Source organism: Bidens hawaiensis, unplaced genomic scaffold, assembly GCF_021521415.1.
Source record: "Bidens hawaiensis isolate Kalapana, Puna unplaced genomic scaffold, B.hawaiensis_p1.1 tig00017254_1, whole genome shotgun sequence".
Taxonomy (NCBI): Eukaryota; Viridiplantae; Streptophyta; class Magnoliopsida; order Asterales; family Asteraceae; genus Bidens; species Bidens hawaiensis.
Genome location: NW_027492615.1, coordinates 39,386 through 111,474, shown reverse-complemented (window position 1 = coordinate 111,474; position 72,089 = coordinate 39,386). Strand labels below are relative to the sequence as shown.

Sequence of the window (72,089 nt, the reverse complement as noted above, 5' to 3'; positions counted from 1 at the left end):
GCTATCCTGTGAAACTACAAGTAGAACACAGGACCAACCATATACAAGTATATGTCCTTCAAACTTGAGTAGCCGACATAATTTTAAGCGAAAATGAATCTTGAAAAACTCAAAGTTTTTTTTATAATAAAGACAACGCGCACACACTATTTTAGATATTTTGATTTTTCTCTCCCTAAATTTGTGCAAAAACTAAACAAAAATGTACAAATTTATCCCCAAAAAGACTCAATCCTCGAAACGAAGCATTTTAAGAAAACTCACAAGTACATTAAATTTTGCTGTTCCGACCGGTTTTGTAAATAAGTCCGCCTCGTTATTATCGGTGTGGACCTGTTCAAGATGAATCAATTTTCGATCGAAACAATCACGAATAAAATGAATTTTAATATCGATGTGCTTGGTTTTAGAATGTTGGACTGGGTTTTTCACAATAGCAATGGCCGCATCATTATCACAGAAAATAGAAGTGTCAAGAAATTCCAAACCGTAATCCAACAACTGGTTTTGCATCCAGATAACCTGAGAGCAGCAAGCGGATGCAGCAACATACTCTTATTCGGCTGTCGAGGTGGACACTGTTTGTTGTTTCTTACACCGCCATGAGATGAGCCGATCTCCGAGAAACTGGCAACCAGCTGACGTGGATTTCCTGTCAATGTCATCTACACCATAATTTCTATCAGCAAAAGCATAAAGATTAAATTCTGATTATTTGGGATACCAAAGACCTAACTTCGGTTGTCCCTTCAGATATCTAAAAATATGTTTAACAGCAATTAAATGAGAGAGTTTAGGATTAGCTTGGAAGCGAGCACATTGGCAGACTGCGAACATTATGTCGGGACGGCTAGCTGTGATATACATCAGAGAACCCGATCATCGATCGATAGTATGTTTGATCTATGGGACTCCCTTCAGAATCAGATGATAGTAGCGGTCTTTCTGCCATTCGAGTACTAGCACTCTTGGAATCTTGAAGCTCAAACTTAGCCAACATATCTTCAACATACTTTCCTTGATGCAACAGAATTCCCGTCGGGCCTTGGCGAACCTGTAACCCCATAAATGTTGTCATTTCACCCAACGAGCTCATCTCAAATCGTTTCTTCATAACACCCTCAAATTCTTTGCACAAATCAGCACTGGTGGAACCGAAGATGATGTCATCGACATATATCTGGACCAGAATCAAATCCTTTCCGACAGTTTTCCAGAACAAAGTTTGATCAATGGTTCCACGCTTGTAACCGTGGTCAAGAAGATGCGCGGTTATTAGTAGCATACCACGCCCGTGGAGCCTGATGTAACCCATGCAGAGCCTTGTCTAACTTGTAAACCATGATTTGGTTTTTTAGAGTCAATGAACCCGGTGGCTGATCGACATAAATTTCTTTTTTGACCTCACCATACAAAAACATTGTTTTAACATCCATCTGATAAACTGTGAAACCCATATATGATGCATAGGCTAGAAAAATTCTAATTGCCTCAAGTCTAGCTACTGCAGCATAGACCTCTTTGTAATCTAAACCTTCTACCTGGCGAAACTCGCGAACTACCAGTCGTGCCTTATTACGAACAATAACCTCGGTGTCATCTTGCTTGTTCCTGAATACCCATCTTGTATCAAGAGCTTTCTCTCCTTCCGGCAGTTTAACCAATCTCCATACCTTCAACTTATCAAACTGATTCAGTTATTCATGCATAGCATCAACCCAACTAGGTTCTTGAAGTGCCATTTCAACATTCTTTGGCTCGATTTGAGATAAACAGGAAAACATACAACTGTTTATGTGTCCGGTCTGACTTCTGGTGGACACACCTTCTTCAATGGGACATATGATGTTTTCAATCGGATGTTTCTTTTGGGTTCTTGATGGAATAGGCTGATCAAAAACACCACCACTAGGTTGAAGATTTGTTACGTTCTCCACGAAATCAGTAAGGGGGTTTTTCCATCCAGACGTTGTTGTACTGTGAGAGTACGAGGTGCCGGCAACGTATTCATCTGGAATGGCGTCGGGAAACAGTGTGCTCCCGAATATCTGACGAACGGAACTCTCCCCCTCAACATTTGCAGTATTCTCAGACGAGATTCGTGAACGGTCGGTCTCTGAAAGTTGTTTAGGTTGATTATCTGAAGTGGTCGAAGCACTAGTCAGCTCAATAACCTCATCATCCAGTAACGAAGAAATATGAGACAGTGACAGAGAACTGTCTCGTGTAACTTCCACTGTGGAACCACCTTGAGAGTTTGTGTTGATGACTGGAAATACATTGAAGGGCTTGAAGAATTCATTGTAGTCGAATAACCATTCGGGACCGACACGGGCGTTAGTCTCATTTTCTTCTAGCCAACGAACTTCATAGGACTCTAGAATCTGTTTAGTTGAGTTATTGTAAACCATATATGCTGTATTTCCCGCATATCCAATGAAGTAACACTCATCCGTTGCGGCCCCCAAATTTAGGAGTGGTTTCTAGATTTAGTAATGTGCACGGACACCCGAAAGCTCTGAAATGAGCGACAGTGGGTTGATGACCAAAAACGATCTCATACGGAGTCTTCATCTTGGACTTATTGATTATCACCCGGTTCTGAACATAACAAGCCATACTGATGGCTTCAGCCCAGAAAAACAATGGCAATTTGGAGTTGCATAACGTCGTTCTCGCTGCCTTGATTAGAGTTCTGTTTCTTCTTTCAGCGACACCATTTTGTTGCGGTGTCCTTGGGGCGCTATACTGACGTAGCACCCCCTTTACTGAGCAAAAATGATTCAGAACTGCATTCTTGAATTCCATTCCATTGTTACACCTGATTCCTTTCAGCTTTAGGTTCAGTTGATTCTCCATTAATACCACAAACTTCTTGATCAGATCTACAATTTCGCTCTTATTTGACAAGAAAAACAGCCATGTAAAACGTGAGTAGTTATCAGTAATAACGAGACAATAAGAGCTACGAGACAAACTTAAGACATGAACCGGCCCAATGAGGTCCATATGAAGTAACTGAAATACTGACGATATGGTATTAATTAATTTAGGCTTATGAGATTTTCGATGATGTTTAACCAGAGCGCAAGCCGCACATTTTCAACAGTCACAAAATCCTTGATTGGTAGACCACGCACTAAATTGTTTTTAGCAAGACAATTTAGATTTTTTGTATTAGCATGACCAAGCCGACGATGCCAAAGCATCGCATTATGTTCTGAAACTTTTGAAAACAAGCAGGTTATATCGTCAGGAACATTTTTGTTCATGTCGATCACATAAGCATTATCTTTTCGTTGTGATCGAACAAGAATCCACTCTTCTGGTATGATTATACCAGGTTTCAGAATTAAGCACTCCTTTTTAGTAAAATGAGTTGAAAAGTTTTTGTCACAAATTTGTGACACGCTCAAAAGACTATACTTCAATTCTGGAACAAAATTAACATTTTCAAACTTTAAAACACCGTTACTTTCAGTACCCTTTTGAGTGATCTTTCCTTTCTCTCCTCCAGCAAAGGACACATACCCACCATTAAATGTATGAATGTCGTGTAGCTGGGTGATGTCCCCTGTCATGTTCCTAGAACAGCCACTATCAACATACCAAGGTCTAATGATATTCCTCCATAGTTATCCCTGCACGAAGCGCGGGATTAATTAGATTTTGGTACCCAGTCCATGCTTACACCGGGTGACCCTGACTAATCTATGGTCGTCACAGACTGCCATGACATATCCTTTTGATCATCAAAAATAGAATGATTTGATGCTTTCGCTGGAGACTTAGGCAACCACTTATGTCTGTATGATTTGGAATTATAAGTACGAATGGTTGTCATGATCTCCGGTGTTTTAGACGTAGAATGATTAGATGAAACTGTCTTCTTCTCATGTTTTGGTCTAGTGTTAGTGTTTATATGAGATTTTGAACTTGAAACTCCCTTACTGACCTTTCTTTAGAACATGTTAGGTTTGGTCTGATGAGGACTAAACCTGTCAGGTTTGTTTCGATTCCAATCATCGTCAAAGGAACTAGTCGAATAATGTCTAAACCCTTGCCTATATGCATTATGTGGCACATATAGCATGATCCTTTGATAAAATCCGTAGTATGGAATGTACGGACAATGTGGACAGTTTCTGGCAATATGACCCGGAGTGCCACATTTGAAATATGTCTGACGTTTTATGAAAGATTCATTCTGGGCAGCTCCTTGTCTGGACTGGTTGTGTGGACCAGTTGATTTAAATTTGCGAGAATTCACATTTTCCTTATTGAACTTATCACCCTGTTTGTCATTAGAGCATCCCTCCTTGACAAACTTAGGTGCAACATATTTTTCTGATGTTTTGGAATTTTTTGGAATTTTGTTTTTATTAGAAATCACATTATTAGATTTTAAGGTTTCAACCGAATCAATCACACAAGTATCCTTGCTCTTAAAAACAGAGCCCACACAAACAGTCGGAATAACAGAATTCAAAACAGGAAGTTCTAAAGAAACATTTGAAATAAAATTATTATCAAAATCAAAGATAGGGTCGTCATCCTCTTCAGTCCACTCCTTCACAATTTCTTTTTCTGCACATGAAGTAGACATATTAGAACCGTTCATATTTGAGGTAGACGGACCAGCACTCGCAGAGCTGGCCTTACTACCTTTGTCTTGTTTACCATACTTCATGTCCTTTATCTTTTTCTCCAGTTCCTTGGTGACAGGAGTAGAAACATAATTATTATTGTAAGGTGGGGGAACTTGACTGTATCCTATTCCCTCACCTTCATTCTCTTTCCACCACAGTTGATTCTCAATCATTAAGTTAACTACATTACTAGAAGCATCGAATTTTCTAAAATCAAGTTCAGCTCTTTCAAACTTATTAGTTAGATTTAGAATTTCTAACTTGGAAGCTTCCAGTTGAGCAGTTAACTCGGTAATTTCTTGTTGGGCATCTAAATAATGACAGCCTTTTATACTAAGATCAGACATAAGTTTTTTAATATCTTTGTCAAGCGATTCTAACTTGTCCAGAAAACCCTTTTCATTTTTCTTGAGTTTAAAGTTCTCTGATTTTATTCTTTCCATATCTCTGCTTAGACTGTCATTATGAAGTTTATATATTTCTATCTTTTCACCATAATTTAACGAGCATGGTTGAAAACATACCTCAGATGAATCCGGAGAAGTGAATGCCATGTAGGCAAACTGGAGTTCCTTGGCCATCTCCTCAGCAGTGTTTTCTTCCTTAGAGTCTTCAACTGTGGCGAAGTTTGCAGTTTGATTCCCAATGTTAAGCGCAGCCATCTGATCTTCCCACGAGAACGTTTGAGCAACCATACCTCTCTCACCATTTCCCGAACTCCCTCCAACATCACCCCGAACATATCCAACTGGAACCAATGCCCTCTCCGTATTTCCATCCTTAGCTGGATTAGTGCATTCACGAGCAAAATGACCCGGCTCGTGACAGTTGTAACACCTGAGGGTCTCTTTATTAAACCCCACCTTTTGATTATTGGGAATGTTCCAATTATTTCCACCCGTCCTCTTAGTAAACTTCTTGGCACGGAAAACTACCATGGCAATCTGCCACGAGATATCCATTTCTTCAACATCGTCTGGATGAATCTGATCTAGCTCAGCAGTAACCACCGGTTTAACTAAGTCTCCGGCCAGAAAAGCGTGATAACAATTCATGAATCCCGCCATTAAAGCGATATTCTCTTGAGTTTCTTTAAGTATGGTGGGAATCTGGCTGGGGTTTAGACTAGGAGTAGTTTTGCCAAAATCATTAGCGGACTAGCCAGATTTGGTGAAAAACACTGGAGCTGGATTAGGTGAATTTGATGAGGATGATTGACCGAGGGTGGATGAAAACATCTGGAAATTTCCTTGTGGTGGTTGTTTAGTGGGCTTGAACAATGAAAAACTGTCTTGAGACATGAGAGAATTGTTTGAAGCAACGTTACAACCAGCAGCACTATAAGAACTAACATGATTTATTGCCCGTTATTTATCATCCATGTCGCAGGCTTTAATGATGGCAATCATTTCAGTCATGCTCATTCTGTTAAGATCTTTGGTCTTCTTAATGACTGCAAAATTCATGTCCCAATTTTTCGGTAGAGAGTTTACTAACTTGTTAATTTCTGAGGTTTGTAGAAATATCCCAGCAGTTCTCATTTCAATTACAAGGGATATAAACCTCTGAAGTTGAGATTCCAATGTCTCTCCCAGAATGTGATTGAAAATATTAAACTTTTGTCGCAACAAGTCTTGCGGCTTCTCTTCATATCCTCATTTCCCTCATATACTTCTATCAGTGCAGCCCACAGCTCTTTAGCAGATCGAAGTTCTCTAAATTGAAGGAAAATCTCAGGTGAGAGTGCCATGGTCAGAGTAGAGAGGGCTTTCTCATCTTCTTCAACTTTAGCAAAGTCATCATCATCATATTGAGCAACTGGTTTCACAAGAACCTCATCTGAACCAGCCTTTTGATAAACAATTCTTTGAGGTCCCCTTACAATGCTTCTCCAAATTTTCGCATCTTTCATTTTGGCATAGTGTTCGAAACGGAATTTTCATTCACTGAACCCCTCGTGGGATAATAAACGGGGAATACGAGTAGCAGTGCCCATGATGGAGTCAAGTTCTTGGTGAAGTGCCGAGTTGATGGAATTGCTGCCATTAGTTAACTGGGCATTGTAATTGATTGCTTTGGTCCAATTAAAAGTTAAATCCAATATCTAAGTCCAAGAAAGCAAGCCCAAACTAACAGTCTGGGTTGAATATGCTGAGACACGTTGACCAAGAACTAAATGTTGACCAAACTTTTGACCGAGAACTCAGTTGGTTGACCAAGATTGACCGAAAACCACTCTTGTTCACCAATTCCTTGACCGAAAACCACCCTTGGCCGAGAACTCAATGTGTTGACAGGTTTCTGACTGAGAACTGAGTTTGTTGACCAATTTAGTTGACCGAAATCACTAATTTGCCGAGAACACTATCTTGCCGAGAACTATGTAGGCCGAAAACCTGTTGTAACAACTTTCCAACTAATGTGGGATTCGATTTAATTTTGAAGTCAAACCAAATTTTTATCCAAAAATAGACTAATCTTTCTTCTCCGAACACTGCCTCACCGGAAATATTCACCAAACCTTGTAAATAATATCCTCGAATCGTTGATATCACAATAACGAGCCTGAATTCGTCAAAGGCTCTGATACCAATTGTAAGTACCGAATCTGGATCACTACAATATGATATCAACTAAACGAGTATTGGTGCAGAAAACCAACACTCGGTGATTCAAGAACACGAATAACACAGTAAAAGTTACACGGAATTTACTTCAAAACACACATATATTATTGAATACGGCAGGTGCTTAAGCACTTACAATACTTGATAAATAATACTAGGAATGAACAACCTTTAACCCTATACATCACATCTCTATATATAGGGATAACAACCAACAGGCCGGCCCAACCAACCAAGAGCCCACCGAGAACACATAAGTGTTCTCGGTTTACATGTATATCCAAAACCCAACCCCAAACAAGTATTAATAAAGCTCAAACCACAAACTTAGGCCCAACACTGTTGAAACCTGTCAATGCCGAATCCACATCCGAGTTGACAGAAGGGTTGTATTTGGGGATTTTCTCCAAAGCCTTCCCCAGCTTGGCATTCTTGTACCCTTCCACCAATCCACCATGGTACCCTAAGTTGGTCACTGCATTGTTAGGGCCACCCGAAGAAGTAATTAGATCTTTGTTGTTCTTGACAATCTGGGAGAAACTCTCTAGACCAACTTCAAACAGCCAGAGCTTTTGTTCCGATAAACTGGCAACAGTGGCTTGAAGTGCTTTCATCTCCTCGTAAATTGCACCAACAAAGCCTTGAGAAAACCTAGTAAAAAATTTATCTTTCGACAACAAAGCAAGTCTAATACTATTTGACTATATATAAAAGAAAGAAACAAAAAGACAAGAAAGTTTCACATACTAGCAGAAAGCATTTCACAGTGGTAAGACACATGGTGAATGACAAGGTTGAGAACATGGATCACATCATTGGCCAGCCTGGCAGAATGAGCGACAAGAAGCCATTTCGCTTGTTGCTGGGCAAGAGCCTCATGGGCCTCATCATGAGACTGCTCCAATGTAGCATTGTTCTCCTGCATCTCAGCAACCCATTTTTCTAGATCAATATTAGCTTTCTTCAGTTTATTAACGTCGCCCGAAGAGACTCGAGCTTGTAGTAATTGTATTTTGAAGTTCCTTGATCTTCACATGAGCATCAATCCATCGCTTGTGAATTTCTCCCACGTATACAGAATCTTGAGCTATATGAACTATCATGGCATCCGAGAATTCAGGGTCACGCAGTAAACTCACGTGATTTGGATTTAAGGGCAAAGAAATAAGATCAGCTCCTATTATGTCCCAACCATGCACATATTTCTCATCACTTCGACCACCATCGATAACAGAGTGGACACACTTGTTTTCCTCCTCACCAACCCAATCCAACATCACTGCATCTACAAATGAAAAGGGTAGAAAACCAATTCATAAAGGAAATTGGCAAACAAAAAAAAAGAAAGAAAACATACCAATAGCAACAGCCTACGAGCGAGCACTGGAAGGAGCTGAATCCTTCGAACGAGTGACTCTCTTGGCCACAGGTTCTTTGAAGGAGGATCTCTTGCTGGTAAGATTTGAAAAATTCCGCTAGCGTAGCCGACTAGGCTCATCTAACTCGGAGGCCTCAAGATCAGGAACCCAAGATCCAGAATCAAAAGTAGTGGCCACTTGATCAGTGGGGCTAAATTGATCTTTGGAGAGATCCACATGAGGCTCAGAGGTCCCAACCGATGTAGTAGATACCGAAACACGAGACAAAGACGGCCTTTGGTTATGGCGGACGGAGGGCGAATCCTGGTAACAGCAGTAGCCGTTTGTTCAAGGAGAGAAGCGCACTCTTCCTCCAAATTTACCTCCCGAACTTCAACTTAAGCAACTCCTTGAAGCTTCAATATCCATTGAAGATCCATTTCTACATTGACAACAAAAGAAATATAAGTGAAATAGTGGAGCAACATTCTAAGCTAAACGTCGAGGGACTAACCCTTTTCACCAACAACCATAACGGGGTAGGTACTCTAAGGGCGTGTTCATCTCACGGAATTTTTTTAAAGGAATTGGAATTTGAATTGGAATTGGAATGGAAAGGAATGTTTGAAAATCCCTATCATGTGTTTGGTTGGTTAATATGTTATTGGAATTGGAATCTTCTCTATTTTATTCATCTCCCTTCAATCTACTAACATATAGATAATAAACTAACAAAAAAAATGATAATTTAAAAAAAGTAAAAATATAAATATAAAATTAACTATATAAATATAAAATTAACTAAAAATTTGAAAATTTATTTAAAAACCAAACAAAAAAACATGAACTAAAACATAAATATATATCAAAGTATTTCATCAAGCACAACTTTGGTTGAAGCATTTCATCAAACAGTTGGTGTGCAATAGACATTTGTTAAAAATAGTTCAAAATTTCAAAAACTTTTGATAACCCTTTGAAAAGTATTCAAGATTTACCTACACCCATGTTTAAAAATGGGAATAATAAGAAGGATAATATATGTTTAAACACAAAACAAAAATTAAATTATAACAATAAATAAATAATATTTATTATCGATAAGGGGACAACAATAATGGCTGAGTAGTTGTTCGATGATTATAATAATAATAATAATATATAAGTATTATACATGCTTCATCTTCTCCGTTATTGTCTGTAACTAAAGCACACAAACAAAAATCTAACCTGTGGTGGAGGAGCACGGCGGTGGAGGTAGACGAGCAGGACAGTGGTTCACGGCGGTAGAGAACGGCGGTGGAGGTAGACGAGCGATACGGTGGTAGAGAACAGGGGTGGAGCATGGTGGTGGAGAGAGGCGGTGGAAAAGAGTCAATGGTAGCGGCTTGGGTTAGGGTTTAAAACATTCCTTAATATTCCTTTCAAAACCAGTGGGATTTTAAAATCCTATGAAAATGGGATTTGATGGGATTCTCTTTTCATTCCAATTCCAGTTAATAGTGAAACGAGCACAGGAATGTGTGGGATTTAAAATCCCATTCCATCCAATTCCACTGAATTCCGCGAAACGAACAGACCAATTCCTATTTATGCGGGCACAAACTCATATATGGAACTAGATATGTGGGATTTTTCTTAAATAAATCGTAAAGTTAATATAATAATCCGTCGGATACAGGACCTCATCTGCGATCTGAAGAGTCAGGGATCACCACTTCATATCAACCGGCAAACATTGGTCATCAGGGTAGAAGAAGCGGTTTTTCCATCCTCAAAGATTTGAAGGATGAGTAGCGGCAACAGTAACATTGTGGCGCTTCTCAAAGATGAACCAATGGTCGGCCCTAGTGAGACGACAGAAAGCCCTAAATATTTAGCGGTCGGAGGTCTCTTAAAAGAACGACATAAAACTTCTAAATGGGATAAACGAGCAAGGACCAAGGGATGACACTGAGAGATATGCAAACCAGAGAACATCAAAACCCTAATCAGGAACTTAATAAGGGAATTAATCATATAGTATGATACTCTAAAGTTATCATGATAAACGGAGAATTTCCCTTTGAGAAGTGGCTAAACGGGTTTATCCGATGGAGCCCTAATCGGATTCAGTTCAAGGTATTCAGCAACAACAGCCCTAACATCATCATTGGTCATTATCAAAAACCGATTGGTCATATCGTTTTTAGAATAAGACGATATGATGATGTTGCAAAATCAAAAAAGAAGAAAAGGGGGAAGAAATACATGTGAATATGAAGGAAGGTGGAGAGAATGAGAATGAAAAGGTAAAGAAAGATAAGAGAGAAATTAATAGCCTATGAAAGGTTGGGAAGCGTAAAAATAGGATGGCGTAACCGGCAAAAAAAACTGTCTTGTCAAGTCAGAAGACAGCTACCATCGGACGGAAGAAAGCAGATGGGTCCACACTAATATAGTTAGGTGATCCTACAACAAAGCATAACTGACTAGGGGGGCTTGTATGGGTACCACCGGAGTTTAAAACATGTTTGTTTGTACCGATTACATTGTCACTTCTCTTTGTTGTTTCTTTTTTCGGCTTATCAGAAAATCCCGGTTTCTTCACAAGAAACCAGCCCCCAACTCCTCCATATATCACTTTCCGACTCGATTTCTTCCTCCTCCTCCACCGGAATTGCATTGTTCTTATTTGTCATGACATCACTACTCTTATTCCCTCAAAAACTCACAAAAGATTTTTCGTAAAACTCTAATTCGACTCGGATGGCACCAATGTTAAATCAAATCTTGGACCCTTAAGGAATATGGACCAAAACCAGCTCGATTAACAGATAATGTGAGTGATACTTGACAGATATGAGAGATTATATAAAACACATAGTTAAAGGTGAAATGATATTATTTTTATTCATATATATCATATATCTCGTTACAGATATTCGAGGTATATATATATGACAATATGGCATCTACACTTGTACTATTGTCTCTCATGGCTGGGCATGGTAGAATGTATAATGGCTAAGCACAATAGAATTTTCCTTTTCCAGTTGTTCTCTGTTGTACGACCATATTTGTCTTTAGTGAGCCCTTATGTTCTCTTAATCTCCTTTCGTAACAATGCTCAGAGCATAGCTTTTTTAGTCTTTTGCGTACCAATGCTCCTTTACGGGTCTTACCCTTACATTATGTATGTTAAGTTTTACCTGTTTGTAATGGGAATAATTGTCTTGACCGATTTGGGATAAGATAAAATTAGAAAACGTTAAAATTGAAATAGTTTGGTCTAGCAATGAAGCTATGACTATGGCTTAAAGTGAGGATATGACTTCTTTGGTTGTGGTTATGATTTTTAGAATCAGGGACATAATTCCAAGAATGAAGCAAGAGGTTAAAAATAAAAGATTTGAGGTTGATATTGTTGGGGGACGTACCTTACGCCTAAGTTGGCATAGCATTCCCCGGAATATGATGTGTATGGTGACTTGAAAAAATTTAGGATTCTTTTATATTTTCAAGTTGGAACTTAATATAATTTAATCATATGCAATCTTATATATTAGTGGTAAGAATTGGTAATGTTTCCATGCCTTAGGTAAAGTTCTCGATTGGATTTTCAAGGATGAAGATCAAGTGCTCAAAACGAAACACAGACACACATCTTGAGATTGGTTTTACATTTTGAAAGGTTTAAAATAATTTAATGTTCGATGAGTCTTTAAACTCATTACTTTTGTTACATATTTATTATAAGTAAAAGGTGTGACTAATGATTGATTTTTTTAAACAAATATTAAAGAAAGTATGAGCCCAATTCCGCCCTAAATTATATTTTAAGGTTCTTTTATAGGCCTAGTTGATCAGGTGGCAAATTTGGGTTAACCAATTGATTGTGGGAGTTACCTGTTAAGACAAATCTTGATCCTTATGATTACGAATTTATATAGGCTATGATTAACAAGTAATGTGAGTGATATTTGAGAGGTATGAGAGTTTATAGAAAATACATAGTTAAAGGTGAAATAATATCTTTGACATTCATATATTCTGAGCATTGTTACAGATATTTGGAATATATATACAAGACAATACCGCATCTACAGGTGTACTATTATTTATTATGGTCTTTCACGATAGCACGTTTCAAATGGTTGAGCACGATGGACATGCCCTTTTCCAGATCTCGTCTGTTGCACGACCGTTTTTGTCTTTTACCGAGCCCTTATGTTCTCTTATTCTCTCCTCATAACAATGCTCTGAGCATGGCTCCTTCGGTCGCATTCGTACCAATGCTTCTTTTAGGGTGTTACTCTTATAACTCCCCGTAGTCAGTAGATGCTAGGCTTTGTTGTAGGATCGTCTGACTATATTAATATGGACTTATCGACTTCCTCCCATCCGATGGCAGTTGTCTTCCGACTTGATGGGACGTTTTCTAGGCCAGTGACGTCATGCTTAATTGTTTTGCTTGCCAACGTTTCATAAGTCCTTTCTCTCCAGGAAGTTATCTGTTTATCCTGACATATTTAAAGTATCCAATTGTAGGATCCCCATTAGTAAATTTCTTATTAGGGTTTTGATGTTTTTCGGTTTGCATATATCTCAATGTCATCCCTTGGCCCTCACCCGTGTGTCTCATTTTGAGGTTTTATCTCGTTCTTTTAGAAGAACTATGAGTGTAAATCTCTTTAGGGCCTTCTATCGTCTTTCTAGGTTCGGCCATTGGTTCATTTTTGAGAAGCGTCACAATGTTACTATTGCCACTAATCCTCCTCCAAATCCTCAAGGATAGAAAACCCACTTCTTCTACCTTGATTACTGTTGTTTACCTAACACATGAACTGACGATCTATGACACTTCCGATAGCGGACAAGGTCCCGTCTTCAACGGATTACAACATCAAACTTTATGATTTGGTTATGAAAAATCCTACATACCTAGTTCCATATTCTGAGGTTGTATTATTGTGTGCCCGCATAAATAGAAATTGGTTTTCTGAGAGTACCTACCCTGTTATGGTTGCTGGTGATAAGGTTTAGTCCATCGGCTTTTAGCTTCGAATGTTTCTCCACCTTTTCAGTTATATTTCTTTCGTTGTCGATGCAGAAATGGATCTCCATAAGGTTTTGAAGCTCCGTGGAGCTACTGAAGTTGAAGTTCATGAGGTAGACCTAGAGGAGGGATGCGCTTCTCTTTTGGAACAAACAGCTACTGTTGTTACCAATATTCGCCACCCCGCCATTCCGAAGAAAGGGCCTTTGTCGTCTCGTGCTTCAGCATCTAACACCTCTGTTATGCCTTCTGAGCCCTATGTGGATCTTTCCAACGATCAATTCAGTCTCACTGATCAACTGGCCACTTTGTTTGATACTTGTTCTTCTATTCCTGAGACTAAGGTCACCAAGTTAGATGAGCTTATTCGGACGCTTAAGCGGGATTTTCGAATCTTGCTGGTAAGAGCTCCTTCTTCAAAGCTCTCGTGGCCAAGAGAGTCACTCGGTCAAAGGTATCTATTCCTTCTTCTGGTGCTTGGCCGAAGGCTGCTGCAACTGGTATGTTTTCTTTTTTTCTGTTCTGGTTGCCAATTTTTTTTAAATTGATTAAGCTTTATGGTTTGTAGATGTAGTGATGTTGGATTTGCTTGGTGAGGAGTACAACAAGTGTGTTCGCTCTATTACCTATGTTGGTTGTAGTGATGAAAAGTATGTGTCTGGCTGGGACTTAACAGGAGCAAACTCTATTTCTATGCCCGATGTAGCCAAAGCCTTTGTTTACAATGCAGGTATGCCTTTAGATGCGAATCATGTGCGTTAGTTGGGTGATCCCGAGTTTTCGAATGCTGTAAAGGTTCGTATTGCCCAAGATTCCATATACAAGGTTGAGCGTCACAAGCGACGCATCCATGCTCGGGTGTAAATCAAGGAACTTGAAGAACGACTGATGCAGGCTTGAGCTTCTTCCGGCGATGTCAAAAAAACATAAGAAGACAAACGCCGATTTACAAGAGAAGGTTACTGACCTACAATGGAACAATTCTACATTGGAGCAATCTCGTGATGAAGCTTACCAGTTTCTTACCCGGTAACACTTGAAGTGGCTTATTGCAGCCCATTCTGCCAAGTTTGCTAATGACGTGATTCTTATTCTCAACCTTGTCATTCATCATATGTCAGACCGATGCGAGAAGCTTTTTGTTGGTATGTGAAGCTTCCTTGCCTTACTATATCTCTTTATGATAACCAAATTTTATTGGTCTCACTTCGTTGTTGAAGAATAAATTTTTATTAGCATTTTTCTTTAGGCTTTGTAGATGCCATTCATGAAGAGATGAAAACACTTCAAGCCATTGTTGCCAATATTTCGGAGCAAAAACGTTGGTTGTTTAAAGTTGGTCTAGAGCGTTTCGCCTAGATGGTCAATAATAGTAAAGATATCGCTTCTTTGGGTGGCATCAACAATGTGGTGAACAGCTTGGGGTACCATGCGGGATTGGTAGAGGGATATAAGAATGCCCAGCAAGGGAAAGCTTTGAACTAGATCTCCAGATAGAACCCCTCCACCAACTCGGAGTGGATTCGGCCACGTATGTTTCAATAACCTTTCCTTTTCGTTTCTTCCACGATTTACAACTCTGGCCGATGCCCCTTTAGGAGTGATACAGGCTGCTTTACCCGTGATTCCGGCGAAGCTTCTAATCCTCATGTTTGAGGAGTTGCTGTTGGTTTGAACTTTTCTTTGTTGGTGACTTTTGAAAAAGTTCCTCTTATGTTGGGGCAGACAATTTGATGTAACCAAGTCCTCTCTATTGAGGTAAACAACTTGTTTTGTTTTGTGGTGATGCTTTGATGTAATCAAGTCCTCTTTATTAAGGCAAACACTTTGTGATGCACTTTTGGTAACAGCTTACCTTTTCTTTGTTGACTTGCTTGGTCTTGCTTTATATAATTCTACTAGCCTCTGGTAATCAGCTGCCTCTTTGATGAATGAACATTATTGCCTCTTTAGCATAGCTTAGTAGCACATATTTAGCATAGTGTACTTAGCTTTTGTAAGTAACCAGTGCTGCTTCTAGAGCATTGTTTATTGTGGTATACTTAGCTTGGTAAGTAACCATGTTTGCTTCTAGAGAATTGTTTATTGTGGTATACTTAGCTTTGGTAAGTAACCATTGTTGCTTCTACAGCATCATTTATTGTGGTATACTTAGCTTTGATAAGTAATCATTGCTTCTTCTAGAACATTGTTTATTATGGTATACTTAGTTTTGGTAAGTAATCATTATCTCTCTTCTTTGCAAGGGCTCATCAATCCTTATTTTCTACCTCGTCCGGGTTTTAAGCACTTTAAGGAGATGTATAACGGACTAGTCCTTTCATCAGAGTGGTGGGTCTCTGATATCTAGGTCAGTCATTTCTAGCTTGTATTTTACTTCACGTACTCGATCCTGTTATTTATATAGCACTTCTCGCACGATCTGGTCATGGTTAATTTGCTTCTCGACAATTATAAGGACTAAATCCTTTATTATTTTACTTTTTGTGGGCATCTTTCTATGGAGAATGTTCATTTTCTTATTTACCTTGTCAGAAGTCTTATATTATGTGTAAATTTTTTTATGGAAAATGACATGTTTTCTTTTCTTTGGATCCTTTTCTTTGGAAAAAGATCACCGTATTGGAAACAGTGTTTCTCGTATACATCATTCGTGCGTTCATGTAATATAGCTTACATTGAAACTCTTTTCTTGCTTAATTAAAAACGTAAAAAGGAAAGACAAAAGGGACCTAATGCTTTTCATTCTTTGCATTTTGTGTTTCATTTGTAACACTTCTCAAGGTGGATGCCATTCCACGTTCCGAGGATCATTGTCCCATCCAGCCTTTTCAGCTTGTAAGCCCATTTTTTGGTAGCTTCGACAACAATGAAGAGTCCTTCCCACCTTGAGCATAACTTGCCTCGTGGTTCCATGTGACTGGTTTCATTGTTTCTCATCACATATTCCCCTTCTTTGAACTTGATTTTTTTTACCCTTTTGTTATAATACTTCTCCATTTCTCTTTTATAGTTCAATTTTCTTATGGCTGCCATTTCCCTTCGTTCCTCATCTAGGTCAAGGTTGAGTCGAAGCTCTTTATCATTTTCATCATGATCTTGTATTCTTTTTAATGGCATGCCTATCTCAGCTGGGATTACGGCTTCACACCCGTATGTTAGACCAAAGGGTGATTCCCTTTGTCCTGATGTTTGTGTGGCTATATAAGCCCATAGCGCATGTGGTAGTTCATCTACCCACGCCGATCCTTGTTTTCCCAACTGGACTTTAATACCTTCAACAATGCTCATGTTGATCCTTTATACTTGTTCGTTTGCTTGGGGATGTGTCACAGAGGAGAGTATTTGTTTGATGTGTAGATCCTCACACCATTTTTATGAGCAGATCGTCTGCAAATTGTTTACCGTTATCAAGGATGATGTATAAGGGCAATCCGAATCAACATACTATTTTCTCCCGCCCAATTTTTTTTCATTTGGTGTCTCGTGATAGTAGCCAAATGCTTGGCTTCTACCCACCATGTAAAATAGTCTATTGGCACCACGAGAAACTTTGCTTTGCCTGCAGCTTCAGGGAATGGTCCCACAATGTCGATGCCCCATTTCTGGAAAGGTCAGGCCGATGTTGCAGGAATAAGGTTGTTTTTGTCTCGCATTGTTGATAGAGAATGCTTCTAGCATTCTTCATAAGTTTTGATTTTGTTTGTTATGCTTTGGTGAATACCAGGCCAAAAGTACCCGACATTCTTGACCTTTCCGGGCTGTCATTCTTGGTCCGAGATGGATTCCACATATACCCCAATGGATCTCCCGTACCACGTAACCAGCTTCCTCTTCATCCAAACATCTCAACAATGGTCCTAAGTAAGACTTCATGTAAAGGATGCGTCCTTGGACTTGATATTGCATTGCTTTCACTTGTATTTTTCTAGCATGCCCCTGGTAGTTTATCATACTCCAGGTAATTAAGTATAGGAGTCATCAACGTGTCCTTTATTACTGTCAGCAACAGCCCCTCCCTAGGTTGGATCGAAGACTCTTTTAGAACTTCAACTCTTACTTCTTTAGCCAGATGATTGAAATTTACTGATGCCAACTTGCTTAGAGTGTCGGTCTTTTTGTTTTGACTCCTTGGGATGTGCGGGATCTTGCATTCATCAAAATGATCCATTAGTGTCTTGGCTAAGTGCATGTATGATACCATTGTTGGCTCTTTTGCCTCGTGTTCATCTGATAATTGTTTGTCTGCTAAAATTGAGTCGACGTGTGCGATCAAATGATTGACCTCTACCTTCTTGGCCATTTTGAGTCTGGTGACTAGAGCCTCATATTCAGCAACATTGTTTGAGCTAGGGAAGTCGAATCGGAGGGCATAAGTAATTTCTTTCCCATTCGGACTGTTGAGTATCAGTCCTGCCCCTTCGACATTAGATGTCCCATCGGTGTAGAAGGACAACAATGGAGCTTCGACCATTCATTCTTTAGAGGCCTCTTGTAATGTTTTTGCCAGAAAATCTGCTAGGACTTGACCCTTTATAGCTTTTCTGGACTTGTACTCGATTCCAAAAGCTTCCAAATCAATGGCCCATTTTTCCAACCTTCCCGACATTTCGGGTTTCTATAGGATTTGTTGGATGGGTTGCGAGGTCCATACCTCTATCTGAAACCCTTGGAAGTACCTTCTCAGCCTTCTGGAGGCGTGCACCAATGCCATGGCCATTTTCTCCATTAGTGCATATCTTTCTTCATAATCCTTTAGCGTTCTGCTTATGTAGTAAATTGGTCTTTGCAACATCGACCTTTCCACCACAAGCACTGCGCTAATGGCATTGATTGATGCAGCTAGGTACACCATTATAGTTTCTCCTGCCTTGGGGGCTGTTAGCATTGGTAGGTAATGTAGATGTTCTTTGAAGGCTTCAAAAGTTGTTTCTGCTTCATTGGTCTAGCTGAAACCGGACTTGTTTATGCATTTTTGAGGATGGTCTTGAATGGTAGTGACCATTCCGCTGCTTGTGATAAAGAACGATGCAATGCTACAATTTTGCCTTTTAAATTTTGGATGTCTTTCAATGATCGGGGGGGGGGGGGGGGGTTCATCTGCTGGATCGCTTCGACCTTCTCTGGGTTGGCTCTGATCCCCTCTTTTATCATAGCCCCCAAAAAATTTTCCTTCTTCTACCCCGAAGGAGCATTTGGCTGGATCCAACTTCATGTTGATACTTACCAGTCTTATGAACGTTTTTGTTATATATTTTTGCATTGTTGCTTTTGTTCCACTCTTGATTACTATATCATCTACATACACTTCCAAATTTATTTCTATTTGTTTCTTCAACACTTTATCCATTACCCTCTAGTATGTTGCCCCCACATTCTTAAGCTCGAACGGCATCTTTTGGTAACAGAATATGCCTTCGTTGGTAACGAATGATGTCTTGTCTTCATCTTCTTTGCTCATTTATATTTGGTGGTAGCCCTTATAAGCATCTAAAAAACATTTCAATCTATATTCTGCCAGAGCATCGAACTTCACGTCAATTTCTGGAAAAGGATAACAATCCTTTGGGCATGAATTGTTTAAATCTTTGAATTCGATGCACATCCTCCAATTATTGTCACCTTTCTTTACCATTACTGGATTGGCTATCCAGGATTGGTAACTTACTTCTCTGATAATGCCTACATCTAGCAATTTTGCTCTCTCTTTGGTGACGACCCGACTTCTCTTCGGTCCCATGCTTCTTTTCTTTTGTTAGAACGGTTCTATTGATTTGTATACGTTCAACTGATGCTATGTTAGTCACCTTGGGACCGCCCCCATGTCCGCTGCTTCCCATGAGAACACGTCCATGTGTTGGGATAACCAGTCCGACCTATTTTTATCGCTTTCGACAGTTGCCTTCCCACTATTATTCTTTGGTCTAGGAATTTCGGATTGATTGCCCATTCTTCCATATTCTTTTCTTTATTTACCACAATCTTTTATGTTTCTTTTATAATTTCCCTTACCTCATCTATTCTTCGTAAGAATTCTGAGGCTAGTGTGCCGACCCCCATCGGTGCATTAAACTTGAGTTCTCCATGAATCGTCGACACTACTACCCCCAATGCGTTCATTGCTGATCTTCCCAAGATTATTTATATGCCGAACATGCATTTATGACAAAAAAAGTCATTTTTAAGGTTCGGTATTGTTTTCTTGTCCCGATGTGTACCTCGAGTGTTACTTGGCCCATGGGTTGTACTATCTCCCCAGAGAAGCTTATCAAAGAAGCTTCAACCTCCATCATCTTTTCTTTTTCTAATGGGTTTAATTGATTGAAATGCTGAAAGTACGTGATGTCGGAGGAACTCCCTATGTCGAGGTACACCATTCTTACCTGTTGTCCTGCTACTATGATTGATATAATCATGGGGCTTTCTTGTCATCCATTCGGTGGTGCTCTTCATAAAGTGATTGGTTGGCTCACCCAATATTCTATGCTATTGTGATATCGCTTCGACCCACAATGCACTAACCCATGTATCATTCCTACTTCTCTTCCCGTTACTCGGTTTTTGAACGTTTTATTTTGTATACCCTTCAGTAGGTGCAGAGTTAGTGAACTTGGAGGGCCTCTTCTTCTGTGGCACTGGGAATTTCACATCCTCTGTGGCTAAGATCTGTGATGGTGTTTTCATCAGGTCTGCAACATAACTAGTTTTGCCATTGTTGTCGGTGTGGAGGACCACAAACGTGCCGAGGCGCTTATGTCTTGTACCCTTGGGTAGGGTTGTAACATTGGTTTACTCCAACTTGGGCTTATTTCTGGTTTGTGGTGCATTGGCTTCTTCCATTGGCTTTTAGGCCTCCCACTCTTGTAATCATTTTCTATCTGGCATGCGCCCTTTCCTCTTAGGAACGTTGACGTTTTGTCCTTCTAACGTGACCGGTAGGTCTTCATGGAGCTTCTCCACCAATTGGTTGTTTCTTACCCCGTGACAGAAGGCGTAAATTTTCACTTGGTCCTCGGCATCGCCTATCTCCATGATTTCCTTATTGAATCTTTCCATGAACTCCTCCACACTTTCCCCATTTCTTCTTTTCAGACTATGCAAAGAGGTGTGTGCTTTTTCACTTTTCCTTCGCTGGCTAAAACTTTTTAAGAATACCTTTTGCAATCCTCAAAGCAATGTAAAGTGCCTACCTGTAGCTTGTCGAACTACTTTTAGGCTGCCCCGGTTAACGTTTGGGTAAACATGTAACACCACCCACGTGTCAACCATCTTTCTATTTAGGTCATCCCAATGAACGAGAACAAATGGTCATCTAGGTCACCCATACCATCATATATGTTGATGGTGGATGGCATTTTCATCTTGACTGGTAGTTTTGCCTCTATGATTATTTTGGAAAACTTGGATTATGTGTAAGCCGAAGATGATTTGTATGGTGTGGTTAGGTCCAATGATTATATGGTTGTTTCTACATCAACCATTGATGTTTCTATATTTTGAGTTCTTTGGATGATTGTCGAAGGTGGGGTGAAAGGTCCAAACAGGTTTTTCCCTTGAGTTAATAATGGCATGGTTGTTTATGGCCTCATGTTTTCATTCCAAACAAATGGGTGTGTTGTATGTGGTCTCAGTGGCCATTGTCCGCCGGAGTGTGTTGGGTGGAATTTTTGGAATGAGGGTTGCGATGTAGGTCTGAAGTGTGCATGATTGAAGGTGTGAAGGTCATGCTTGGTGTTGATATCGGTTTTTGTGTGCTTGTTTGTGTTGAAACCGTATTGAACATCATGTTAGTGGTAATGTTTGTGGAGATTAGATTACTAGACCTCATGTCGTTTTCTGTTGGGGTTGTATTTGCTAAACTTCTGACGGTTGCATCTTCCATCGTCGGAAACGAGTTTGTTTGCACCGATTGCATCGTTGTTTCTCTTTGTTATTTCTTGAGATTTTTCAGAAAATCTCGGTTCTTATTGTTTCTTAACAAGAAATCAGCCCCGCAACTCTTCTAGTATTTCACTTTCAGACTCAATTTATTCTTTTTCTTCCACCGGAATTTCATTGTTCTTCTCCGCCATGACGTCACTATTCGTAATTCCCTCAAAAACTCACGAAAATTTGTCGTTAAAGACTAAAATTCAACCCGGATGGCGCCAATGTTAAAGCAAATCTTGATCCTTATGATTATGGATCTTGATCCGAGTATAGAAAAAACCCTATTTTCGGGTTTTTCTGAATTTTTTTCGGGTATTTTTCGGATATATAGTTGATTTTTTAAGGGATGCACCTTTTAGGATTATTTTTCACGGTATTTTTCGCGTAATATTGGGTATAGATCGGGTATTTGAAAAACCCGATTCCGAGTATTTGTAAAACCCGGTTCGGGTTTTAGGGTATTACCGGGTACAAATCGGGTCTTGTTCCGGGTACGGGTTTTGGTACTGAAATGCATACCCTATCCGTACCCTTACGGGTAGAGTCGGGTACGGATTTGGGTATTGAAAACTCGGGTATAAAAAAATTGATTCCGGGTATTTTTATCAGGTTCGGTTTTTTTTATCCCTCTAACCCTTACTACTAAGTACTCTCTTTGTTTTTAATAAAGAGCCACCATTAAAAAAGAGAAGAAAAAAATAGTTCCAATCAGTGTTTTAAAAACCGGTTCAAACCGGCCTGTTAAACCGGATTTCACACAGTATGCCGGTATTTTGAGTCCGGTAATTTTGACCGGTTTGCTAGAACATCGTACCGGCGGTTTTTGTCTAAAATACCGGTTTTTACCGGCAAACTGGTTTTAAGCTCGAGATTTTTTTGATATTTGGCCCATATTTTTTCAATATTACTTTTAACTTAACAATTAACATTCAAACGTGTAAACTTTATGACTATTTTTTAAAATTGAGTGCTTTTACATTATTTTTTATAATATGGATTAACTTTTGGATTATTTGTTGTTATAGGAATCATTTAGTTTTGAGTTATTTTTGGATTGAAGTTACATTTATAGAAAATTATAAGGTAAAATTATTCAACCGCTTGAACCTCCCAGTATAACCCGGTTCAACCGGTTGTATCATTTTTAAGTCCAATCCGATACAAGTAAAATACCGATTTTTCAAACATCGGTTCCAATATGAAAACATATTATGCATCAACCAGACAACAAATAGAGTTTTCCTATTTTTGGATTGAAGTTATATTTATAGAAAATTATAAGGTAAATTATTCAACCGCTTGAACCTCCCAGTATAACCCGGTTCAACCGGTTGTATCATTTTTAATTCCAATCCAATACAAGTAAAACACCGATTTTTCAAACATCGGTTCCAATATGAAAACATATTATGCATCAACCACACAACAAATAGAGTTTTCCTATTTGCCTGTCATACGAGAAGTCAAATCATCCAAGGGCCAAAACAACTTGTTTGAGTCTCCAAGGAATTATATTAGTTTAATGACACATTAGCTAAACTACAAATTTAAAATTTGTAGTTACTAAAAAAAGTCAAGCCCTATTAATATTATCTTAACTACAATGAAATCATCATTTATGTTTCTTTAATCTAGGCATTATACTAAAAATAAAATAAACCAATGCCTTAATTGCTAGTATAATCCAAACCTTTAAACTAATCAATCATCAAACACAAACACAAACACAAACTTACATCTCATCTCTCTCTCTCTTTGGACTAATCGGAGATGAGAGAAATGTCATCTGAAACCAGATCCCCGGTGCCGTTATTGTACCGGAGACATTCAAGTGAGAAGATCATGAACAATCTGGCGTCGGTTTCGAGTAGTCTGTTGCCTGCATTCGGAACTGTTGTGGGTGGGGATTCACCTCCCCTTAGAAAATATGTCATTGCACCTTATGATCGCCGGTACCGGTAAGCTAGTTACAGTGTTTACATGTTGGAAAGTTTTACGTTACCCTTCAAAATGTGTGACATGTTACATATATAGATATATCAGCATAGAAACCTCCAGAACTTGTTCTTGAAACTTTTCCTTGTTTTTCCCTCTAAATTGTGTCCTATATTAGCGTTACAATATATTTTCACACCATACACATACATGTAAAGGAGTCAAATCTTTTATTTTGCTGCTATATACTGAAGATTGACTCGTTAAAGTTTCGAATAAAGCCAAGTAAGTTGATATATTTCTTGTTTAGGGAATCCCCTCTTTTAAATCCAAATTATATACTTTAATTTTCTTTTCTTTTTTTGTACTTCTCATTGCATTCGAACACCAATCCATTACCTCTCGTATCAGAACGCCTTTTGCCGACTAATTAAATCACAATCCTCATACAAACACACCAACGATTTTTCTTGATTTTCACTCCGAATTTGATTTTAGTAATTCAAACCATTAATAATTGCATGTAACTTAAACAACCAGTTACCCTCCGAATTTGATTGTCCTTGCACAGGGCAATCAACTAGCATGATCATTTGATTTCCACTTTTCATTCATGAGAATACGCGTAAGTGAAATGGAGAAATATACCTTTCTTATAAGCGAAATGAAGTTGAAAACAAACATAAATATATGATGATTATGTGAATAAGGATTATCATTATTGTTAATAATGGTGAAAACTAGAAATATCATTGATTCAACTGAATCAGTAAACGGTATGGGGTCACATTTTAGGTTATTCAGAATCCAACTTATTCTTTACAAATATGCATCCTATAGTTTTTAACATAATACTATATGAAATATGAACATGACGGAAGAAAACATGTCCTGAGGGAATTTTTTAATTATATTATCGAATGATTCAAAAGGTACAAGACAAAAAAAAAACAACCTATATAGCGAATGGATATAATTTATGTAGTTAAGGTTGTCTTAAAACTTTAATGATCAAAAAAAAAACAAACTGAAGTTAGATTGCAGGTTATTAAAAGGCTTATATTGTTAGCTTTTAAGAACTCTTTTTTTCTTTTTAAAGTTAAATTGTGATAGTTACCTAAATGAATAATCTGAATGTATTGTTTTAAGGTGGCGCATGCGTTATGGTATGCATTTTAAAAGAAAACGCGATCACGCATAGCAAAAAACATAACGGTGTCATGGACGCCACGTTTGGAAAATTAAATTAATAAAAAAGTAATTAGACTTCATCTAATACCAAATATCCAATATTTCCTTATCGAGTAATCACTAAAATTTATTTAAAAATAATCAAAATTAAAGTAATATGGCTAAGTTAAATAATATGTATATTCAACATAAATTATATATAAATTTCGTCTTCATGTATCATGGCCTTGTTAGACTTTTTGAATAATCTCCTGAATACCAAATCAGTATATATGAAGTTAAATATTATTCGTAGTTATAAATATGTTTGAGAAAATTAACAATTAATAAAGTTTTGTTTCAATATAATCATTTTGCTTTAATTATTATCTAATACAATTACCATTTGATCGGATCCTTGATTCCGGCCTGAATCGTGGTTTTAAAAAAGTTACGGAACCCAGATTGTGTCACGTTATTGTTATATATTTCCATATATTAATATTAATTAGTGATTAATGAAACAGTTGAATTATTGGTCAACGAAACTATATAAAAGGAATCCCCTCTAATTAAGTAATCATAAACAGTAGCTAACTGAAAGTCATTAACCATATGATATGACAAATATTATGATAATATATAGATGGTAAAGTGTCGGAAAAAGGAAATAGAAGGAAATTGGTGGGTCAAACAAAAAGGATGTGATGATTAACAATATTTAGGAATAGTTTTATGTATTGACCAAAAGTCAATCTTGTGCATATGTCTCGACCATGTAAAATATGACCGATCACATCCGGTCAGCTTAATGGCTTATGCAACTTCTTGCAAGACCGTAAAATGTTTATTGCTCTGTTCCATTCCACAGCAATTACAATATATAGAGACGAATCAGGTCCGCGATACCAATAAACCCTAAATACTATAACGTTATATTAACCAATAGTTTTACCAACCCGTCTTCGGGAACATATGTTAGATTACAACTTACACATGTCTATAAAATATGTCACACAACACATTTCACATGATTAAATGTAATAAACTCAATAACACTAATGACTAAACATACATATTTTACAAAAGTAAATATAAATTAGTTCAATAACACGAATGAAACGGCATGTTTAACACAAATATTGACACGATTAACTAAATAACACCCAACCAATAGGTAAAATAAATGTTACAAAAAATTACGATCCATATTTAATTATAATATACTTTGTATATATGTCAAATTATAAATCTAATTCATTTCGAGAAACGGGTTATAAACGTGTCATGTCGATCTATTAACCTATATAGAGCAATAATTTAAATGTGTTGTGTATCATAAACGGGTTGAACTTGTTTACATACATTTTTAATCACGTCATTAATGTGCCGACACGTTTATGACCCAAACCAGTCTACATCAGACACTAAACCGTTTAACTTCATGTAGAGTAAACGGGGTGAACTTGTTTGCAACTTTGCATATGCTTTGAATCGTGTCACTAATGTGTCGACCCGTTTATGACCTAAAGTTACACATAAAACACCTGTGGCGGATGTACCTTATAATCAGGGGTAGCATCCGCTACCCCTCAACTTCTAATCGGCAGCGTAAATTTTTTTGGGTTGTTTTCGTATTTTTCTACCCTTGAAAAAAATATTGTTACCCCTGGTTGTTTAAAGACCAACCAATTTAAAGATTCAAATTAAATAAAGCGCAAACAAATTTATAGTCCAAAGCAATTAAAAACAAGTAATTTTTTTTCTTTTGTTTAAACTAGAAACACTAAACAGATCAGACTCAAATATAAACAAACTCAACAAAATCATCATTTTTTAAAAGTTCAAATCAAATAAAGCACAAAGCAAATAGAAACCGTTAACCTTTTTTTTCATTTGTTTAAATGAGAAACATCAAATAGAAACAGGTTCAACATAATCATCATTTTGAGATTGAAAATTTTAAAACTGTTTTGGATATGCAAATTCAAGAACTTTAAAATAGATTTAGTGAGGTCTCAAATAGTTTGTTAGAAATTATGTCTGGTTTAAATCTTGAGATTCGTTTTCCAAGTTTGACGTATCTAAGATAGTGGCATCTTCATAAATGTATCCGAATGATTTTAGTAATGAGGAAAATGATGTATTTCGGCTGATTGTACGACCTTTTATCACACTTTAAAGGAAGATGATAATTTGCAAAATTGGGTGAAAGCTTCACCTTTCTCGTGTAATGGTGGAAACCGGAAAGCACACTACTTTTCCTTTGGTTTATCGAATATTAAAGCTAGCGTCGGTTTTACCGATTGCAACTTCAACCATTGAAATGTTTTTTTTTCTAAAATGAAGCTTATCAATATGGGTTTACGTAAGAGAATGTGTGTTGAGTATATGAGGAATGTTTTAACTTGTGTAGTCGAAAGAGACGTTCAACAAAGTAAAGAACATGATGTAATGACTCGATTTCAAACTTTTAAACCGAATAAGAGAAATTTGCACCCTATGTATCATGTTTCTATTTATGTTTCATTTACATTATATGAAATACGACAAAAAAAATTTTGAACGTTACCCCTGAAATTAATGTCTAGATCTGCCACTGTAAAACACTAAACCGTTTTTAACTTCATGAAGAGTAATTTCGCGCTAACAGTCATGTTATAATAAAAGAGAAGATTGAAGGATATAACTATTAGACAAATATATATTGAAAATATATTCTAGAAGATATATATTAAAAAAGGAATTGTAATTAGTTTATGAAGCATTCTAGTTTCCTTGTATAGGTATAATTTCTCCTCTATATATATAGAGGTTTTCTTTGTATTACAGACAGATCGATGAATTGCAATTCTATACAAATTATCATGGTATAGAGCCAAACCTCAGATCCTTTTTCCATCTCTGTTCCTTTTTTTTCCCTACCTTTTCTTTCTTTATCGGCTTCGATCGATCGGTCGATCACCCATGGGTGACAAATCCAAGCAAACAGATGGTGAGACATCCGACAATGCTAAAAGTAAACCCCTACACCAGGCTTATTCAGTTACAAATATCCAAACCAAAATCAAAACTTTAGACGGAACCACCATCACATACTCGTCTTGGACGAAACTATTTAAGTTACACGCTAAGGCTTACAAAGTTCTTCAACACATTGAGAATGTCGAAGCTCCGGATCCCACATCCGACACATATGAAGAATGGTCCGAACTAGATTCGTTGGTTCTCCAATGGATCTATAACACGATCACAGAAAAAATCCTTAACCGGATATTAGAAGCCAACACCACTGCTCGGGCCGTGTGGGTCAAACTTTAAAGTATCTACTTGAATAATAAACGTGCACGGGCCGCCGCACTTGAACAACAATTTACCAATCTTCAGTTAACCGCATGCTCGTCAATGGAGGACTATTGCCAAAAACTGAAGGACTTGGCTGATCAACTCGGAGACGTTGATCAACCGGTAAGTGAGCCTCGTCTCGTCACACAACTTGTCAACGGTTTACCTCGTGAATACGAGGTTGTAGCAGCCATTATTAACCAGTCCACGCCATCTTGGGATGAAGCTCTCACGCAACTCGATGTTGAACAAAAACGACAAGCAGCCCGTCAACGGTATCAATCAGCCCTCATGGCAACTGGAAATCACATGCAACCAGGGACCCATCAAGGTACTAATCCACGTTTTTATTCTAATAATAATAATGCGGGTCGAGGCGGTCGTGGATACAATTCATACCAAGGCCGTGGCCGAAATCAAAGGGGTCGTGGTCGTTGCTACTCGGGAAATCAAAGTCATTACCACCCACACGGAACCGGGAATTCCCAATCATCAGGTAATCAAATCTGGTCCAATCATGGTTGGCCCAACAATGGCTACAATCCACCTCCTAGCCCATACCCTACACAACCGGTTCATACTTATCAGTGGAATAACAATCAACAATGGTCCAACTATCCCAAGTCCACCAACCAGCGTGCTCCACAGATGGGTACAGCAGGCCGCCTTCCGCTCCAACCCAGCAACCAGTGAACCAGTTCAACCCATCGACCACTTCCAATACTGGCCCAAACCCAGGTCCAAACTTTGAATTTGTAGGTTTTTCAGAATCTAATGCAACCGATCTTGCTCAAGCAATGGGACAAGTCAATATGGGTCAACAATATTACAACTCATCGGATCCTTGGTATATGGACTCAGGTGCCTCATCCCATCTCACATCGGACCAGGTAAAATCTCTTCTCACGTGTCTAATTTATCTGTAAATTCTATATTCGTTGGTAATGGTAATCCCGTTCCCATTTACGGATCCGGTAACACCCTTTTTCCCATACAAAACCAAACCTACAAATTAAATAATATTTTGTACACCCCTCATATTATCAAAAACCTTATTTCTGTCCGTAAATTTAATATCGATAATTGGACCTCTATGGAATTTGACCCTTTCGGTTTTACTGTGAAGGATTTCAAGACTGAGGCTCGACTTTCCCGCCACGATAGCACGAGGGAACTTTATCCATTCACTGAACCAGTCATTCCATCCGCCTTCATCAACACCAACGCTCATCAATGGCACAATCGCCTAGGTCACCCGGGCGATCCCATATTATCTTTATTACGTTCTAGTTTATCTATTTCTTGTAATAAATAACTGCATTTACCTTTATGTCATTCTTGTCAAATTTCAAAACATAAACGTTTACCATTCTATGAATCCAATTCTATTACTTTTGCTCCGTTTGATATAGTACATTGTGATTTATGGACCTCACCAATAATAAGTCGGGCTGGCTATAAATATTATATGGTTCTAATTGATAATTTTTCTCACTTTGTATGGATTTATCCATTAAAATTCAAATCAGAATCTTTCACAAATTTCACCAAATTCCACCAGTTTATTCACACCCAATTCAATATTAAAATAAGAAGTTTCCAATGTGACCTTGGTGGTGAATTTGATAATAACGACTTTAAACAGTTTGCCCACACCCATGGCCTTACCTTTCTTTTTTCTTGCCCTTAAACATCCCAACAAAATGGTCATGCTGAACGCATGATTCGTCGATTAAATGACATTGTCCGTACTTTACTTAACCATGCTCGTTTACCGCCCGTTTTTTGGGTCGAAGCCCTTCATACCGCCTCCTATCTTCACAATATTTTGCCTACTAAACGTTTAAATTTCTCCACCCCACATTTCACCTTATATCGTCGTCACCCTACATATGATCATCTTCGTGTCTTCGGATGCGTCTGCTACCCGAATACAACCGTTACAAACCCACACAAATTCCATCCTCGATCAATCAAATGCATCTTCCTTGGTTACCCCGCCGATCATCGAGGGTATCGGTGCTTTGATCCCATCACTGGTAAAACACACATCTCCCGCCATGTCGTCTTTGACGAACACTCATTTTCAACATCGGAGCCTCTTATTCCTAACAACTATAATTTCTTAGACGACCCGGTACCTACCCAAACAATGTCCAATTTAGCATTCCCTACCCCGCCTACTGTTCCATTTTCTTCCAGCCCACCTACTTCACCTCCATCCGTTCCCCAACAGTTACCCCATACCAATACCCAACCAACTCAAACCCCACCTGCCCAATCTTCAACCACTGCTCCTACACAATCCAACATCTCGTCCCAACCCTCCGATGATAATTCTGTTCACCCCATGACCACACGAGCCAGTGTCGGTATCACCAAACCTGTCACCCGACTTAACCTACACACCACTCTCACACCGCCTATATCTCCCATACCCAAGACATACCAAATCGCTCGATCGGATCCTAATTGGCGTGACGCTATGATCAACGAATTTCAGGCTTTACAGGTTAATGATACGTGGGAACTGGTTCCACCTCCGGTTAATTATCCTATTATACGTTGCATATGGTTGTTTCGCCACAAGTTTAAGTCTGATGGGTCTGTTGACCGATATAAGGCTCGATTGGTAGTTAATGGTAAATCTCAGACAGTGGGGGTTGATTGTGATGACACCTTCAGCCCCGTGGTTAAACCGGCAACGATTCGCACAGTTTTAACCTTGGCGGTGTCAAGATCATGGGAAATTCATCAATTAGACGTTAAAAATGCGTTTTTACATGGAGATTTACAAAAAACTGTATTCATGCATCAACCTCCGGGTTTTGTGGACAACAACCACCCTAATCATGTATGCCGGTTGAAAAAATCGTTATATGGCCTCAAACAAGCGCCACGAGCATGGTACAATCGGTTTTCGACATTTATTATGGCTCACGGGTTTCGCCGAAGCACATGTGATCAGTCTCTATTTGTTTATAATCATGGTCCGAATCAGGCATATTTGCTATTATATGTAGATGATATTGTTTTGACTGCTTCGAATACGCAACTCCTGCATTCTATTATCGCTACCCTCTCGTAGGAGTTTGCCATGACCGATCTTGGACTCCTACATCATTTTCTTGGGGTTACGGTCACAAGGGATCAACATGGTCTTTTTTTATCTCAGGCAACCTATACTCGGGATATTATCGAGCGAGCAAGATTGTCCAATTGTAAGCCATGTGCCACCCCGGTCGACACTATGGCAAAACTCAGCGCTTCTGATGGTGACTTACTTCCCGATGGCACATTATATCGCGCTTTAGCCGGAGCCTTGCAGTACCTCACATTTACAAGACCGGATATAACTTATGCAGTTCAACAAGTTTGCCTCTTCATGCATGCTCCTCGTGATTCTCATTTTAGTTTCATGAAGCGTATTATCAGGTATCTTAGTTGTACTATAGGTCACGGTTTACGTATTGTTCCATCTCCGGTTTGCTCTCTTATGGCATACTCCGATGCTGACTGGGGTGGGTGCCCAGACTCTCGACGATCCACTCCACCTCAGGTTATTGCGTTTATTTGGGTGACAATTTGATCTCTCGGTCTTCTAAACGCCAAGCTACCATTTCCCGATCTAGTGCAGAGGCGGAATACCGCGGGTTTGCTAATGCCGTTGCCGAGACTACCTGGCTTCGTAACTTATTGTTTGAACTTAATGTTCCGCTATCTCGGGCAACTATAGTCTACTGCGACAACGTCTCGGCTGTGTATCTGTCTCAAAATCCTGTTCAACATCAGCGTACCAAGCATGTTGAGATTGATATACATTTTGTTCGGGAAAAGGTTCGCCTTGGGCACGTTCGTGTTCTCCATGTCCCGTCTTCTTCTCAGTACGTTGATATTTTCACAAAAGGGCTCCCGCGCCAATTATTCCAAGAATTCAGACATAGTTTGAACGTTCGGTCGACACAAGCTCAAACTACGGGGGAATATTAGACGATATATATTGAAAATATATTCTAGAAGATATATATTGAAAAAGGAATTGTAATTAGTTTATGAAACATTCTAGTTTCCTTGTATATGTATAATTTCTCCTCTATATATATAGAGGTTTTCTTTGTATTAAAGACAGATCGATGAATTGCAATTCTATACAAATTATCAATAACTTGTCTAAGTGTTGGTCATATTTTGAACCAAGAATTGATTATCAAAAATGCTTTGAACCAATAACAGAACCGAGCATAGTTGTTTGGTCATGCTTGGTTCTGCAGGTTAAGAAGGAGTTTTGCACACACCTATGTACGAGTCTTCTTGAACTAGGTTTTCATGATCTGGTAAAAACGAATGCAGGTGGTGGCAATCATTTCTAGTATTATTGGTTATATACTCAGCATGGTCATCCCCCTTTGAGCTAGCTTTCAAGAAAGTGGCTACAGGATCTCTCCTCTATGTCGATTTGATTGTCGACTTCTTTTTTGCAGCTGACATCATCATAACTTTCTTCGTCGCATATTTGGATAAATCAACGTATTTGCTTGTTGATGAGCATAAGAAGATAGCCACAAGGTATCCTAAACTAGTCATATCATTCTTAGTACATGCCATTTACTTATAAACGAGTTAGCATGTGTAGTGTTTTATAAGTCAACTTAGAAACATGAGGTCTAATTCAACGTATACAGCCTCTTAAATCTTAATTCAATGTATACAGCCTCTTAGAAACATGAGGTCTAATTCACCTTACTAATGTAATAAAAGATGAACCTATTTTGATGTTTGTTTATAAAACAACCACATGTAGGTCGATACCCGTTTTCAACCGAACCAGTTTGATGCTTTTTCCAAAATAGCCTTTTGATCTGACCCGTTTTGACATGTTATCGACCTGCTCGTTTAGTCGGGCTTAGTAATAATAATTTTTCTGTACTCAAAATTAACGCTATAATGTCAGATACGTCACACATATGATGTTCCCTATGGACGTGGCATCTACGCTGCCATTTCAAACAATATACCGAGTACTTACAGGGAAGCTGCACCGCGGCCAGGTTTTTGGGTTCCTCAATCTGTTAAGATTGTGGCGGTTAAGGCGTGTTAGTGAGCTCTTCTCAAGGTACCAACCAAAACATGCTTTCTTTTTGTTCTAATCAGAAGTCCATGTTACAAGCATTTGTTTACTGAACAGGCTAGAGAAAGATACTCGCTTTAGCTACTTCATGACAAGAACCATCAAACTAATATGTGTTAGTACCACTTTTACTTGACCTATAACCAAATCGACCCAATTATGATTAAACAGGTCTAAATGTTCGACTAACTTAATGATTCGGATTATCACAGGTAACACTTTTTGCGGTGCACTCAGCGGGATGCTTTTACTACTGGATAGCCACTCATCATAAGATCTCACAAGATACATGGATCGGATCCATTATTAACAACTTTGAGGATAGAAGCATTTGGCTTGGATACACGTATTCCATGTATTGGTCAATTGTGACCCTTACAACAGTCGGTTATGGAGACTTGCATGCAGTAAATACGGGGGAGAAAGTGTTCAATATCTTCTATATGTTGTTCAACATCGGCCTCACTTCTTATCTTATTGGAAACATGACCAATCTCATCGTCCATAGTGCTGTCAGAACATTTGTCATGGTAAGCTTTAGGGGTCTGCATGGGTCAATTTGGGTTCGTTTTAAGTTCAAACCGAACCGAAAAACGAAAATACAGTGTTTTAGGTTTTTGAAAATCATTCTGTTTTGGTTTTTTCGGTTTTGCCATTTGGGCTTCAATTTTTTGGGGGAAACAAATTGGCCCAAAATAATGAATTTTGGTTTAAATCTTTTTGTTAACTAATAATTAACTGATTATTGTACATATGGGCTATAATATTCAGGTAACACCACCATTTATTAAGTACACATAAATTGCATTAACTCAAAATAAGAGATGAGAATCCACAAATTCGATCCGTTTTAATTACTTGCAAGTTCCTTCGGTTTGACATTTTGGATTTAGTTATATTCGGTTTGAGTTTTTGGGTTTCTAAAAAAAATAAAAGAAAATTGTCGGTTTTTGTTTGGATTTAGTTATATTCGGTTTGACTTTTTGGTATTTTCAGTTACGGGTCAGCTTTATTTTTTTATTTTGCCATTTGAACTGAAACATTTGGGTTAACAAAAAAGAAATTTGGGTCCAAAATAATGAATTTGGGCCTATATGCTTTTGTTAAATAATAGTTAATTGATTATTGTATATTTGGGCTTAAATTATTCAGGTAACACTATTTATTAAATTCTTATAAATTACATATAACTCAAATAATCCATAAATTCAGTTCGGTTTTTCGGTTTTATTTACTTGTAAAACCAAAACTAAACCGAAAGTTCGGTTTTACGAAAACATAAAACCAAATTGTTGGTTTTTGTGCGGGTTTTGTTATTTCGGTTCGGTTTTTAGGCCTTTTCGGTTACGGTTTTTTCAGTTTCATGCATACCCTAGCAACTTTTTCTAATTCTAATTGGGCTACACTGTGGTAATGCTGGCCCGTTTACTTTTAAACGGGCCAGTTATGAAGAATCCCCAACAAGTCAAATTAAGTTTGACCCGTTACTGACTCGCCCGACAAGTTTGACCTGCCCATACAGCCACATCGACTTAAGCCATCTAATCCATATTCTTATTACTAACAGAGGGATTCGATCAATGAGATTTTAAGATACGCGAGCAAAAACCGACTTCCAGAAGGATTAAAACAGCAAATGTTAGCTCACATGCAACTCAAGTTCAAGACAGCTGAGCTACAACAAGAAGAAGTTCTAGAAGACCTACCTAAGGCCATTAGATCTAGTATTGCCCAACATCTATTCCGCAAAACCGTTGATAAAACTTATCTCTTTAAAGGCATTTCAGATGACCTTAGTAGACAACTGGTACGATTCGTTTCTTGTACAGTACAACCATCAATGAACTGGACATCAATCTATTTTCTATAAGACTATAACACGTCTATTGTGGTTTCTGTTTGCAGGTTGTAGACTTGAAAGCAGAATATTTCCCACCTAAGGTTGAAGTTATATTACAGAATGAGATACCAACAGATTTCTATATTGTTGTATCTGGAGCTATGGTATATAATTATTCCTAATTCAAATTTGTACATGATGTAATGTGTATATCTGGAATTCTAATAGCTTATAAATTCCAGGAGGTGATGGTACACAAAAATGGCACGGATCAGGTATGTAGTTATCATACTATAAGCAGCATATGATAATAATAATAATAATAATAATAATAATAACCAGATGGGCATAACACAAGAAGATATAAATGGAATTAACCCTTTTCAACAAGATGATAATGTGGTGAACCTAATATATTCTTATTGAATCAAGAAACTAGCTGATCTGATGTATAACTCTTCAGTGCAAAGGTTTCAAACTTTTTACATACCTTTAAAACATAAAGATCCAATGGTTCACATTCTTCTGCAAGATTAAACGTACTTAGAAAAATGAACTCGCCTGTGTAGTGTGTACAAAACAGTTCTGCAATATAAAAACATTTTATGATTAATAGAAGTATATATGGAACGATTATGAAGATGCAAATTTATAGTTAATAAAACAAAACAGTAGAAAGTAACGACCTGGCATGGAGATATGATCATCTAAACTAAATAAACTGAAAAACTTACCAAATAATGCATATTTTATTACTTTTTCATTTATGAGAGAAACAATATTGCAGCATCATGTCTGCTGTGTGTGATGCATAACATAATAGTAGAAAAAGATAAAAACTGATAAACATATGAATTTGATCCTTCTTTATGTTTCAGTCCTTGATAAGACTAGGGCCAATGGATATGTTTGGGGAGATTGGGGTATTTTTCAACATCCCCCAGCCTTTCACAGTGAGAAGCAAGAAACTCTCTCAGGTTGTCCGAATTAGTCATCATCGTTTTAAGCAACTGGTGGAGTCGCTTGATGATGATAAAAAGCAAATAATGAAAAACTTCACACAGGTTGTGAACTAGCACTTGTTAAGATACATCTCTAGATTGAAACTATAAAACTATTAATGAATCTGAACAACTTAAAATGAACAAAACACTTTTTAAACCGGATATGTTTATTATCAGTATCTTAAGGACTTAAAGAAGGAGGTGCAAGATGAGATGCCATTCTTGACAGAGCTTCTATTGGACTTGAACATGGAGGTAATTCAGTATGTCAGTGTTTATCACAGTTGATACCTATTTTAGTTCACAGTGCAATTAAGTGTAGTAAATGGGTTATTAGACACAAAGAGAAATATATTGCATGTGCAAGAAAGCTAACATTTCTCTCTATATCATCCTTGCAGCAAACCACACAAGTTAACGAATCTGAAAACCGGGAAACATCAAATTATGGTCGAGAGGATAGAGAAGGTTAGTGATATTTAATTAAGTTCACAAATAAAGAAGTATCAGAATGAAGATTTTATAGTTATATTACCTTTCTTTTCATTTCCCAGTAGACTTATTAATCTTATAAAACTAAATACTACATAAATTTTCAGGAACACCCACTTCTGTGCTCAAAAACACATTCCAAATGAGGGTGGTAATTCATAGTCATCATCCACACGAGAAAACGACAGACAGCAAAAGGGCAGGAAAGCTTGTCCACCTGCCAGACTCAGTAGAGGACCTTCTGAATTTAGCAGGTAAGAAATCCAGCTGCAAACTGTATATTTTGAGCTGGAAGACTTTTTAAAGGGAACATGATGGATTTCCATTTTGTAAAAGATATTTTTTTTCAGTCTTATAATGTGGTTATGTTGTCATGCAGAGAAGAAGTTTGGGAAAAGGGGAACCACAATTCTCATGGCTGATGGGACTCAGGTGGAAGATCTTAATGCTTTAAGAGAGAATGACCACCTGTTTATATCTTGAATACGTGACAAATATAAAATCCAAATGTTTTTCGGGATAAAGAAGTTGCTTTTAACTTCTATAATGTAACACCCACAAAGTGTAAAATTTTCTTATGAAAATTTGAAATATTGGTGTGAATTGTTATAAAATTCACTCTCTATATTGTGAAGATAAAAGAGATCATTTCTATTTATATTACTATGTGATACAATGTACAAGTATATACAGACAGATAAACAAGAACCCTAACGAGCTAAGCTAACGGGCTTAAGACGACAACCCTAATAAATGTATTCTAACATATATTAGTATGTTGTGGTTTTTTACATATTTCCAAGTTAGAAATAAAAAGTCAAATGAGGGCTAAAATGAAGAAAATTTCAAATTAGTGAAAAAACAAAAAGAACAAAGTTGAGGGTCCAAAAGTTTTAAGTGGCTAAAGTATTATAAACTTTGCACAAAAGTGTGTTTGAAACTGATACTAAAGGAGTCTCGTGTTTTAATCATTATTTGGAAGTGTTCAAGAGGTTTAGAGAGCATCAAAGCAAGATATATTCAATTCTTTAAAGTGTTTTTGTATAAAAGTGATTACTAACCCCAAAGGGTAATTTCAATGTTAAGACTTAAAGTAACACTTTCAATAGCTTAGAATAGATGTTTGTAAGGTTTAATACTTGCTAGATTAGTTTAATTTGATATTTTGTAGGGATTGGTTATTGGTTCATGCCATAATGTTCAGACCAGACCTACAATGAGTTTTCATTGTAAATTGTGTTTTGAATCCTAATTCTTGGTTAAAATGAATATTAATAACCAATGAAATTGTTTTCGGATGATAATATAGTAATAGAATACTTAACAGTGGCTTGTCAAGAAATTGACAATTTATGGCCAAAAAAGACCCAAAGGGTGAAACTTGTGAAACTGTTGACCAACTTGGTCAAAGACTGTTCAACATGTTTAAAATACTTCCACACGTATACAAAGATCTATATTTTCTTGTGAAAAGTGGTAAACTCAATTCTGATTATTTTAGTAACAAACAAGTTGGGTTGACAAATGATGATTTTATAAGATTTAAGTACAACTCACAAAAGGTGGTACAAAATGGCTAAATGGATCTTATATGAAATATAACTTAAAGTTTTGGGTTTGGTCACGGAAGGTAGAAACTGTTCATAAGACCCTATTTGACAATTAGAGCATATATAACGGCGTAGATTAGGTGTGAAAATTGAAAACATGATTATACTAGAAACAGAGAAGAAACCGTGTGGCCAAGGTAAGTGAACGGACAATACAAACGGGATATACAAGATGTATGATTTTATATCATGTTTTGCAAGTAATTGGTTTTATGATAATCTCATTTATATGTATCAAGTATGATCATGCTAATTATAAGTAATTATGTTCCTGTTGTACATGCTAAAATATCCTAATTAAGTTATTTATATGTTTTGTATGAAATTGAAAGTACACCTCCAGAGGCAATTGCATATGGGATATTTTCCTAAATGGTTGAGTTGGGATTTTAGTCCCTAAGAGGTGATACGGCTTTCAAATAAAATTCCCATGAAGAAACACAATTGGGATGTTGAACTTCCTAAACGGAAACATTTTTGGACAATAAAGTTGCTAAGTGGAAAGTTGGGCTGAGAGTAAATTCCTTAAAATGAGATGTGGAAGCCTTTGAATGGTTCTATGTCAGAAATGATAATTCCCCAAGTTGTTATAATGTGCGTATATACAAGCCTGTGTGCTCGCACGAACACGTTTGACTTTTCAATTTTGGGAAGATAATTTCTTGGGCTTAGTTGTACTAAATTACTGTTGTAAAAAGATGCTATAGTCCAAAATTCAAATTTATATGTTAAAAACATGGTTTGAAATTTCGGTGATGCATATAAGACCAAATATATACCGAATGTTGTGTGCAACTATGTATGCAGAATGTAAGATCAAATGACTACATGATACAGTGAGCCTTAAACACATTTTTACAGATTTTATTTTCATGAAAGATTAAAAGAAGTTTTCAGAGAAAATGGTTTACCAGAACTTTAGCTATTCTCTCCTGTTGTTCAGCATGTCTAAAACAGAGTAAGCTGCTTTCTGGAAAAGCTCTTTCTCTTCCTCTAAGGTTCTTTTTCTCTCAAGAGCTGACTCATTGCATTTCTCTATGTCTTCTGTTACTCCACTCGAGCTTTGGTCAATTTCACTGTGAATAAATGAAACACGTACAAAGGCCATGAAAAAACACATGTTTTCAAGATTGAATATAATCATGCACATATACACAAAAGAACCTAAAAATGAGACATATTAGTAAGCACTAAGTGTGATTTGTGAACACGTAACCAGATTTTAAGAAATCGTCATTCTTGGTAAGAAGCATTTTACATCATAGACCATTAATACAGCGTTACTATTCGTTTCCTAACTATGTACTGCTCACCTAACCATCTTAAGCATGTTCTCCATTCCCGCTTGCACTTGCTGCGAAAGCTCTGCAATTACACAAGAATGTCCAGTTCTTAATTGAGATGGAAACAAGTTCATTCACATTAGCAGAAAGAAACAATCCACATTGCATTAATTAATATGTAACAATCAAATTTATGGCTCTCTAACAATGAAGTTCTTGTTAAAAATCGTATAGGAGCTTGTCATCCATCATAAAACGATGGTGACCTTACTTCATTATGCTTTTCCTAACTTTGTATTGTTGATAGCAATTTGTTATATTGTTAATTGGTTTACTCTATCCTTTTGTTTTCTTCAACTTATAAGTGAATAGCAGTGTCTAATTTCATGGTAGCTAAAGGAAAGAGGTGAGCCAGTATAGTTATAAACCATACATATCACAAGTTGAAGAAAACAAAAGGAAATTATACAGCAAATCACATTCATAAATTTGTATCTGTTAAATCATAAGTTGAAGAAAACAAAACTCTAGAGTAAAGTAGAACATTAACATAACAACCAATTGATATCAGGAGTACAAAGTTAGGTAAATCATAATAGAATAAGTTCACCGTCAATTTATAATGGATGTTAAGCTCCTATCCGGTTAATATGTTTAACTAAACTAGCGTAATTAAATATAAAGGCACTCAAGTATACAGATCTAAGAATAGGGATGACCATTCAGAGATCAACAAACTGATAACACACATACTCCTATTTCGAGAAACATAAGGTTGCAATGCATTCAATTCCACAAGTAGATGAGACAAAAGTGCAGAAAGCAGTGCAAACGGTTTTAATTAATTAATTAATAGTCCAGTCAGTGCATCATTTAAGTAGCACTCGGTGAGTCTGATGATAGCAAGGAGTGTATGTATCACTTATGAGTTAGCCCTAACTAACATAGCAGTAATGGCTTCCTTCATACTTGAATTGATAACTATAATTGATTCCGCTAGGGCAACTAATAATTAAAATGAGTTGAGGTACCGTAGATGACGGAGGAGAGAGGAGAGTGGCTGTCGGAAATCGGAAGAAGCTGAGAGTTATCGGAAGACGCCATTGCTTTCCAACAACAAAATATCCTCCTGCTTTTGCCCTTCAACAGATGGGTTGTTAAAAATATCGGAATTCGTATTCAAAATACAAAACTCTTAATACTTTTTAATTATTAAAATAACATATATTATTAATAAATTTTGGATAATTTTTAATATTACATATAATTTTCCAGATATTTTGGAATTTCGGATAGTTTTTCAGATATTTTATATAATTTTTTGGATATTCGGATATCTGATGTACTTTTTAAAGTAGTTCTTTAAATTATTTTACGATTATTATTTTTCAAATATTTTGAATATCCGGTTCACTATCCGATCGCCGAACTTCGGATATCCGAAATTTCGGATTCGGTTACAGATAGTGAAATCCGTTATCCGAAAGTCCGGATATCTGACTTTGAACACCCCTAGTGAAGAGTAAACCAAGTACGAATGTGAGGCTTGAGGAGTGTCGAGAAACCTTAGAGAATAAAGATTTAAGGATTAGTCACTCTAAGAATGAATACATTTACTGTGACTTCAATGGTGCAAAGGATGATAAGAAAGACCATATCACCATAGAAGGCCAAGTGGTTCCACAAAGTTTAAGTATATAGGATCTTTTGTATAGAGTGACGGGGTAATAGACGGTGGCATAGCCCACCGTGCTCATGTTGGCTGGTGTTGTGGATGGCAGCCATAGAGCTATTTTGCGACATACGGTTACCAACTAAATTAAATGGGATTTTTTTAACGTTGCAGTTCGACCAAGTATGTTATAAACGGCTTATTTGGGGGGGGGGGGGGGTACCCAAAGGTGTAAGTTGGAGGTAGTTAGGGGTGGCAAATGGGTTGGGTTGTGTCGAAACGGGTTAGGATCGAAATGGGTCATCTAAAAAATGGGTTGTTTTGTTTCGGGTCAGAACGGGTCCGGGTTGGAACGGGACAAAATGGGTTTCAGGTCGGTTTTTTTTGTTGAACGAGGACAACAGACGCAACATTTTAGTTTTTATACTTTTTTTTTGTTTTATATTTTTAGTTATGATTTTATAAAAAAAAAATTGAATTTTCGTTTGAGGGTTTTTATTAAGATAAAAAAACCCCACAAAAAATTTAAAAAAAAAAAACCCTTAAAAAAGTCATAATTCAAAATATAAATTAAAAACGAAAAAAGTAAAAAAAAAACAAAAAAAACACTAAAATGTTGTCGCACCCCCACTTAGGGCCTAGGCGTGTGACCAATAGTTGGTACCGGTTTTGTAAATATATCAGAGTTTATTTTAGCGGAAGATTTTTTTTATTATTTAAAATAAAATATTTATATATTTTGAAACCATTACAAATAAAATATTAATTTTTTTTATTTGGAAAGCTTCTCGGGTAATAAATACCCGAGTATTTGTTTTAATAAATCTTGTTTAATTTTGCGTGTTATTTTATTAATTTAAACGTCGAGCCATCTATACCTTGCGAACATCCACTTCATGAATGGCTCTAATCCTTGATACTGTATTGTTAGTGCACGGTTTTGCGTCTAGTTCGCAAATGTTTTCGTTTAATATTTAATGTAATAATTAGTTTAATTATTGTCTAGTTCGCTATATGTATGGTCTAGTTAGCTGGGGGATGTTAGCGAACTAAGACTTAAGCTTATTCCCTCCTGATTCGTTAGGGGATGTTAACGAATCAGGGGGTGTTTCGTTATTTAAGTGTATGTAACGAAGTGAACTCTAGTTCGTTAGGGGATGTTAACGAACTAGGTTCGTCTTCTATTATTTGGTCATCATCTTTGAGTGGTATCAGAGCTGTTGGAACTCAACTACACTTGATTTAGTGCTTAATTAGTTTTCGATATTGTTAGTACTCTGTTTAAGCGAATTTGGATCAATTTTTAGTTGAATTGAATTGAATTATGAACGATTTGGATTGGATTTGAGTTGTTTAAGGTATTAATAAGGGTTTATGAGTTGGAATTGAAGTTTGGATTGGTTTTGAGTGGATTAGTATTGGTTTTGGTTTAAGTCCGAAACAGAGTTCTTGTTTTGGTAAAATTGGACTAGTAATTGTGGATGTTTGGTATCGAGGATTAGCGTATTGGATTCGCGATTGTGTTACGAGTATTTTGGTAGGTAACTTGTGAGATTTGGTTTAGTATCGAGTTGGTATTACAAATTTCATGTTTCTGGGTTTCTTGATTGATGTTCATCATTTCCAGATTTTTGGAAATTTTGTGTTGAAGATTTGATGATTCAAAGATGAATTTGATTCGTTATCATTCTTATGGTGATTCGCTATCTTGTTTCCTTTGATTCGTTCATTAAGTTTGTTAATCCGTTATCTATTTCAAGTGATTCGCTAGCCAGTCCGTGTTAGTTGTTAATTCGTGTCATCTGATTCGTTAATTGGATAAACAGATTCGTGTGACACGTATCCACTTCGGGATTTGTGTCATAACAACCTTTGCCACGTGGCATAAGGTATCAGAGTTTGTTATAAACGGTTGTAACAACCTGATTCGCTGTAGTTTGATTCGTTATCAACTATAACCAATTCGTTATCTTATTTCGCTAAGAGTTCCTTAGTGATTCGTTACTGATTATCCTCTAATTCACTAAACTAATCCTTTGTGATTAGCTTGGTCAATTCGTTAAGTTGACTATGCATTGACTTTTTGATTCGTTAACCAATACTCTAATTCGTCATCTAATTCGTCATCTGTTTCGCCATCTAATCAATCTTAACTTTGTTAAGGGTTGATTCGTTAGATACTGTTCACATTTCGCTACAACTGTTTGCAATTCCTTACATTTACCATTCGTTAATCTTATTCGCTTGTTAATTCGTTACACTTACATCCTTGAAATTTTTGAAACTTGTCAAAAATGGCTGGTATGTATGCATTAGCTTCTCAAAATATGTTGATGCAACAAATGTTGCAACTTGATACCGAGATAGGTTCACATTCGAAATGTCCAAGATTGATGAAGTTCAGTGACTTTGCCAAGTGGGAACCTCGGTTTCGTGCTCATTTAGGATCAATTTATCCTGATTGTTCATACTGCTTAGATGAAGTCTATACTGTACCTATGATTGACGATGAGACTATTGGTTTTACACCAAAAGCTATCTCACAGTATTCTGTTGAAGAAAAGAAAGCATTAGAGATAGAAACAAAAGCTTATTCTACTCTAACCATGGCTTTGCCTGAGAATATCTTTCACCAAGTGGGTAGTATAAAAATATGTGCTTTTTTGTTTCAACATATTCGAATGAGTAGTATGGGTAATATGGCTGAAAGCAAAAGGTGATGCTTAAGTTTCAATTCAAAAACTTTAATTTATTGAAAGGTGAGACGGTTGAAGAAATGACAACAAGATTCAATCACTTGATTGCTGAGATGGACAAGATGAAATTAGATGTCTCTGAGAGGGATAAAATTGATACTATTAAGAGTGTACTCCCAAGTTCTTATTCTACATTCTTAATGGTTCTCAAGGAAAACAATTATTTCTTAAATGAAGATTTGACTGCAATTGAATTCTTACAGAAGATTGAAGCCAGAGAATATGATCTTAAGTGTCAGAAATCTTCAAAAGAAAGGCAAGATTCTTCTTTCTAAGGTGGTAGTATGCCTCTTAGTTCAACCATCTGTAACATCCTACTTTCGGTTATATTAATAAAATAAAGTTCGTTTATTTTATAGCGGGTCGTTATCGGTTTAGTTGAATAGAATACGAGATGGACTTGTGTTGGGTAAATGGATATGGGCTATGGACTTGGGTTATGGAGGAATGAAGGAAAGACCATGGGCTTAAGCCCATGATAAAAAATATATATACCCTTAATCCTCCATTTAATTCATTTACACATATCCTTTACACCATCCAAAACACACACTTAAGATTCTCTCTCTAGTTTCTCTCTCACTCTAGCCGAAATATAGAAGAAGAAACGGATCCCGACCCAAGGTATGATAGTATTTTGTTGTAGGAGCTTAAATCCGTTAGATATAATCATGAAACGACGAGCCGACACCGTTAAACCGTTTAAGTCACGAGATCCGGGTGGAATCGGGTATAAACCGAACCTATGATGAGCTTAGGGGCCACCCTAGCTCAGATTTGGATCGAACGGGACGAAAAACGGTGAAAAACGAGTTAAAACTCGTTTTTTCCGACGTGTTCGCGGTTTTCCGGCTGCTTTCCGGCAAAGGCGGCGCCGGAAAGGCGGCGCCGGAATAGTGGTACGAGGTTAAGGGGAATGTCAGGGAATGTTCTGACATTCCTGACCTAACCCTAGTTCGCTATAGGGACTTAACGAACTGAGGGTGATTCGCTATGGGGACTTAACGAACTGAGGGTGATTCGCTATGGGGACTTAACGAACTGAGGGTGATTCGTTAGTCGATTTGCATAAGGGGACACAACGAACTAGCCCTAGTTCGCATATGATTCGTCTTTGATTCGTTAAGGGAAAAGGGTAACGAATTACCCTTGATTCGTTATGACCAGTTCGTTATGACCAGTTCGTTAAAGGAGATAACGAATTAGAAGGTCCAATTCGCTACTTGGACTGGTTCGCTACATGGACTGATTCGCTAAGAGTCCAGTTCGTTAAAAGTCCAATTCGTTACAAGAACCAGTTCGTCATGGCAAGTCAGTTCGTTAAAGATATGTAACGAACTAGAAGTTTAACAGAATGACAGAATGGTCCCTGGACTTATAAAAGAATGATTTAATTACAAATAAGCCCTTGAACTTTTAAGCCCTTGATTTAATTACAAAAAGAATGATTTAACCCCAGCCAGGGGCTCTGCCCCTTGGACCCCGCTAGGGGCTGCTGCCCCTAGAACCCCGCTGCCAGGGGCGCTGCCCCCGGACCCCCGTTCGTTGAGAGTAATAATTAAACTAGAAAGACGATATGTGTAGTGATAGTTATTGATACGTATAATTATTATACAGTTAGTCGCGCACAGCTAAAGAATGGGATAACCATAAACGGTGAACGCAACCGCATTGAGGTGAGTTTCTAGCCCCACTTCCTTGTTATGTTTTTGGGGCTGTGTGCATACTCGATGTGATAGTGAATACACTTATCTTAAGTGATAAGTGTATGCCTTGTTTGATTTACGTATGATGATTGCTTGACGGTGCGTGAACGATATTCGGATATTGCATGAACCGTCAGGTGGTAGTTAAGACATGATTGATAAGTATGATGAGAGATATGATGTATGTATGAATATATGATGTATGCATAATGTATGTATGTTATGATGATGATACGTGAACGCTCTTCGGAGATTACACGTATTGTCAAGGAAAGCATGTATGAACAGGTATGGTGCAGTTACACGAAACAAAGGGACCAGACCCTTATAATATCTGTGAGGTTATAGGGCGAAAGGCTCTTTAAAACGTATGATTATGTATGTATAGAAAGTATGAAAATAAGAATGAAAGTATATGCACTTATGTGTGTATGAAAGAAAGTTAAGAGGTTAAGTATGAAATGTAAGAAGGTATTGTATGATTATGTGATTAACTAGAACTCACTCAGCGTAGCTGACTTTTAGTATGCACGCAGGTGAGTAGAATGAGGCAGGTAGCTTGAGGAAGACACATGGCAGAGTTGGACGAAGCTGGCATCTGAAGATTTTGCTATGATGCTTTATTTTAAAAGACTATGTTTTGTTTTTAAATGACTATGAATGCTCGATAAGACCAGAATTATGGTTATGGAATGTAATGGTTTGAATGTTTTTAATGTTCCGCGAATGTTTTAATTAACTCTGATATTTAGAACTGCGTTTATGAGTAAATCCAACACGAAAGTAGGGCTACCGGTAACGGGGCCTTACACCATCTCTCCACTGACTGCTTTTCTTACTCAAGCTGCAAGTGAGAATGCAACTACATTGTATAGTGATCCACGAGCCTGTTTTTATACAGCTGGAAGTACTGGATCTTCTGGTATTTCTGGATCAACTGGATTTTCGGGAAGTTCATCCAATACAACTCACTATTCAGCACCTTCAAATGTCAATATGAAAGAAGCTGAACAAAACTTTGCTTTTCTATCTTCTTTCATGACTTCGTATGAAAATCTGGTTAGTAGCAAAATTGCCACTAGTGATTTAACTGATGAAGACTATGATCAGGTTGACCCAGATGACTTGGAAATCATGGATTTAAAGTGGAACATGGCAATGATTGTTGGAAAGGTGAAAAGATTCATACAAAGAACCGGAAAAGATCTTCCCGCTCTAAACAAAAAGTTGGGATTTGACAAGTTGAAAGTGAAATGTTACAATTGTCAAGAATTTGGTCATTTTGCAAAAGAGTGTGACAAACCGAAAAAGGAGTATACTGGTCCTCGTGGTCAAAATTCAAAATCTTCAACACCACGAGGTAATGATACTGAAAAGAAACCATCAAGTTCCGGGTTACAAGCAATGTTAGCTAATGGAGATGATTGGTCACAACGACTACTGTGTAATGATACCCAAGCAAATCTGGCAATGATTGGGCTTACTGAAAATGTTCAAGAGGATAGTGGAAGTGAGCTGTCTTCTGATAATGATTCTGGATCTGAGTCTGATGAGTCAAGTAAAGATCTTCCAATCAATTTTGCTTGTATGGCAAAAATCAATGATTCTTCCACATCTGCTTGTACGGCCAAACAAAATGAGGTTAGTAAATCTACTTTTAAGGTGTCATGTGTTGATTGTGATTATAATAAATCTAAAATTGATTCATTAAAACTCCAAAATGATAATTTGCTAAAAGAGATTGTGTCCTTAAAAGACACTTATAGGCAATCCTTAACTTCTCAAATAAATTCAAGGGAGAAAATTGAGGCTTTGACTATAAGTAATCATAATCTTAAAGTTGAGTTATCTGTGAAAATGACAATTAATGATCAAAAGTTTCAAGAAATTTTGAAACATCGTTCAAAGATAACCGAGCTTGAAAATGAGGTTCTTGAGTTAAAGAACAAATTGGGTAAATTTAGAAATTCATCTTTTCTGTTGAATGAAATTATCGAAGTTTCTAGAAAACAAAAGGATTCAAAGAAGGGTATAGGTTTTGTTGAAATTCCACCACCATTTCACAATGACTATAAAATTAATCCTTTTGCTCTAACTGAAGAAGATGTTATTCTTAAAGAGCCTGTGATTTCAGAAAATTCTAAACCAATTAAGTCTGAAACTGTTAAAACCCAATCTGTTTCTCAGAAACCTCATGTTCAAAGCAATAAAGTTTTTGTTGAAAATGCTGACAAAGTTATCATTGAGGATGTGTTTGAACCTGAAATTATACACAAGAACAAGAACATTCCAAGTTCTAATCACATACTGTGTGAACATCATGAATTTGAGGAGGCTGTGTATGGTTCGCATACAACTACGATGAAACAAGATGTGTTTGTCAAACCAGTGAAGGCTAAGAAACCAGAAAAACCCAAAATTTCTGATGAGGATTTGTTGCGTTTTATAAATCCTAATGCACTTAAGCCGTCACCTGCTCGTGTGTTTAAGTTAAAGGGGATGGACACAATGTTCACTGAAAAAGACATTCCAATAAGTATCATTAAACCTGACTAATTGAGAGTGTGTTTTACAATGAAACCTCCAAAGTTCGTGAACTCGAACGTCAATATGCTCAAGCGAAAACATCAGTTCCATCTGACACATTGACTAAAGCAAAACAAGTTTTAAAACATGCTAAGAAAATTAATTTTGTAAAGTCAACTGGGACAGATATGTTGAAAAGTTTTTCGAACTGTTCTAATTTAGATTTTTACTTGAAAAAGAAATCTGAGTTATCTAATGATTTTGCTAAGAGCATGACTAAAAATGTGAGTCATCAGTCATCATCTGTGTCACATGCTCCAATAAATTCTCAACATCATCATGTTGATATGCGAAGTTGTTTTCTTTGCGGTCAACAAGGTCATGTAGTAAGAAACTATGGCCAGAAGAACTATCAGAATCTTCATCCTTTTATCAAGTACCATTCCAAACTGGTTCCAGTGGTAAAGGAGATTCTGAAACGACCAGTGTCGTGTGCTGATGATACTCATATTATGTTTTCGAATATACATCATCGAAAAGTTGTTCATGTGAATGAAACTCCTGGTTCCGTTAAACCTAAGTTTATTCCTACTGAACCACTATGCAAAAATGTTAATTCAAATGTGGTTCAAGCTGCGTATCTAAGACGAAAGTAGAAGAAACCTATAACTTATTCTCAGGTTGCTGAACAACAATTGAATGCAACTAAGGTTAACTTTTCTCAAGAAAACCAAAAGGTGCCCAAGACTGAGGCCTGGGCTGCCTTTTTGAACTAATCATTTTCTTTTGTGTGTAGGGTTCATCCAAGACCATTTCTGGTGAAAAATGGATCATGGACAGTGGATGTTCTCGTCATATTACTAGAAATCTCAATCTCTTATCAAACGTGATAAATATTCAAGGGGGTTATGTGGTGTTTGCTGGGAATTCTGGGGGTATGATTACACAGGAAGGTGATGTTTCGAATGGAAAGATTACATTTGAGAAAGTTAACTCTTGTGATAAAGTGGATCATAATTTATTGAGTGTATCGCAAATCTGTGATAAGCAATACACTACAGTATTTACAGATAAAGAGTGTCTGATTCTAAAACCGGGTTATGTGATTCCCGAGGACATGGTTGTCATGCGATCACCTCGATCAAATGATATTTATGTCTTGAATATGAATTCTAAAGTATCTACATCGATCGAAACGTGTTTTCTCTCGAAAGCAACCGAGAAAGACTCCGTACTTTGGCATCGAAGAATGGGTCACATATATGTTCGAAAGATGAATTATTTAATGGCAAACGATTTGGTAGAGGGGGTGTCGTTGAAAAATTTTAAGTTATCTGATCACTGTGTTGCTTGCAAAAAGGGCAAACAGAAGAAGAAATCGCACCCATCTAAATTGTTGAATTCCATTGATACTCCACTTGAACGACTTCATATGGATTTGTTCGGTCCAGTGAATCGTGTGAGTATTTCTGGATACTGGTATTGCCTAGTTGTGACTAATGATTATTCGAGATATTCATGGGTCTTATTTATGAGTTCTAAAGATCAAACGCCTATTTTGGTACAAAACCTTATCACTAAAATCGAATCACTGTACAAGCAAAAGGTGAGGAAAATTAGGAGTGATAATGGAACTGAATTCAAAAAAACTATATTGGATTTCTTTTGTATTCAAAAGGGAATTCACCGTAAATATAGTGCACCATATGTACCTCAACAAAATGGCGTTGCTGAATGAAAGAATAGAACCTTGATTGAAGCTGCAAGAACTATGCTTGCTGATTCTAAGCTTCCTGTCCAGTTTTGGAATGAGGCGGTGAATACGGCTTGTTATACACTCAATCGTGTTCTAACTGTTAAACGACTCAAGAAGACCAGTTATGAATTATTGAATAATCGTAAGCCTAACTTAAAGTACCTAGAACCTTTTGGGTTTCCCTGTACTATGCTGAAAAAGGATGTGGGTAAATTTGAAGAAAAAGCCATTGAATGGTATTTCTTGGGGTATGCGTCACCTAAGAAACGGGTTTTTAATTTTGCATCTGGTTGTGTTGAAGAGTGGTACCAAGTTTATAGTCAAAAGTACACTACTCCTCCACAAGGGAAAGGTCCCGACTGGATGTTTGACTATGATAGCTTATTTAATTCATTCACTCCATCAACCGATTATCCAGATGAAGATTTAGTTCGTACTTATTTTGAAGAACATTTGGAAATTCCAAGGTTCGCATGTTCAAATGATGTTGAAGCTCCAATTGCTGCTCCAATTGAAGAACCTGATAATGAATCTCCTGTTCATGATGATAATGCATCTACTTCATCTGATGATAATACTATTATGGATCAAGTTATTGCACTTGTGATGTGTAGTAAAACACACTTACTTTCCTTATGAATTGATCATGGTTTTTATGCTAAATTGTTTATTTTATGAAAGTATTGGGGGTTAAGTGCAATAATTTACAAAGTTTAAATGTTAATTGTAGGTTTATGAAAGATGGTGAAAAAAGAGTCAATTTGGAAGATTCTAGAGGACTTGTTGGTCAAGTTTTGAAGCTACAACTCAAGGCCCAACCCAAGCCCACAAGTTAGAAGCCTTATATAATATTATATTAAGATAATTAATGAAGTTTTCAGCCATTATCTAAGCCCTAATCCCGAAATTCAAAGAACCCTAACCTATTCCCAAGTTCCGATCAGAACAGCCAAAAGAAGAAAGAAAAAAAAGAAAGAAAGGCGGCTGAGGTGATTGTGGCGGCTGGAGAGGAAGGAGGACATCGGGGCAGCAGCTAGGGATCGATAATTGTCATATTTCTTAGCCATATTTGATAGTATAACACTCATAAACTTTGCTTTCTTGTTTATGCTCATAACTATATTGATTTTGATCTTTAAAGTTAATTGTTTTTCCATTAAGTTAAGGATTGAAGTGTGTTTGATTATACTTGATTTTGGATTGAGTTTTATTATGATTTGGATGAGTATTATGGTTGTTATTTTAAGTGTTTGCTGCTGTCCAAAATCTATGAGTAGCTAAACTTGCTTGTTCTACCTAGGATAGATGATTGTTGAGTAGTTTAGACTTGTATAATGGATTGTTAATGTTCAAGACTTGAATTATTGATGTAAAGTTTAACTAAACCATAAATTTGATTGTGTGTGATGGCTGTGTTTTATTTTTTATTACTTATAATCCTCTTGCATTAGTTAATTGAATTAGTTTTGATTAATTGATTGCTTGTTAGACTCTTGACTTGGTGTTTAGGGTTTATTTGCGGGGTGTACAACCGTAGGGATAAGTGGGTAATATAAATCATCTAAAATCAGTTAAAATACACCTTCTTTGAGACCGAGAGGTGATAAAAGTAATATTGTCTCGTTGCTTTTACTTGTTAGAATTAAGACCGCGCGAGAGCGGGTTTTTGTCTTGTCGAGTTTGAGTGTTTATGTGCAATTAGTTGGTTTAATTTGGGTTAAGTTAAATTGTTCCTCTATCCTTGGTGACATAGTATTTGTCTCCATTAGGATAGTGTGTCGATGAGACCGAGAGGAGAGTCGTCATTTGAACACGTTAATAATTGTTTTTCCGGTTTATTCTTTAAAATCAACTAAGATAAGTTAGAGATTGTTAGAGAGACTGAGAGGTAATTTGACTTTCTTAAACAAGTTTTAGTTGTGTCATCTTTTATAACCGGTGTCATGAATATTTTCAATCCGTTGTCTTGTTATTTCTATCAACATGATTCATTCCTAGGTAGACGTCTTTATATATTGAATTTAAACCAAAGTTTTCAAAGTTTTGTCAAAAGTTTTCATTCAGTTAAATTAAGTAGTTAAATTAAATTCTAAAATAAATCAATTAAATGTTTTGGTGAGTCTTGGTTAGAGTTTAGTAATTTTAAACGTTTTCACGTGTCTTCGAGTTCGATATCCGGACTTTCTTCATCTGTGCTATACGCGACCGGTACACTTGCCGTTTGTGTGAACTAGGATAGATTGTTTGGTTTTTAAAGCTTAGTTGCGACTTGTGTTTTATTTATATATATATTTTCGCACATCAAGTTTTTGGCGCCGTTGCCGGGGACACGGTTTGAGGCGTATTAAGAACGACTCGAGTTAGGACTTGCTTTGTTACTACTTGTCTTTCTTATTTGTTTTGTTTGTTAGTTTAAAATAGTTTAGCTAATTATAGGTTCTTTTATTTATTTTAATAGTTGTATGCGACGTACTTGATCTCTAGGACCACCAGAAGTTGAAGGATTCCCCGAACCAGAGAGAGAGCTTCTTGAGAGACGTCGTACAAAACCGTCTTCCAGTGTATTTACATCCGTCGGTAATACGTTCTCTTATCCTACTTTTTCTGAACCCGTCATTAAGGATAGGACTATGGGCGACGCGAATCCACCACCGAGGAGGACAGTTGCAGACCGGGCCCGTCCGGTCGATGCTGGCGATAGATCCAGCATTGCTCCACCAGCTATAGGAGTTCAAACGACTTGGCAGATTCCATCTAACTTTCTGAACACGATTGCTCATTCTGCTCAGTTTCACGGGTTGCTCCACGAGAACCCGCATTCTCATCTCACTCATATTACACGTATCTGCGACACGTTTCATCTTGCCGGCGTATCCGAAGACGCAATAAAACTCCGAATCTTTTCGTTCTCACTCGTTGATCATGTGAGTCTGTGGCTTGAGTCCCTCTCACAGGGATCCATTGCTACTTGGGCTGCCATGCAGACCCAATTTCTTGAAAAATACGATCCTCCGGCTAAGGCCGCTCGTTTGCGTAACCAAATTCATTCTTTCCAGATGGAGGACACCGACAGCTTCTACGAGGCGTGGGAAAGGTTCAAAAATCTACTTGCTTTATGTCCGAACCACGGCCTACAAGACTGGGCTGTTGTTGAGAAGTTCTACAACGGAGTGACGTACGCGACTCAGAGTATGCTCGACACAGCTGCAGGAGGTAACCTACTAACAACGAAGGATACGGATGAGTGCATTGCCTTGTTTAACGGTTTAGCCATGAGTGGATACCAGCGACCACCAGTTAAGAGTACCAAAACCGTCGATTCCCTATCACACGGCATGCATTCGGTCGACACGAGCACCGCACTTGCGGCACAAGTTGAAGCGTTAGCAAAGATCGTGAAGGACCTGCAGGAGAAAAGTAAGTTATGCGAGATCTGTAGAGGGGGACATGTAACATCCTAAAATTTATAATGTTGAATAAAGAAAGTTACGTTTAGTGATTTCGCGTTATTAATTAATTAATATCGAGTAAAGAACGGATCACGGATTTAGATTAATTGAGATGGGTTAAATGAGAATGGGCCTTAGGTCCATGGGATTTAAGGGATATAAATATCCCCTAAACCAACCTAAAACCCTAAACCCTCATTTCATTTCCATCATAGTCCCTACACACTCCAAACACACCCACACCATAAACGAGCAAGATCCGAGAGAGAGTAAACGTTAGTTGGTATTAGATCTTATTACACGAGATCTAGAGTGCATAAACAAGCTAACCAAGATCGAACGAGCGCTAAAGGTATGTTCTTGACCTTTAAAGTTTACATAGTATTGAACGTTTTTACTTAAAGGTCCAAGCTTTATAGTATATACGGGATATATATACGACCGAAAACGGTTAGGGAACGTAGTGGGTGATGTCGAACCATAACAAGGGTATTAAAATCGCCAAAATGCTTGATAAAAACTAAACCCGTAGCTGAACTGGGTAACTTTGCCTGCAAAAGCTTAACTTCGCCTTCAAAGCTTAACTTCGCCTTCAAAGCTTAACTTCGCCTTCAAGGCTTAACTTCGCCTACGGCCAAGTTCGCCTAACTGGTAACTTCGCCTAAGGCCAAGTTCGCCTAATTGATAACTTCGCCTACGGCCAAGTTCGCCTAACTGGTAACTTCGCCTAAGGCCAAGTTCGCCTAATTGATAACTTCGCCTAAGGCCAAGTTCGCCTAACTGGTAACTTCGCCTAAGGCCAAGTTCGCCTAATTGATAACTTCGCCTAAGGCCAAGTTCGCCTAACTGATAACTTCGCCTAAAGCTAAGTTCGCTTAAGGTTTAACTTCTCCTAAAGTTAAGTTCACTTAGAAAATAAATTAAAAACCTAATGGAAAATGTGTTAAGACAGTTAATGTAAATAAACTGCCCCTTGGACCCTGCTAGGGGCTGCCGCCCCTAGACCCCGCTGCCAGGGGCGCTGCCCCCGGACCCCCGTTCGTTGTGGGTCATATCAAGATAGAAATACAACATGAGTAGTAGTAGTTAATTGATACGTGTAAATATTATACAGTTAGCCGTGCACAGCTCAAGAAGGGAATAACTATTAACGGAGAGCGTAACAGGATTCAGGTGAGTTTCTAGCCCCAATTATGTGTTATGCTTTCGGGGCTGTGTGCATACTCGATATATTTGTTAATACGCTTATCCTAAGAGATAAGTGTATGCCTTATGTGAATGATGTGATATGTATGAATGATGGCCTGACGGTACGTGAACGATCTTCGGATATTGCACGTACTGTCAGGTTGTAACGCTAAGTATAAGGTAAGTATGATATGTATGCTTATGTGTATGAATGTGATAAAGTTAATAAAAGAAGGAAATGATGGTTGTATGGTTACGAAGAGGGTACCGGGCCCTAATAATACTCGAGGTATGATGTATGGTTGTATGGTAACAAAGAGGGAATCGAACCCTACAATTATTCGAGAACTAGGGAACCGAACCCTACTAATATTCGAGGAAAGAGGGTACCGAGCCCTAATAATACTCGAGGAAAGAGGGTACCGAGCCCTAATAATACTCGAGGAAGAGGGTACCGAGCCCTAATAATACTCGAGGAAGGAGGGTACCGAGCCCTAATAATACTCGAGGAATGTAGGGCGTAATGCTCTTTATAACGTAAGATATGAAAGTAAGTTAATACAAAAGAAAGTATGAAAGTACGAAAGTATGAATGAAAGAATATAAGTTTATGTGTATTGTATAGTGTATGATTAACTAGAACTCACTCAGCGTAGCTGACTTTTAGTATGCACGCATGTGAGTAGGATGAGGCAGCTCGCTTGAGGAGACACGTGGCACTGAATAAGAGGCTGGCATCGGAAGACTCAAGACGTTTAAGTTTAATGTTTCGTTTATTTTGAAAGACAAAATGATGTTTTAAGACAAGACGTGTTTTGTTATGAAATGTTTTATGAAAGCTTTTATATTCCGCGAATGTTTTAATTAACTCTGATATTTAGAACTGCGTTTATGAGTAAATCCAACACGAAAGTAGGGCTACCGGTAACGGGGCCTTACAGGACATGATACTGTTCATTGCCCCGTAGGTTTCCAGGAGGAGGCAGTCGACTTCGTTAATAATCCAAACCGAAATCAACATTCTTTCAATTCTTATAATTCGGAGTGGAGAGGTAAACAAAATTCCAACTGGTGGAACGGAAATCAGTCCGGCTTCCAGCAAAGTCAGAGCCTATTCCAGGATTCCGGTTAGGGACCGAGTAGTGGGGAGAAGAAGCCCACGTTAGAGGAGATGATGGCACAGCAGACACAGATGCTGTCGCAACTCATGACTCGTGAGGACTCCCGTCACAAAGAAACTCAAGAGAAATTCCGGGAGCACGAGTCATTCATGAGAAATCAAGGAGCGTCAATTCAAAATCTGAGCGTCAGATGGGAGAGATAGCAAGTCGTCTAAATGAGAGGTCTCCAGGTACACTTCCAAGTAACACTGAACAAAATCCGAAGGCGTTCGCGAAGGCTGTGACGACAAGGAGCGGTGCGGGGGCACGTAGCGAGCCCGTGATTCAAGAGGCGACGAGAGAAGTCGTTAACGAGCATGCGGTAGATGTAGAGGAGCAGGTAGACGAGGAGATTCAGTTGGAGTCTCCACCAGCCAAGGTGCATCAGAGGCACATTCCCGGAAGTTCAGCACAGGCCGAGAACCAACCATTACCCATCAAAACACCGAGAGTCTACAAACCTAGACTCCCATTTCCCGGGAGAGTTCGTAGGGATAGAGACGAGGAGCAAAACTCCAAATTTCTTGATCTTCTGAAGCAACTTCATATTAACATTCCTTTCCTTGAGGCACTAACGCAAATGCCCAAATACGCAAAGTTTCTTAAGGATATTCTTTCAAACAAAGAGAAGTTAGCCGAAGTCTCTTCCATTCCTCTGAGTGCTGGTTGCTCTGCAATCTTGCAGAGAAAGTTACCAGAAAAGATGTCTGATCCTGGGAGTTTCACAATTCCCTGCATCTTAAGTGATAATACGGTCGTCCATGCGCTGGCAGATCTTGGTGCCAGTATTAATCTCATGCCGTATTCCGTGTATCGCAAGTTGGGACTAGGCGAACCGAGGCCTACCCGTATGAGTATCCAGCTTGCTGATCGTTCTGTGAAATACCCCCGAGGGGTGGTCGAGAACATGCTTGTTCGTGTCGACAAGTTCATCTTCCCGGTGGACTTTGTCATCCTGGACATGAACGATGACGATAGTGTCCCACTCATCTTGAGCCGGCCATTCCTTGCCACTGCACATGCATTGATCGATGTCTGCGAGGGTAAATTAATCTTAAGAGTTGGGGATGAGAACGTCACCTTTGACGTTCGACAGTCACTGAAACACCCCAAGTCTGCTGATGACTCCTTATACTTCATTGATACCATCATGGAGCATGTCGGGGAGTTTTTCAGCGAAATTTGTGGAGGATCTGCCTCCGACACCCAGATTCTCGATAGGGAGATTCCGGAGATTGAAATGGTTGCCGTAACCAATCAGTCCTTAAATGACGACACCGAGTCGCATACCCCTGAATCTGGCGTGTCTGCTGAGATCGTACGAGACGATCCGATGGACCGACCTTCAGTCGAGAGTCCTCCTCTTTCCTTAGAGCTTAAGGATTTACCTTCCCACATTGAGTATGCTTTTTTAGATGAAGAGAGGAAGCTTCTGGTTATCATTGCATCTGCGTTGACCGAGGTCGAGAAGGAGAAGTTGTTGAGTGTGCTACGAGAGCACAAGGAGGCTATTGCTTGGAAGATTATTGACATCTAGGGTATCAGCCCTTCGTTCTGCACTCATAAAATCCTCATGGAGGAAAATTTCAAAACTGTGGTCCAGCCGCAACGGCGGCTTAATCCGAAATGCAAGAGGTCGTAAAGAAGGAGATCATTAAACTCCTTGATGCGGGGATCATTTTCCCCATTTCTGATAGTGCTTGGGTGAGTCCAGTCCAAGTGGTTCCTAAAAAGGGTGGCATGACTGTCGTCACCAACGAGAGGAACGAGCTTATTCCCACGAGGACTGTGACGGGATGGCGAGTCTGCATCGACTATCGCCGACTGAATGATGCCACCAGGAAAGACCACTTTCCACTCCCATTCATTGATCAGTTGTTAGAGCGTTTAGCAGGTCAGCAGTACTACTGCTTCCTAGATGGTTTCTCCAGGTACTTCCAGGTTCCGATAGCTCCCGACGACCAGGAGAAAACCACTTTCACCTGCCCTTACAGAACGTTTGCTTACAAACGTATGCCGTTCGGACTTTGTAACGCTCCGGCCACATTCCAGAGGTGTATGGTGGCCATTTTCCATGATATGATTGAGGATTCTATGGAGGTATTCATGGACGATTTTTCCGTATTTGGGAGTTCCTTCGATCATTGTTTATCAAATATCAGGATGATGTCCCGCTGCGTTGACACCAACCTAGTCCTTAACTGGGAAAAATGTCATTTCATGGTTCGCGAGGGCATTGTTCTAGGTCATCGAATCTCAAGTGCGGGGATAGAGGTTGACCGGGCAAAGGTCGAGACCATTTCTAATCTCCCCCCGCCTACCTCTGTGAGATCAATTCGTAGCTTTCTAGGTCATGCCGGGTTCTACCGCCGGTTCATCAAAGATTTTTCTAAAATCGCGAGACCCATGACCAAACTTTTGGAGAAGGATGCTCCATTTTTTTTTCTGAGCAGTGTGTCGAGGCGTTTGATCTTCTAAAAGACAAACTAGTTAACGCCCCAATCATGGTTGCTCCCGACTGGTCGTTACCATTTGAGTTGATGTGTGACACGAGCGACTTCGCAGTCGGAGCGGTTCTTGGACAACGGAAGGATAAACATTTCGAGCCGGACCTTAAATGGCGCACAGGAAAGCTATACCACCACCGAAAAAGAGCTTTTAGCTGTGGTGTTCGCTTTCGACAAATTTAGGTCCTATCTAGTTTTGTCCAAAACGATTGTTTATACGGACCATGCCGCTATTAGATATCTTTTCAGCAAACAGGATGCTAAGCCTCGTCTTATCCGATGGATCCTGTTGCTTCAAGAGTTCGATATAGAGATCCGTGATAAAAAGGGGGCCGAGAATGTGGCGGCTGATCACCTTTCACGCCTAGAGGGAGTTGATTTAGGAGATTCGGGAGTTAGGATCGACGATTGTTTTCCGACGGAGAGTCTGATGTTTGTTACTGCACAAGAGGAAGGTTTTCCATGGTTTGCTGATTTCGCGAACTATCTTGCTGACGGATACCTCCCAAAGATGCCTTACCAGCAAAAGAAGAAATTCTTTGCTGACATCAAATTTTACCTTTGGGACGATCCATATCTTTTCCGCATTGTTGCTGATCAGCTTATTAGAAGGTGTGTGGATGTCAAGGAAGGATGGCAAATTTTGAGCCATTGTCATGTGGGACCGACTGGAGGTCACCACGGTGCGAATTCTACGGCAAAGAAAGTCTTTGATTCTGGTTTTTACTGGCCGTCTATCTTTAAGGATGCTCACCTGTTCGTTAAGAGTTGAGAGCGTTTCAGCAACATTTATTCGCGAAACGAAATGCCCCAGAATGCCATTCAAGTTTGTGAGGTTTTTGATATTTGGGGTATTGATTTCATGGGACCGTTTCCATCTTCGCGTGGAAACAAATACATACTCGTGGCCGTCGATTACGTGTCTAAGTGGGTTGAGGCAAAAGCTCTACCCACCAATGATGCCCGAGTGGTAGTCCGTTTTCTGAAAAGTCTATTTGCTCGTTTTGGAGTCCCGAAAGCCTTGATCAGTGATCGAGGTACTCACTTTTGCAACTCACAGATGGATAAGGCGTTGAAGCGTTATGGGGTCACCCATCGGCTTGCGACCGCCTACCACCCACAGACTAGTGGGCAAGTGGAAGTGAGTAATCGGGGAATCAAACGTATTCTCGAGAAAACGGTTGGTTCAAATCGTCGGGATTGGTCCGACAAATTAGATGACGCTCTGTGGGCCTTCCGTACAGCATACAAGACTCCGACTGGTTCCACACCATTTCGGATGATTTATGGGAAAGCCTGTCATCTTCCTGTTGAATTGGAACACCGTGCTTCATGGGCCCTTCAAAGGGTTAATCTGGATTTACCCGCCGCAGAGGGTAATCGTTTCCATCAATTACACGAATTAGAGGAGCTCCGGGATCACGCATATGCACAATCATTTCGGTATAAGGAGCATACGAAGGAACTGCATGACAGGAAATTGAAGGGTAATAAGCAGTTCAAGTGTGGGGATAAGGTTTTACTGTATAACTCACGGTTGAGGTTATTCCCGTGAAAGTTGAAATCCCGATGGTCGGGACCGTTTACGGTCACTGAGGTTTTCCCGTATGGCACGATTGAGATACAAGATCGAAGCGGGAAGTTTAAGGTGAACGGCCATAGATTGAAGCACTACATAGGAGAGCCGATAACTGATCAGAGAGTCGAGGTGTTCTACCTTGACTCATTCACCAAGGAATAGTCGTGATGGATGCATCACTCGGGAGACAGCCCGAGTTGTAGAGTTTGTATTATGTTTCTCTTTATTATCTGTTTTTATTTGTTTTATTTTTATTTATATTTATAAAAACATAAAAATACAAAAAAATAAATATTTAATAAAAAAATCAAAAAAAAAAAAATTAAAATTCAAAGACACAAAAAATATGTTTATTTTTTATGTTTCTGTTTTCTGTTTTGTACGCCGCTACATGCGAGCGAGTTTGAGTTGTTACAGGTATTATTATGCGCATGGTAGCTCTGATGGCGTTTTGGAACTGGTTCACCCGAGGTTGCGGCCGTTAATGAAATGTTATACGGTCGTTCGTTCGAGTCATACACAGCTGATAAAGAATCTGCATCTAAACCAGGGGAGTAACCCGTTCTCTATTTTAATTTCTGTTCTTTCAAGTTTTAATTTTATGCTTTACGTTTTATTTTTATTTTATTTCTTTTCCTTGTTCTCATCGAGGACGATTTCGTTCTAAGTGTGGGGATGAGAATTTATTTTACTTAGTTGTAGAAAAAAATAATAATAAAAAAATAAAAAAATAAAAAAATAAAAAATTTAAAAAAATAAAAAGTTTTCACTTTTTTTTCGTTTTCGTACGTTGTTTAAAAAAAATGTCCCTTGTTTTTAGTTTCTGTTGCATTAAAGTGGGAGATGATGATATTTATCGGAAATCGGTTTTTCAAACTACTAATAATATGAGATAAATAAAAGAAAACGCACTTAACTTGGGATGTGTCGGTAGGCTCAGCCTTGAAAATGAAAGGGCAAATTTGATAAAATGGTTAAACGGAAATCTTTTGTGGGTAAAGCGTTTTGTCCGTGGAAAATAAGCAATGAAAGGTCGGGCCATACTCAAGCCTCAAATTTTGGTATGAAAAAGTGGAAATATCATGAGTTTTAAAAATTTGAATACGTTATCATATGATGCTTGGGTAGGTTTAACGTTAGAATATGCCGTGTAGCCTGTGATATAAATCTTAAAATGCTAGTTTAGTGTTTTACACCTCATTGGCGTATGGTTTTATAACCTTAAATCCTGTATTGATAGGATGCTTTGGGTCCGGAGACCATGGGTCTGTATGCAATCTATTTATCTGGGTATTCACAATTCCTAAGTGGGGTTGTGGATATTTAAAATAAAGCCAAAGAGCAAACCCTTATAAGTCTATAAACATGATCACAAAAAGTACAAAAGTATAAATACACTACAGACTTGATCATCCACGCTGTTAGCCATGTGGGGTCCCCTTGCTCGCGTCTCATTACCATTAAGAAATGGACCACAAGGGACACGCTACATGTAAGCCCTACAGATGAAATTTTGCATACTCACCTATGGTGATGGATTTGAGGTATTGCTTGATAACGGGGGTATGTCATGTTGTGGGGAGCACTAGCTATAAATTAATTGAACCTTAATCATATCTAATGGCTGCTTGGTAGACTTTGATGCTTAAGCTTAGGTGGATAAACAATACCCTTAATCTTCTTAACTATTCATAAATATTGAGCAACAAAGTTTTAAATCTGCTAACTTTGAGGTTTAAGTCAAGTTGGGGTGGTCTGGTCCGGTAAAAGCAGAAAATAAGCGGGTCTTAATTGTGTAAACCACTAAGTAATATTATTGTCGGATCTTATTTGTCCCGGTAAAGATTAAGGCATGGGTTTAGGTGGACAACAATATCGATGATCGCGGTTTTTGCGTTTTTCTGAGCTTTAAAATATAACCTATATGTTTGATTTAACTTTGATTTTCCGATTCTGATCCAACTACAGTCAAATCTTTTTCAGGGACTAAAAAGTCTTAAGTGTGGGGATGTTTGATGTGTAGTAAAACACACTTACTTTCCTTATGATTTGATCATGGTTTTTATGCTTAATTGTTTATTTTATGAAAGTATTGGGGGTTAAGTGCAATAATTTACAAAGTTTAAATGTTAATTGTAGGTTTATGAAAGATGGTGAAAAAAGAGTCAATTTGGAAGATTCTAGAGGGCTTGTTGGTCAAGTTTTGAAGCTACAACTCAAGGCCCAACCCAAGCCCACAACTTAGAAGCCTTATATAATATTATATTAAGATAATTAATGAAGTTTTCAGCCATTATCTAAGCCCTAATCCCGAAATTCAAAGAACCCTAACCTATTCCCAAGTTCCGATCAGAACAGCCAAAAGAAGAAAGAAAAAAAAGAAAGAAAGGCGGCTGAGGTGATTGTGGCGGCTGGAGAGGAAGAAGGACATCGGGGCAGCAGCTAGGGATCGATAATTGTCATATTTCTCAGCCATATTTGATAGTATAACACTCATAAACTTTGCTTTCTTGTTTATGTTCATAACTATATTGATTTTGATCTTTAAAGTTAATTGTTTTTCCATTAAGTTAAGGATTGAAGTGTGTTTGATTATACTTGATTTTGGATTGAGTTTTATTATGATTTGGATGAGTATTATGGTTGTTATTTTAAGTGTTTGCTGCTGTCCAAAATCTATGAGTAGCTAAACTTGCTTGTTCTACCTAGGATAGATGATTGTTGAGTAGTTTAGACTTGTATAATGGATTGTTAATGTTCAAGACTTGAATTATTGATGTAAAGTTTAACTAAACCATAAATTTGATTGTGTGTGATGGCTGTGTTTTATTTTTTATTACTTATAATCCTCTTGCATTAGTTAATTGAATTAGTTTTGATTAATTGATTGCTTGTTAGACTCTTGACTTGGTGTTTAGGGTTTATTTGCGGGGTGTACAATCGTAGGGATAAGTGGGTAATATAAATCATCTAAAATCAGTTAAAATACACCTTCTTTGAGACCGAGAGGTGATAAGAAGTAATATTGTCTCGTTGCTTTTACTTGTTAGAATTAAGACCGCGCGAGAGCGGGTTTTTGTCTTGTCGAGTTTGAGTGTTTATGTGCAATTAGTTGGTTTAATTTGGGTTAAGTTAAATTGTTCCTCTATCCTTGGTGACATAGTATTTGTCTCCATTAGGATAGTGTGTCGATGAGACCGAGAGGAGAGTCGTCATTTGAACACGTTAATAATTGTTTTTCCGGTTTATTCTTTAAAATCAACTAAGATAAGTTAGAGATTGTTAGAGAGACTGAGAGGTAATTTGACTTTCTTAAACAAGTTTTAGTTGTGTCATCTTTTATAACCGGTGTCATGAATATTTTCAATCCGTTGTCTTGTTATTTCTATCAACATGATTCATTCCTAGGTAGACGTCTTTATATATTGAATTTAAACCAAAGTTTTCAAAGTTTTGTCAAAAGTTTTCATTCAGTTAAGTTAAGTAGTTAAATTAAATTCTAAAATAAATCAATTAAATGTTTTGGTGAGTCTTGGTTAGAGTTTAGTAATTATAAACGTTTTCACGTGTCTTCGAGTTCGATATCCTGACTTTCTTCATCTGTGCTATACGCGACCGGTACACTTGCCGTTTGTGTGAACTAGGATAGATTGTTTGGTTTTTAAAGCTTAGTTGCGATTTGTGTTTTATTTATATATAGATTTTCGCACATCAAGTTTTTGAGAGTGATGTTTCATCTCCTAAATTGGGTGAACATTACACTAATTTATTTGAAAATGTTGTTGTTTATGAAAATTCTACTCTCAGGATTCATAATTACCATCCACAAGAAAATATTATTGGAGACCTTGATGTAGGGGTTCAGACACGACATCAAGTTGCCTCTTCAAGTGACAATAATGCTCTATGTGCTCATGCTGACTTACACGCATCTAAAATTGAAACTGTTGCTAAATTTACTTGTTTTCTATCTCAAGTTGAGCCTACAACTTCTCGTGTAGCTCTTCAAGATCCTTCTTGGGTAGAAGCTATGCAAGAAGAATTACAACAATTTGCACGTTTAGGTGTTTGGGATCTTATTGACAAACCCGCTAGAGTCAAGAAGGCAATTCCGACTAAGTGGGTATATAAGTGTAAGAAAGATGATCGTGGAGTAATTGTGAGAAACAAAGCACGTCTAGTGGTGCAAGGTTTTCATCAGCAAGAGGGTATTGATTACACTGAGGTGTATGCTGCAGTTGCAAGATTAGAGTCGATTCGAATCTTCCTGGCATATGCTGCTTACAAGAATATCAAAGTGTATCAAATGGATGTTAAGAGTGCTTTTCTCAATGGTGAACTTCACGAGGAAGTGTTTGTTTTACAGCCTCCAGGCTTTGAAGATCCTGATTATCCTGACCGTGTTTACCGATTAAACAAGGCATTATATGGCCTACATCAAGCCCCGAGAGCTTGGTATGGCACGCTCGCCGACCATCTGACGGATAACGGCTTCAAACGTGGAACTGTTGACTGCACTTAATTTTATAAAAATATTGGTGATGATCTTCTGCTCATTCAGATCTATGTTGATGACATAATCTTTGGGTCAACAAACGATACATTGTGTAAGGAGTTCGAGAAATCTATGCAAACCAAGTTCGAGATGAGTTCGATGGGAGAGATGAATTTCTTTTTAGGGTTTCAGATTCATCAGTCTGCGAAGGGAATCTTCATTCATCAGACAAAATATGTGAACGATGTCTTGGGCCGATTCAAGATTACTGCCGGAAAAATCTCTTCTACTACTCTTCCCGTTGGTCACAATTTATCACCGGATGAATTGGAGGATACCGTTGATCCGACCCTTTATCATGCCATGATTGGTTCTTTAATGTATTTAACTGTTTCTCGACCCGACAAAATGTTTGATGTTTGTTTATGTGCTAGGTACCAAGCTAGTCCCCGAGTGACTCACTTGGCAGCGGTCAAGCGTATTCTGCAATATCTACGGGGAAATCCTGACATCGGGTTATGGTACCCTAAAGATGATACTTTCGATCTTACCGCTTACTCAGACTCAGATTATGGAGGATGCAAGATCAATTTCAAGTCTACAGCGGGATGTCAATTCTTAGGAAGCCGGTTTGTTTCCTGGCAGTGTAAGAAGCAGACAACGGTCTCCACTTCAACCGCCGAAGCTGAGTATGTTGCAGCCTCGAGTTGCTGTTCCCAGGTTTTGTGGATACAACAACATCTTCGCGACTACGGTTTGAAGTTTCTTACTACTCACATCTTGATTAATAACTCTGCTGCTATTAGTATCACCAAGAATCCCGTACAACATTCTAAAACAAAACATATCGAAATTCGATATCATTTTATACGGGATTGTTATGAAAAGAAATTAATTGATCTTGAGAAAGTGCACACTGATTTTCAAAAAGCAGATCTATTTACCAAAGCGTTTGATAAAACACGTTTTAACTTTTTGCTTGGTTTAAATGGATTGAAGACCCTTGCTAAGATCCTAAAATTAGGATAATTATCTTTACTTGTTTTATTGTTCTATTTAATTTCCTTCTGTTTTTAGGTTTTAGGGGGTGAACTCTAGAAAATACAAAAATATTGTGCTTTGAATTTGTATAGATAAAACCCAGAAACATTAGAAAACATAGAAAAATCAAAAATATTGTGTTCTTTCTTGTTTTTCTCTCTTGTTTTATTCTAATATTTGAAAACCCAAAATCTTGTTAAAATAAGAAAATACCAAAAAGATTGTGATTTCTGTTTGTACAAAAAAATTCTGAAAAATTCAAAAAGAACGTGAATTTTTTTCCTTGTTTTGTCAAGAAAAATCCGAAAAGACAAAAAGATTGTGTTTTAGTTTGTAAAGAGAAAAACCAAAAGATTTTTGCTTATGCTTGCTGAAAATTATGTCATTTGTTTCTATTTTGAAGGACATATACTTGTATATGTTTGGTCCTGATAATTTCTTGTAAATCTTCGGGTTAGCCATTTACCTGACAAATGGATAGTACTTTTGGCGTTTGTTAAGCTTTCTACTTTAGTTTTAGCTGAAAATTTAGTCAGTTATTTAAGTTTGTGAAGCGTGCTTGCATGTTTTGGTCCTGTTCTCTACTTGTAGATGGATAAGATAGCCATTAATTTATAAACTTAAATTAACTGGGGCAATTAAAATTAGTTTGTTTTATGTTCCTCAAAATTATGAGTTTTTGAAACAAAAAGAGAAAATGATAGTACATTGATTAGTTGGCCCCAAATCCAGAAAGAAATAAGCTTAAAAGGCTGTGTGCTTAATCATTGGTGCATGGATAGGTCTTAAACAAGCTGTTAGAGTAAAGTAAGTGATAAAAACTTAAAGAAAAGCCAAATTGAAAGAGGTGTTAGTCTCTAGCAAAAGTCTCGGTAAAGATGGCAGAAATGTAATAACCGGTCATACTCAAGCCTTATAATTGTTGATCACCCAAAAATATAATAAAGCAAATAACAAGCGTTAGGATTCTGGACAGTGTGAGTCTTTATGCGGTTTAATCATCTGGGTATTCATAAGAATGAATATTTCACTCGCTTTCTAGAGCAAACCCAAAGTCATTAAACTTGATCACTGCTGTACTCCGTACAATCTAAATTACTGACTTGATTAAAATCTGCTGTTAGTCATACAATTGTTCCTCCCTTGCGTGCGTCTCAATACCAATAAGAAACGGACCCCAGGGGATACAATATATGTCAGCCGACAGATGGATTCGTGCATACTCACTCACAGTAAAGGAAACTTGATGCATTGCTCAAAATTTCACAATTGGTATCAAAATTTTTGATCAACACTATAATGGTTTAAGTCAAATTGGGGTGATTTGGCAAAAATCAAATTAAGCTTGAACCGAGATTAGGGGCTGATAGTTTCTGATATTCTGTGCGCTAATTGAACCATAAATCATATCACATAAATGCTCGAAGGTTTGTTATAAGATTTAAGTGGACAACAGTATCAATGACCGACTTAACGCCGGTTGTAATATCGCTGAAATATAAAACTGTGATGGAAGGGCATTTTGGTCAATATGATTCTCTGCTCAAACTCAACAAAAACACAAAAATATGTACTGCTTTTGATAAATCATAGAAAAACACAAAAAGATTGTCCAATTTTTATGTTCGGATGCTTCTTTGTAAATACATTCTTTAATTTTTTTTTTACAAAATACCAAAAATATTTTATTCTTCTTACTTTATAAATTATTTAATGTTTTTAAGTTATATTTCGTAAAAGTGAAACGTATTTTAAGGTATTCAATTATCGAGATAAAAAGGTTCTCGGTAATGCTTTTAAGTTAAAATTTAATTTATTCACTATTTAATTCATTTAATTATTTAATTTAAAATTAAATAAAGTTTTAATTCGTTAAAAATCTACTTCGTTAATTATGGATAACGAACTAGGTGATTCTTTAGCGAACTGGTTTCTAGTTCGCTCACCTAATTCGCTTCCGCACTCTGTAACGAATCATCCTTTCTTTGTTATACATATTTAAGGAATCAAGACACAAGTCATGTCTTGTTCGCTACTCTAAGGTAATGAACTGTAATAGCGAATTACCTAATTCGTTTTTAATAATTCAAACGAATCGCTTGATTCGTACAAAGAGTACCTTGGGTGGCGTGTTAGGCTATATAAGACAAGAAACACGAACAGTCCTTCACTGTTCGTCTTTTCCTTCATCCTAAAGTAATATTTTCAAATTTTTCTCTGAAATTCGACTTTCAAATTTCGACATTTCAAGGATATCATTGTGTTTCTAAGGTATAGACGATCACGGCGATGTGATTTTCGTAAAAAATGACAGTGTGTTAGTAGACTATTTATGGATTTTTGTGATTCAAGGGTTTTCCGAGTTTTTAAACCCTAATTTGTTTATGAAACATTGTGTTAATGTAACTTATTTATGATTCAATTTGATCGGAATGCAATTCCGATACCCTGGGTAGACTTTAATCAATGTTTGATTATTGTTTGCCGGGTTGATTGAATGATTATATGTTAGACTGTTTGGACTCTGTTTAACGGACTGATCATTCTTATTTAGGGCACGGTGTTAAGCCTTAATCTTAACCTCGTGAGTTTAGTTTTGCGATTCCGAGTCACATAGACCTGCTACTTTGATTGTTCGACGATAAGCATGAGCTAATTATAGCTGGGCTTGTGTAGTTGACTATCTGTGTTCATCGCAATTTTGACTTTGACTTTGAAGGTCAAAGATCAAGTCTAATTTTATTGACCATTCGTTATTCTTAGCGAATTGGAACTACTTCGTGTCCAATTAGTTAAGGAAATACACGAACTAGCTCAGCGAATTATTTATTTCACGAATCAGATGTGGATTCGTTAAAAGTATAACGAACTAGTTCCATTGTTCGTCATTTTGAATAGTAATTCACTAAGTCTACTTCGTTCGCTTATTTACCTAATAGCGACTCGCTTGATTCGTTACTGAATGGTAACGAATCAGAATGATATTTAACGAATGACATTCATTTTAATTATTTAATTAAATTTACAATTAACATTTAAATTGATTAACGTATTTTAACCGTCTAAATGCGTATATATATTAATTACACTTATCATATGACATTGAATACACCAAATTGTTTTTTCATAATAACTAAACATACATTTGTGCTAAATGCATATTACGTCTTCACAATCCTTATATCTGTTTCTATTTATTCAGTATAAATGGTTGATCAAGTAAATCAAGATCCACCGATTGCCGATCAAGGGCAACACGAGCAACCACCACCAGAACAACCTCCACAAGATCAACCACCACAACACGAACAACAAGACGACGTTATTTTACTACCATTTGACAAGAAACATAATATTTGTGCTTACGTGAATCAAGATGTTGTAGATTTGGATGTTTTAGGGGACATGTTAACCTTCTTAAGACGCTCAGTGATACACTATGCTATAACTGCTAGACCTAAAGTGTATCTGAGTATTATCAGGCAATTTTGGGACACAGCTGAGTATGTTAAGGAAGAAAACCACATTCGTGCTACAATCAATCAAACTCCGGTTACAATTGATGTTGAGGTTATTCGCCGTGTACTTCACTTTTCTGATAATATTGACAACCCTAGTGAATTCGACAGGACGCTGGTCAAGGGTTTATTCACACGCGTGCGTTATGGTGGAGACATTGATAAATCTATGTTGAATAAGAATGGATTATGTCCACCATACAAGTATCTTCTACATGTTCTAATTCACTGTATGAGTGGTCGTCGTGGTGGGTTTGATGAATGTAGACTCAGTTTGCAATCAACTTTTGTATCTTTGATCCTGAACAAGCCATTTAACTTCTCGGAACTAGTCTTTGATCATTTGAAAGAACAAGTTCAGCAAACTGTTCAGTTCAAGAAGTTCTTAATGTATCCTCGCTTCCTACAGCTGATTATTCAAGACTTAATTCCCAATTTAGCCATTGATCCAACTCAGGTGAATGATGTGCTTCCTATGGAACACATGAAAGCTGATACGGTGCATCGAATGTTAACTTATCGTAAAGAGAAGCCTCGGGATAAATGAATGATTGGCCATATAATTAATCCGAATTATGAATGTCCACCTAATGAACGCGGGATCCATGACGACTTGGATTCCGAGCGTGAAGGGGGAGAAGGTGGGAACGATGATGATGGGAACGATAATGATGGAAATGATGGTGTTGGTGGAGCTGGTGATGTTGCCTTTCAAGAACAGCAAGAGGCAGTAAATGCTGCTTTAGCTGTCACCATTGCAGCTCAACAAGAAAGGAAAAAGAAAGGGAAAGCGGTGGCAACTGGTGAGCCATCAAAGAAAAGACGTGTTCCAGCGGGGGCTGGGGTAATTATTGTTGTTCCACCACCACTTCAATCAATGCCTCAACGCTCGGCAGTGCCTCCTACTACTAGCACTCCAACGCTTTTACATTGACGACGACGTTGGTGTCCCATGAAAGGCTTTGTTTAATCCCTCAAATGGCATTATCTGAGATACCAAGGCCTCCTGCCACATTATCTACTGTCCCTTCAACACCATCAATGAGGCCTCCTCCTCCTCGTCCTCCTACTCCTCCTCCTCCCAGTGATGTCTCTTTTATAAGAATCACTCACCCTCAGGGACCGATTCAACCTGTTCATACATCACTATACAACTTGCCACCAAACCGTCAGACTGAGATGCTGTTGAATCTTCTCCACCTTTATGAAAATCAAATGGTAGCTGACCGTCAAAATCAAGAACGCCTCATGGAGAATCAAAGACGGATGATGAGTTATATCTCTTTTTGTCAGAAGGAGAATAAAGCGTTGCGGGCGATTGTTGAGTCTAAGGGGATGACAATGAAGGAACAAGAAGAATTGATCTTGCAATTGACTTGCAAAGAAGATGCCCTTAAGAAACTCAAAGATGATGACCAAGATCCTGACGAGTCTGGTGTAGGAGGTGAGCCTAAACAATTTCACAGTTTATCTTCTGGTACTGGTACAAGTGGTGGTGAAGACTCGGGTAAACAGATTATTATATATCAGGATCCAACTGTTGCTAAGCCTATTGAGATGATTGCAGCTAAAACTGTGATATTTGTGGATGGATCGGGGATGGTTAGGAGTGTGGTGAACATAGATGAGATAGAGGTTGGTGAGTTTGTGGATAGGTCTCTGACACAGGAGCAGATTTCTATATTGCTTGGGCTGAATGACGATCAGTTGACTGCTTTAGAGACTGAGCCTGATGTCGAGGTGGTGAATGAGGAAGGTATATCGGATGATCCGTCAATTCAGATGAATACAGACTTTATTTATGAAGATGAGGATGTTGAGATGGAAGATGTAACTGCTGAGGAGTATCCGGACTTGTTTCAACACACTAATGTTGATCAAGGTGCTCCGGTATTTGATGAACAGACAGTTAAAGTGACAGAAGATGAATTGGAAAAGGTGTTGAAGTGTAAGCGGACAGTTCAGTCACTTGAAGTCATAACTGATGATGATATTGCAAGATGGTTCAAACGTCAGAAAGTGGGAAAAATCATCAGTGCGTATTGATACGTTGATCAAGAACGTAAAGACACTGCTGCTGCATGGGTTAAAGAAAACCAAGTGACCTCCTTCAAGACTGTTTTCAAGGTACATGGTGATATTGTCTCATGGCTCTATGATTCTGAGCTTAAAGTATATATAGTTAAGTGGGAGAAGGGGGTCCAGTACTACGAGACGATAATAGATGTTCTTACTTTGCCGCGGTGGGATGTTCGTACCCTCGCGAGACGTCCATTTATCAATCATGGGGGTTGCCGAACAGCTGAGTGGTTTCACCAACACTTACTGTTCTAGGTCAATCATGGCTTCAAGTTCTTCAAGCCTCAGGTCCCAAGGCGTAAACGTATTAGCGAGATTGATCCTAGGATGGCTGGAGGAAACTTGTCCTAAAGGTGAAGCCGCCAAAGACAATGAAGCAGGTTCCTGTGAAGACGATTCCTCAAAATATGTATCTATCGTTCAACCGCTGGTACTATGACAATCGTACTGGCGAGGCCGTCATTGTTCTTGGTAGAGGACTGAAGACTGAGCTCATCAAGATAATCGACCCGATGTGGTTGGTTAATTTATCAGAGACAGACAATGACGTGCTCCACAGGAAGCAGATTTTGTTCGAGTGCCATGAAGACTACGACTTGGCTATGCAATTCCAACGAGTTGTTCGTGTATGTCATGAGCATGGAATTCATAGTTGCAGAGACTGGCAGTCCAAGCGCTTCAAGTAATTTAAAGACAAAGAACTCAAGACGAAGGGGTGTCTGTTAGTGCACGGTTTTGCGTCTTGAGTCTTTGTAATTAACGTTAATGTTTTCGTTTAATATTTAATGTAATAATTAGTTTAATTATTGTCTAGTTCGCTATATGTATGGTCTAGTTCGCTGGGGGATGTTAGCGAACTAAGACTTAAGCTTATTCCCTCCTGATTCGTTAGGAGATGTTAACGAATCAGGGGGTGTTTCGTTATTTAAGTGTATGTAACGAAGTGAACTCTGGTTAGTTAGGGGATGTTAACGAACTAGGTTCGTCTTCTATTTATACGTGAACACTGTTCACGCTTAATTGAAGTTTTGAGAGTTTAATTAACGAAACCCTGTCCGAATTCTCTCTCGATCTTCACCCTAATATTATACGAATTACTGATATACATATACTGATAATACATATACATATACAACACTTAATCTAAAGTAATTATGAGCTAGATCTATTATTAATCATATACTCACAGATCTGAGATCTGTTATTGTTATTGGATTGACACAAAGGGGTTCCAACATGTATTTTCCTA

General features: G+C 37.9%; 2 protein-coding genes and 1 long non-coding RNA gene across 3 annotated transcripts; 1 reads left to right on the top strand and 2 right to left on the bottom strand.

Moving 5' to 3' along the window:
* Positions 1-16,435: 16,435 nt before the first annotated feature.
* LOC143553508 (uncharacterized) lies at positions 16,436-16,963 on the bottom strand. The gene has a single exon (XM_077043495.1). It carries the CDS (start codon positions 16,961-16,963, stop codon positions 16,436-16,438), a length of 528 nt encoding a protein of 175 aa, XP_076899610.1.
* Positions 16,964-23,328: 6,365 nt separating this feature from the next.
* Positions 23,329-37,129, top strand: LOC143553511 (potassium channel KAT3-like). Its single transcript, XM_077043496.1, has 13 exons — positions 23,329-23,559; positions 32,402-32,617; positions 33,003-33,164; positions 33,237-33,294; positions 33,392-33,709; positions 34,747-34,986; positions 35,085-35,183; positions 35,262-35,294; positions 35,898-36,083; positions 36,201-36,278; positions 36,425-36,491; positions 36,623-36,769; positions 36,895-37,129. Exons 1-13 carry the CDS (start codon positions 23,372-23,374, stop codon positions 36,996-36,998), a joined length of 1,896 nt encoding a protein of 631 aa, XP_076899611.1. The 5' UTR covers positions 23,329-23,371; the 3' UTR covers positions 36,999-37,129.
* On the bottom strand, positions 35,377-40,559 carry LOC143553509 (uncharacterized). The gene is made up of 4 exons (XR_013138839.1): positions 40,440-40,559; positions 39,439-39,490; positions 39,037-39,201; positions 35,377-35,604 (listed from the first exon to the last, which is right to left on the bottom strand). It is a non-coding gene; the product is annotated as an uncharacterized LOC143553509 (long non-coding RNA).
* Between the last annotated feature and the right edge of the window lie 31,530 nt (positions 40,560-72,089).

Bases quoted from the DNA above. Each gene is read 5' to 3' on its own strand.
- LOC143553508 (XM_077043495.1), bottom strand. From the start codon at position 16,963: ATGAGCATTGTTGAAGGTATTAAAGTCCAGTTGGGAAAACAAGGATCG.
- LOC143553511 (XM_077043496.1), top strand. From the start codon at position 23,372: ATGAGAGAAATGTCATCTGAAACCAGATCCCCGGTGCCGTTATTGTAC. The intron at 35,295-35,897 runs GTATGTAGTTAT...TTTATGTTTCAG, and splicing joins ACAAAAATGGCACGGATCAG to TCCTTGATAAGACTAGGGCC. The intron at 36,279-36,424 runs GTAATTCAGTAT...TCATCCTTGCAG, and splicing joins TATTGGACTTGAACATGGAG to CAAACCACACAAGTTAACGA.